This window comes from Antechinus flavipes, chromosome 3 (assembly GCF_016432865.1).
Source record: "Antechinus flavipes isolate AdamAnt ecotype Samford, QLD, Australia chromosome 3, AdamAnt_v2, whole genome shotgun sequence".
NCBI classification, from domain to species: Eukaryota; Metazoa; Chordata; class Mammalia; order Dasyuromorphia; family Dasyuridae; genus Antechinus; species Antechinus flavipes.
The window spans coordinates 254,854,123-254,926,211 of record NC_067400.1 but is presented as its reverse complement, the minus strand read 5'-3'; the positions used below and the strand labels follow the sequence as shown (position 1 = coordinate 254,926,211).

General features: G+C 35.8%; 1 protein-coding gene across 1 annotated transcript; it reads left to right on the top strand.

The window, feature by feature from the left end:
* The first annotated feature begins 37,939 nt into the window (after window positions 1-37,939).
* Window positions 37,940-40,419, top strand: OLIG2 (oligodendrocyte transcription factor 2). The gene has a single exon (XM_051991183.1). It carries the CDS (start codon window positions 38,000-38,002, stop codon window positions 38,984-38,986), a length of 987 nt encoding a protein of 328 aa, XP_051847143.1. The 5' UTR covers window positions 37,940-37,999; the 3' UTR covers window positions 38,987-40,419.
* Window positions 40,420-72,089: the final 31,670 nt, after the last annotated feature.

The following is a 72,089-nucleotide window of genomic DNA, read 5'->3' as shown; positions in this document are numbered from 1 at the left end:
AGTTTTCACACTGATTTCTTTCCATTCTATTTTCAATGTAGTCATTGACTTCCATGTGCAAATGGTCCTTGAATGTCTTGTTTATTGCAATATCAAGGGTCTGGAGATAGGCAGTCATTCCTGCAGGAATCATTACTTGATCTATTCTTCTCTCTGCAAAGAAGTTCTTCATTTAAAGAAATGAAGAAGCGCGGTGAGTGCTGGCTGAATCCCAGATTATCAGACCTCTTTGGTTACCTCGCATAACAAGGCGCAGCATTAAATCAACCCACTTTCTTATAACAGCTTGTGTACACCAGGCTTTTTCGGTTTCAAGAACATAAATGCCTGATACACATTCAATCTTATCTTTCTTGCCCTTACTGATGATTAGAGGTGTGGCTTTCTTTCCATCCAAACGAATTGCCAAAACACAGGTGACCGGTGTACTTTCATAGCCAGTGGTGGGAATGTTGATTGACATTGCACCCCTATGATGAATTTTTGTTTGAGATCCTTGTCCCATAAACACTGCAGTTTCATCCATAGCAATCATATTGCAGGTTTGGTACTTGGAAATGTCGATCCTATCAATAAAGGACTTGAATGCAAGTGCATTCAATAATAACTTCAGCATCTTCCAGCTTAAACAGTGTTGTTGATCTCCTTAAGGACAGTTCATACCATTGAAGGAAACCGTCCAACCAGTGTTGTGATGCTTTGAATCCTTCTGAGACCATTTCAAACTCTGGTGCCATTGAAAGGGTAAATGCTTGAATATCAGCCCTGCGCACAACCAAGGCCTTTGCTCTCCTGTCAGCAATCCATTCACCAATGAGGATCTCCAAGTCAGGATATAAGGGTTGCTGACCTGATCCAGACCTGCACTTTTTCCCTTTTCCCTCATCCACCTGTTGATTGAGATTATTATAATCTGCTCTCCATTTTCTGACCATTTGAAGATCCAAAAGTTTTTCTTTACAGAAAACTGCAAGATTCTTGCCATGTGACTCCTCTTCAATTGCTTTCTTGTACTCAACAGTATAGCTCTTCCTTTTTGTACTCATGTCTGGGGGTCAAAACAGACAGAATAATAAAATTATGACCATCAGTCCTTCTTTTCACTCCATCATGCCCCTCAATAATGTTTTAACCCCATCATGCTCCCTGAGTGCTCCTTCTATCCTCCATGATGCCCCCTGAGTTCTTCTTTTATCCTCCATCATGCCCCCTGAGTTCTTCTTTTATCCTCTATCATGCCCCCTCACTCCCACTTACATGCTGGTTTTTTATGTTGTCCTGCCTCAGCTCTCCTCCGCAGCACTGCTCTCAATTGCACCAGCAAGCAAATCACTGGGGAAGAACAGGATGACGCGCTTACTGCTGCAGCTCTGATTGGATGCAGCTCAGAGCGCGGCATGCATTTCACCCGGGGGAGAGGGGGAGAGGAGACGGTGCATACAGAGGGTACCATAATGTAGCATGTAGCGCAGGGAATCACCTTCACTACAGTAGCAATCTCAATAGGGCTTATTTTCGGGAGAGGGCTTATTTTAGAGGAATCTTACACAGTAAGAGGAAGGCTTATTTTCGGATAGGTCTTATTATCAGGGAAACATGGTAAGACCCTCAGCCCTGGCTCAGGAGAAGAGCGCAGCAGGGGGCAGTTTCCAGTCCTAGGTCAGAAGGCAAATTCTGAGAAACCAGGCTGTTTCCTGGAAAGAACAGGTAAAACTACCTCCTGAAAAACACAAGGGGCCTCTGTGCTCAAAGTCAAAGCTCAGAGGTGCACAGGAAGCTTGGAACAGCATCCCCTTTACCTCAGGAGCAGAGATAAATCATAAAAGTAAAAAAGAGGAAATACCAAAAGAAAAAAAAAAGAAAATGAACAAGAAACAGAAAAGAAACTTGACCATAGCAAGCTACTTTGGTGACAGAGCAGACCAAAATATAAACTCAGATGAGGACAAAATGTGCACAGAAGAAATATCAAAGAGTAATATGAATTGGTCTAAAGCCCAAAGAGGTTTTTTGGAAGTGTTCATAAAGACTTTAAAAAGAACATTAGAGAGGTAGAAGAAAAAATGAGAAAGGAAATGAGAGGTATGCATGAGAGTGTCAACAGGGGAAAAGAAAGGGGGGGAAAATTGTTTGAAGAAAACTACTTTAAAAAAATAGAACTAACCAAATTAAAAAAGAGAGATACAAAAGCTAACTGAAGAAAATGACACACTAAAAACTAGAATAGGGCAAATAAAAGCTAATGACTCTGTGAGATAGCAAGAATGAGTCACACTAAAAAGAATGAAAAAATGGAAGAAAATGTGAAATACCTCATTGGAAAAAACAACCAACCTGGAAAATAGATCCAGAAGAGAAAACTTAAAAATGATTGGCCTACCTAAAGGCCATGACCAAAAAAATTCTTCAAGAGATCATTAAGGAAAACTGCCAATATTCTAGAAAGAGAGGAGGAAATACTCATTGAAAGAATTTACCAATCATCCTTAGAAAGAAGTAACACAAGAAAAACCCTAAGAAACATTGTTGTGAAACTCCAGAACTACAATCTCAAGGAAAAAACAGTGCAAGCTGCCAGAGAAAAACAATTCAAATATCAAAGGAGAAACAGTCAGTATTACTCAGCATCTGGCAGCTTCTACAATAAAGGATCAGAAGGTCTAGAACTCAAAGGACCTAGGATTATAACCATAGAGATTCGGTATCATCTTTTTTTTTTGATTGAGGCAATTGGGAGTTAAGTGATTTGCCCAGGGTCACATAGCCAGGAAATATTAAGCGTCTGAGGTCAGATTTGAACTCAGGTCCTCTTGACTTCAGGGCCGGTGTTCTATCTACTGTACCAACTAGCTGCCCCCAGCATCATCTTTCAAGGGAAGTGATGGAGCTTCAATAAAGTAAGAGACTTTCATTCATTTCTATTGAAAAAATCAGAACTAAACAGAAAATTTAATGTACGAACACAAGACTCAAGAGAAGCATAGAAAGGTAAACAGGGGGAAAATATATATTATTTAAAGATTAAACTGTTTACAGCCCTAGATGAGAAAACAATATCTGTAACTCTTAAGAACTGTATCTGACACTGAGCAGACAGAGGGGAGCATCACATGAGCTGAGGATGTGATTGTGAATGGATTCTGATATGATGATATAAAAAAAAAAGACATTAAGGGATGGGAAAAGGTCTGTACTGAAAAGAGAGGAAAGGAGAGGGATAGTGGGACAAATTAATTTACATGAAGAGGTGAAAAAGACCTATTATAATTGAGGGAAACAAGGGAAAGGGATGAGCATTGTCTGAAGCTTGATTTCATCAGTTTTGGTTTTAAGAGCAAGTAACTTAGTCATTCAGTTATGTTTAGAAATTTATCTAACCCTATAAAGAAGTAGGAGGAGAAAGAGGAAAAGGAAAGAGAGTGACAGGATAGAAGGGAGGGCAGAAACACTAGGGGAAAAGAAAAGAGAAGGGTGGAAAGGTTGATAGAAGACAAGGTAGTGGGTGGAATGGGCTAAGAAAAACACTACGAGAAGGGGGAGGAATGGTAGGAGATAAGGTAATAGGTGGGGTGAGTAAAAAAAAAAAAAACCCGCCATTAAGGACAGGGTGAAAAGAGAGAACAAAAGTATATGCAGGGGAGAAAGTAAGATGAAGAGAAATACAATGCTAGTACAGAATACAGAGTAAACATAATTGTGAATGTGAATGGGATAAACTCTCCCAAAAAACTGAAGCAAATAGCCAAATGGATTTAAAAAAGAGAATCCTCCAATATGTTTACAAGAAATATTTTTGACACAGAAACACACATACAGAGTAAAGGTAAAAAGCTGGAACAGAATTTATTATGTTTCAGCTGAAATTTAAAAAAAAACAGAGGTAGCAATTCTGATCTCAGATAAAGCAAAAGTAAAGATAGATCTTATTAAAAGATATAAGAAAGGAAAGTACATCTTGATAAAAGCTATTGTAAACAATGAAATAGTAATGATACTAAATGTGTATGCACCAAGTGGTAGAGCAGCTAAATTTCTAGAGAAGATTTTAAGGCAGTTAAAGGAAGAAATAGACAGCAAAATTATTCTCAACCTCCCCTCTTAGAATCAAATAAATCTAATCACAAAATAAACAAGATATAAATTAGAGGGGTTAATAGGATCCTAGAAAAGCTAAATATCATAAACTTCTGGAGAAAATTAAATAGGGAAATAAAGGAATACAACTTTTTCTCAGTAATATATGGCACCTATACAAAAATTGATCATGTATTAGGGCATTAAAAGTTGACAATCAACTATAGAAAGGCAAAAATAGTAAATGCTTCTTTTTCAGACCACAATACTGTAGAGGGCTGGAACTCTGGAGAAGTATACTTGAAACAAGGTGTTAACTCAGTGGAATAGATGAGATGATGATTCTCTAGTTCACCATATATACTTAGTACTTACTATGGTGATGTAATGATTCTCTAGTTCACACATAATCAGTATGCTGTAATGATGCAATTACAATAAGATATATAAGGGCTAAGAAGGACTGGAAGATAGACATTCTATCTTTCATCAGTCTCATGGTGGCTCTCATGCCTCCTGCACTAAGATCAAGACTGGGCCAAAATAAAAAATCTAGACTCTATTCTTGACCATTCTTGTGGTATCTATCCTGCTGAGATCAAGGCCCTTCTGGAGGACCTTCAGAAAGCTAGCTAGAACATTACACAATGCAATAAAAATTATATTCAATAAAGGGTCAAGAAAAAATAGACTAAAAACCAAATGCATATTATATAATTTAATTCTAAAAAATGAATGGTCAAACAATAAATCATAGAAACAATCCATAATTTCATTCAAGAAAATGACAACAATGAGGCAACATACTAACACCTATGGGATTCAACCAAAACAGTTCTTAGGAGAAACTTTATATCTCTAAATAGCTAGATGGATAAAATAGAAGAAAAGGGGATCAAAACGACAGAATTAGGCAGGCAAAAGAGCTAGAAAAAGAACAAATTAAAAACCTTCAATTAAATACCAAATTATAAATTCTGAAAAATCAAAGGAGAGATTAATAAAATAGAAATTAAGAAAACTATTAACCAATAAATGAAATTATTAGTGATTTTATAAAAAAAAAAAAAAAACCCAGCAAAATAGATAAACCTATAGTCAATTTAATCAGGTAAAAAGAAAGAAAAAAACCAAATGACCAGCATTAAAAATGAAAAGGACGAACTTATTATCAATGACAAAGAAATTAAAGCAATAATTAGGAGCTCTTTTACCCAACTGTATAGCAGCAAGCTTGACAATCAAACTGAAATGGATGGATATTTACAAAAATATAAATTGCCCACATTAACAGAAGAGGAAATAAGTTACTTAAATAGTTCTATTTTAGAAAAAAAAGTTGAATGAGTCATTAATTAACTCCCTAAGAAAAAATGTATAGGGCCAGATGGATTCACAAGTGAATTCTACCAAACATTTAAAGAACAATTAATTCCAATACTATGTAAACTATTTGGAAAAAAACAGGCAAAAAAGGAATTCTGCCAAATTCCTTCTATAACATAAATGTGGAATAGCTAAAACAGAAAAAGAAAATTATAGACCTATCTCCCTAATGAATATTGATACAAAAATTTTAAATAAAATATTAGAAAAGAGATTATAGCAACTAATCAGCAGGATGACACAATATGACCAAATGGGATTTATATCAGGAATTCAGGCTAATACAATAAATTGCCATAATCAACCATATCAATAACAAAATCAACAGAAATCATATGATAATCTCAATAGATGCAAAAAAGGCATTTGGAAAAATATAGCATCCATTTCTATTAAAAACACTACAGAGCACAGGGAAAGGGGGAGCTTTCCTTAAAATAATAAGCAGGATCTAATTAAAACTTATAGCAAGCATTTTTAAAATGGAAAGAAGCTGGATACATTTCCAATAAGATCAGGGATGAAACAAGGATGCTCATTATCATCACTATTATTCAACATTATACTAGAAATGTTGGCTTTAGCAATAAAAAGAAAAAAGAAATTAAAGCAATTACAATAGTCAGTGAGGAAATAAAACTATCACTCTTTGCAGATAATATGATGATATACTTAGAGAATCCTAGAAAATCATCCAAAAACTTACTAGAAACAATTCACAGCTTTAGCAAAATTGCAGTATATAAAATAAACCCACACAAATTATCAACATTTCTATATATTACTGACAAAGTCCATCAGCAAGAGATAGAAAGAGAAATTCTGTAAGTATTAGTTACTTACTATAGCTAAGTAAAGTACTAAAGTAAGTACTATACTAAAGTAAAATTACTGTAGACAAAATAAAATACTTGGGGGTCTACCTGCCAAGATAAACCCTACAACCATATAATTACAAAACACTTCTCACACAAATAAAGTCAGATCTAAACAATTGGAAAAATATCTGTTTTTCATGGCTGGTTGAGCTAATATAATAAAAATGACAATTTTGCTTCAACTGGCCTACTTGTTCAGTGCCAGAAAAAAAAAGTAAGGAGATTGAATATAAACCAATGCATGCTATGTTCATTTTTTTTCTGTTTTTTTCTCTCTCCCATGGTTATTCTTTTTTGTGTGTGTGTCTGATTTTTCTCTCCCAATATGATTCATAAACCAATGTGTATTAAAAATGAATAAATTTGTTAGAAAAAAATAAATTTGGGGGAAAAAAGTAGGCAAAAGAAGTCTTTCCTGCATTCATCAGTGAGTCAGTGGAATTCTTGGTAAGATAATTTTGTTTCTGACAGTATTAGAGGTTGAACTCCTTACAGTTGCTTTCTCCCTCAAGTCTTATCTATTTTATTTGTCTTTCTGCTCCTAGTGTGATGCATTGTTTTTGTTTGTTTGTTTGTTTTAGTGGTACAGTTTCTTTAATGATGTAGTCATTTAGGGAAGGGTAGAAGTTGAGAGGAATTACAAAAGTCCCTTCTTCCTCCTCCCCCCTTCTTAGATGCCTCAGTTTTTTTCAAAAGTTCTGGCTCCTTTTTGAACTGATGAATTCTGATCTAGAACTTTTCCATCAATGGATACCATTGCTACACTAAAAAGTTACTGGAATTTCTCTATTTGAAGCCCTCCAGAAGCAGCCAGCCTACCTGCATATCAAAAATACTGTTCCATTCTCTACTGAATTAAAAAGGAATGACAAATCATCTTGTTGACACATTTAAACTTTATTATGAATGAGGACATTCCATGTGATTATATTAGTTAAGCTAGAGTGGTTGTAGAAAAAATCAGATACACACACATCACAAAATTAAAATTTATTTATGTACGTTTCATATGTCAGTTTGTATACTAAATAAATGGAGAAGATAACAACTACAAAAAAAAAGAAGAAATTGACTTCCATAAGGATTACATTCTAATAGTGGCAAGCAACAAATATAAAGTAGTAGTGAGTGACCAGGGAAGGCTGTTAGTCAGTTTGGTAACCATTCTCTTTTGATATTGAACTCCCTTTTCTGAAAGAGGTTGACTTAGACTCTATCCTATTCCCTTTCTCCCTCAAACCCCTCTTTTTAAATATTGGCCTGAACACTGCAGTCTTTTCTCCTAATGCATAAAGACAGATAAAATGAAGATCCAAGGGTGCCTTAAAGGGGAAAAGAAATTAAAGAAAGGTAAAGTAGCTTTAGGATGATATTTACAGAAAGTCTAAAGACTTTGTCTTACTGTGGGAAAACTAGGGTTGATTAGGGGTATACATTTCCTTTAATAAAAGTGTTTATATGTTTACAATCCTCCTATTTGCACATCATTTACAGTTCATTAACTCAAAATCCCCAAAGAAAGGGTTTTTCAGGGGAGAATTATTTTTTAAAATGTTCAAACATATAGACTTTTCTGGAATAAAAGGTTTTAACCAAATCTCTTCAGATGATTGCAAGGGTAGATGGTTGAGGATGTCTTCTGAATACGGGCACTAAAATCACAACATATAATAAGGGTGAGGGAGTAGGGAGTTGCTATTTGTTCTCAGTTTTCAAAGAAGACCAATGATATCATGGAATAATATCCTGACTTGAGAGTGAATTGGATTTAAGTGAGACATAGTGACACATTCATTTTCCTTAATTTCTCTTCTAAAGTTATCCAAGGGGATAAAGACTCCTTTAGGATGCCACTTAGGGAAATGATTCTTTGCATTTTTTTTATCATTGCAAGACAGACTGAAAGCTTTATATAAGCCAAAATAAAGCCAAATAATCAATCATTAACAGTCTAATGTTGTAAGCAGTTGGTACATGGGAAAGAGGGTTGGGTTTGGTGTGAAGAGACCAGATATCAACTCTATGTTCTAACATTTAATAACTATGTGACTTAGCAAGTCACTTAAAATCACTGAGCCTTTACTTCCTCCTCATCTATAAAACTGGAATGCTCATGTCTATACTATACTTTTTAAACCTTTCAAATGTTATATAAATGTGGACTTACTATTATTATAGCAATTTTACCCACAGGAAATTCTAAGTCAGTAGATCAATATTTAAATATTTATTAAGCACCTATCATATACAAAGCGTTGTGTGAAGTGATGAGATCCTGAGTAACTAGGTACAGTTGGCAGAGAAAGACTAAAGTATTGATTGAAGAATTAGTCCCTGAGGCAAGCAGAGAAGGACACTAATGGGGATCAGTTTAGCCTTAGAGTCCTATCCTATGTGGAGCTCATAGGTAGCCCCATTTTGCTATTCCTGATCAATAATCCAAGTTATGTCAAACCCCTAAGGTTAAATTTCCCCTATAAATCTGTCCATGGCTCACACCATCTTTGCTGAATCTTTTTTAGGGTTATAATTCAGAGGAGTAACACTTCAACTCCTCACTCTTTCTTGCCCTACCTGTATCTAATCTGTTACCAGTTCCTATAGATCTTCCATAGTAACACTCCCCTATACCATATCTATTCCTTAAATCAATTTTTACATGGCAGTCCACCTTAAATTCCACTTCCAAAAAAATCAATGGGGCCAATGGATGAATTTGGATAGATAACTTTTACTCCTTCTGGCTGCTTTCCACTTTATACTAGATCAAGTATTGGGATTTCCCTCTTCACCAGAATCCACAAAAATTTCACAAAGACAGCATGGTCTTTAAAGGCAAACCTAGACTGGTGAAAAATCAAGAAGACTTGGGGCAGAACAGAGACCCAACTGACATAACCCAAGAAGATTCAAAGAAAGACTCAGCTGAAACCACAGAGACATTCACTTTCCAGACAGTTTAAGGAGGTGAGTCCAGGAAGATTGAGGAAATCTTGGCTGATTAGGAACACCAGGTCCAGCTGTGTCACAAAGCCTCAGCCCTGGGAGAGAAGGAACCACAAAATCCATGAGTGGAACGGGGATGTTCCCAGTAGTTGCGGGCTACTGGGACTTGCAGGAGGAGGAGGTCTTGATTTGGGATTCCAAGTCAGAGAGGACAGCTGAAATGAAACTAGATGCATTATCTCCGCACCCCATGATTAGAGTATTTACACTAATACCTCTTATTTAAAAGAAAAATGAATCTGTAAAGAAGAAAGAATCCAAATATAGAAACTTACTGTGGGAACAAGGAAGGCCAGGGTTCAACTTGGCACTGAAGTAAAAAAAAAAAAAAAAAGCTTCTACCTCAAGAAGTAATATTAAATGACTCTCTGCTCAGAGAGAATTTATAAAAGAACTCAAAAAAGAATTTAAAAATCAAATGAGAGACATTGAGAAAAAACTAAGAAAATAAAAATAAAAACCATCCAAGAAAAAAAAAAGATTGTGGGAAAAAGTTAACCGACTAGAAAAGAAGATACAGAGTCTCAAAGATAAAACTAACTTTGAAAATTATATTTGGGCAAGGGGAAGCCATTGAAACTATGAGAGATCAAGAAATAACAAAACAGGTTATAAAGAATGAAAAAAATAAAACAAAATGTGAAACATCTTATTAAAAAGGCAACAGATCTGGAGAATAGATCAAGAAGAAAAATATAAGAATAATTAGATTACTTGAAAGTTGTAATCAAAATAAAAACAAACAAAAAAAAAAACCTTGACACAATAATGCAAGAAATAATCCAAGAAAATTGTCTTGGAGTGATAGAAGATGAAAGGAAAATAGAAATAGAAAAAAAAAATCCACCAATCATCACCTCAAACAGATCCTTTGCAGGAAACACATAGAAATATTATTGTCAAATTTCAAAACCCCCAGTTCAAAAGAAAAAAAATTGCAAGAAACAAGAAAAAAATTAATTCAAATATGCTGGAGCTACAATTAGAATTATACAGATCTTATCAGCAGCCACAATAAAAGACTACAGGTACTGGAATCATATCTACCAACAATCAAAAATAGCAGCAGCCAAAAATATTACATCTAGCAAAATTATCCATAATATTGAATGAGAAAAACAATGGACATTCAAAGAACTTGCAGATTTTCAGAATTTTCTTTCAACTAAACCCTAACTCAAAAGAAAATTCAATATTTAAGATCCAATATCAAAGATTAATTTCAAGGAACTCAACATGGACAAATTGTTTGGTTTTTTACATAGAAATATATACCACATTTTTAAGATTAATATCAACATGGTAGTTCAAAAGAAAGATTGGGACAGAGTTAAGATAAAAAGTAGCAATTATGTTATACAAATAAGATACAAAGGAAGAATGGACACAAAGACATTAGGCAACGGAGGAGATCTGGTGAGTCTGTAAACCTCACATCAATAATGGGTTAAATAATCAACACTTCTTATATACTATAAAGGTTATAGCATTCTCCAAAATCTATAAGAAAAACAGGGCGGGGAGAGAAATAGATGAAGGGGAAAGAAAGGGGTGGGGAAAGAAGACAAGGGAAGGATCCATGAGTGAGGGGCTAAGTAATAGCAAGACAAGTTAAGGAACAGAGCAAATTAAAGAGTTAGCAGGGATAGAAAAGATATGTGTGAAGGGGTAGGGGGTTAGGGAAGTGTGTGTGTCTATATATAAATAATTATATCTATATCTATATATAAATATATTCTTGCTTAACTATAGCATGCTTGGTGGAGGGTGGAGAATTAAAGGGAAAAAAATATGCTCAGCAGAGAACAAAAGAACAACCAGCAAGGGAGTAAAGAAAAGATGGACACCCATAAATATAATTTTTCTACAATTATATATTTTTTCTTGAACTGGTAATTCTTTGTTATATATTTTGAATCCTTCCTTATGTTCTGCTGAGCACATGACAATGTTCTGTTTTGTTTTGTTTTCCTTGTCTGTTTTTCTTTTTTTTATTGTTTTTTAAATAAAATAAATTTTAAAAAATTTTAAAGAGCAAAGGTCCTTCAGAAGGAGAAGGTATCAATGATCCAAGATGTGCTTTCCTGAGGAAGAAATCGAAGTCGAGGTAAGGGACACATACACATACACATATGCTAGGCTGCACATGAACTAATGAGAGACCTGAAGGTCCATTTGACTTCTACAAGGAACCATATGCACCTAATAATTACAACAACATGGAGATCAGGAAAGAGACAGAGCCTCAAAAGAAGGCAGAAGAAAATGGGATCTTGGAGTACAAATAAAAGATAGAGAATTTGGGAGAGAATCCATCCTTATTCTGATATGGAGAGAATCATCATGATCTATGTAGCTTCTTACTATTAAGAGTTTAGGTACATGCCTGTTCTATGTTTTCACCCCTATAGTTAATGTAATCATTAACTTGAATGCTTTCAGGAATGCTGAGGTCCCTTTAAAAGACTCTGATTAAATTCTGATGTTCCCACGAAAAATCTTTGAGAACTGTGATTCATAGGGGTTATTATTTAGAGAGACTCTCCAGGTGATCCCAGTACATGGCACAAGGGCTGGGGTCCAACTGATATAGGGGTTAAGCCCAGGCATAAAGGCTCAGTCTAACATACAAGTCTGAGCAAACCAAAAGTAACAAATAGAAGATTTTTGACAGAAGTTCCACTTGTAATTTATAGTTATGTATAATTCATGCTCAAGAATTACTTCATTCAGTTGAACTTGTGGAAATTGTGGAAATGATAAACCCATGGTCTGAAGAGTTCAGGAAAGCCAGGTGAACCTCACTGTTCACAAAGCTTAGCCCTCATAAAAAGAACAAACTTTCTGTAAGACAAATGGAGCAGACAATTTGACTGCCAGTTAGCCCTCCAATTTGCTAGAAAGGAGAGTATCTTTTTTATGTATAGAAATAGTGATAGCAGTTCTTTTGTGGTTGCATGGACTTAATTGGAAGCGAAGAGGATATCCAGTTGAAGAAATGGCTAACTGAATTATGATGTATAGATGTAATGGGACACTAATGTGCTGTTAGATATGATGAAATGAATCATTTCAGATAGAACTGGGAAAGTTTGCGTGAACCAATGAAAAGTAAAGTGAGTAAAACGATTTATACAATATCAACATTATAAAAATGTATGATATTGAAAGACTTAAGAACTCTGATCAATGTAATGATCCATGATGAGAGTAACAGAGAATCAGTAATGAAGAGAATGCTACATACCTCTTGACAGAGAGATGATAAATTAAATGTATGGAATGAGACTATTGTTTAATATCGTCAATATAGGAATATGTTTTTGCTTGACTATGAATGTTTGTTACAAGGGATTTGTCACCTTGCCCCATTTGGGGGGCATGGGAATAAAAGAAAAGGAAAACAAATGCCTATTAATTTAAAAACAAACAAAAACTACTTTAAATATACAAAACTGGAAAGTGCCTAGTATAGAAAAGATCCATAAAGTATTGACTCAAATGATTCATAATGGCACATAAAGTATAAGCAAAGATAGGTATTTTAATGATGAGGTAATTGAGCCTCAGAGAAGTTAATTTCCCCAAGATAACACATTTATTAAATGCCTGAAATCTGCATGATTCCAAGCCTACTACTCCATTTGCTATATCCTGACATCTATAATGCAGCACTCATTTGTGAGATCCTTGAAAATAACTTCTGAGCATCAATTTCATTATAAAATGAAGTTTAAAAAGATCAAACCATTATATTTTTGTTGCCTACCCCATAAGGTTATAAAAGAAAAATCTTTATAACTTATGGAGCCTTATTTAAATATGAATCTTTCAATTAGTAATAATACATTACCAGAATATATCATATATAATATATATTATGTCATATTATAAGTAATATATGTATAAGAGTAGTAGGATAGTGTGGCGAGCTAGTCAGAGTTAGATTCAGAAAGAACTGGGTTCAATTCCTAACTTAGAAACATACCAGCTATGTGACTGTGAGCAAGTTAATTAACTCCTTAGAAAAGAAACCTCTAAAGACAATAAATAACAGCTTTATTGGTGTTCTGCACTAGTTGAGGAAGCTACCACACTGATGGTCCCCATACCAACAAACTTTCAGATACACAAAAAAACTACAAAAGTACTAACTAAAATAGAGAAGAGTCTCATATATATCAATTAGCAAAGTTAGAATGAATCTATGGAAGACATATGTTTGCAGTACATGGTAGCAATCAGTAATTACTGTGCTTAGGTTACTGGCTGTCCTATCCTATAATGAGTAAGATAGTTAAAGTCTCAAACTGTGTATGTGACATTTCAATAAGCAATGCAGAAATTTAGCAACATTTCCATATTCCTCTTTTAATGTCTGAATGTCTCTGACTTAATCCTAGTTCCTTGGCATTTATTACTGTTTGTTACACTAACAAGTAAGATTATGAGAATTCTAATGAAGGCTTCGAGTGAAAAACTCTGTGATTAAAATGCCATAATAACAGTTGTATGCATTTATGTGCCTGATTATCATAATCTATTTAGCACAAGTAAACATACAAACAGAAGGAGAAAAGCAAGCACACTCAAACTCTAGCTAAAGGAGAATTTTAAATGTGGGGAAGACAATGTAAATATGTAAATGTCTGTGTATTCTTTTTTATCTTTTCCTTTTCTCATCTTAGCCTTTTTTCTTTTCTGTTTGTTAATGAGGCATCTATGCTTCATCACATGTGGTACAGGCTCTACTAGGCCAGGGTGCATTTGGGGGCCATCTGCTGGGGACAATATCTTAAACAATGCCATCTAGAAAGCAATGGAGATATTGCCAGCCACCTTTGACATCATGGAATACAAGAGATGGTGTCATAAAGATGGTGTCTTTGATGTGCTCATGATGAACAATTAAGTTCAGCTGTTACTCCATTAATGCAAGTCCCAGTATAACATGATCATGCAATAATCTGTTCTTCTCTTCCTCATTCTCTTTCCTTCTTCTGCTCCCCCAAATCTGCATACTCTACTTCTTGTTGACATTTGAAAAGCAATAACATCAAGTTTTGTTTTTTTTTAATACATTTATATTTATAACTTATGGGTTTTTTTAATATCATGTTTCCCCCAGTATCTTGCTTTCAGCCCCTCTCAAAAGAGTCATTCCATATAAGAGGTGTGTGTGTAAAAAAGAGAGAGAGAGAGAGAGAGAGAGAGAGAGAGAGAGAGAGAGAGAGAGAGAGAGAGAGAGAGAGAGAGAGAGAGAGAGAGAGAGAGAGAGAAAGAGAGAGAGAAAAGCAGAGAGAGAGACAGAGACAGAGAGAGAGAAAAATTAACATAACTACTGATTACTTATCTGCACTTATTTTGACCATTTATCTATTGGGGAATAGTTTTACATTGGATGGAAAAGATTGAAAATATATGCAATGTGCAATACTTGTAAACTTTCCACTTCTGTAAAGGAGTGAGTTGAGAAGATTTCCTCATTTCTTTTTCTTTTTAAATATGTTTGTTCTCTATAGTTTTGTACCACTTACTTTCGAGAGAAAGAGAGATCATTATATTATTTTTTTGGTATATATGTTAATTTTCTTCTTATCAATGATCTCCTTGATGTTTAAGTCTTGTAATGTAATCTTTGGGTCAAGGGAATAAACATTTTAGTCACTTTCTTTATATGATTCCAAATTCATTCCCCAATTGGGCACCCTGATTCACCAACAATGCACCAATATGCTTAACTTCCCATACTCTCTCCAACATTGAATGTTATCATCTTTTATTACACTCCAATTTTCATGGTATGAAAGAAATAGAATTATTCTTGATTTGCATTTCTCTTATTGGTAGTAATGTGATTCATTTTTCAAGTGGTAATTAATACTTTACAATTCTTCTTTTGAAAACTTCATATTCTTTTATCATTTGTCTATGAGGCAACAAATATTGCATAATAAATTTCTTAATCAGTCTCTCTGCTCACTTCATTATTTCTAGTTCTTAATCAAATATTAATGGACAGGCTGATTAGAACATTCTTATGCTTTTGTCAGTGAAGAATTTTGAAAAACTTTAAGAATAGTGAAGAGCCAAGATAGTAAAGGGAATTTATTATTCCTACTGAGCTCACCCAACCTAACCTGCTAAATAACTTTTTTTAAAATCTCGAATCAAACTCTGAATAGAATAACAACAAAAAATCTCTCTTTTTTTCAACCCAAGACAGCTTAGGAGAATCAAAGAAGAGTGTTTCATGATCATGGCAATAAGGACTGGCAGAGAGTACTTAGAGAAAGAGAAAGCACTAATACCACTAGTACCACCATGAGCACCAATACCAGTAGCAGAAGCAGCAGTGACAATGCCAAGACAGTGGTAAGTGGACTAAACTCTTGGTTACTTAGGTATTGGGAGGATAGTAATCCAATGACAGAGGCTCAGGTCCCCATCCTCAGAAATAACCAGACACTAACATAAAAGTCTAGAGCCAAGAAATAAGGAAATGACTCAAGAGAAGCATAAAAAAGAAAGATGAGAGAAATCATGAGGGACTTAAATAAGGTTAAAATATTTATATTCCTATATGGAAAGATAATACATGTAATTCCAAGAACTTTATCATTAATTGGGCAGATAGAAAAAGTCTACATGGACAGAAACCATGACTACAAATGTATTATGTGGTGTAGAAGGATGAGAAAGAGGGATACACTGGGAAATGGGAGAAGATAAAGAAGAATAGAGAAAATTACCTCATATAAAAGAGTCAAGAGAGGAAGAGTTTTCTTAGTAGTTGGGAAAATGAGAGGGAAGGCCACACTTGAACCTCATTCTCATCTGAACTGTTTCAAAGAGGGAAATTATACATATATATCCATGCAATTGGGGATAGAAATTCACCTTATCTAACAAGGAAAAGGGAGGGGAAAGGAGCTAAGAGAAGGAGGTATAGCAAGAAAGAGAGTTGATTAAGGAAGCAGTGATCAAAAAGGTAAAATTTTTGAGGAGGGAACAGAGTCAAAAAAAAAAAAAAGAGGATATATACATAAGAGAATAGGATAGAGGTTCTCAAACAGTCTATTATGCTTCAAATTGAAGTTAAAAAGGCAGAGGTCGCCTTTTTCTGATGTCAGAAAAACTAAAAGTAAAAATGGGCCCAATTAAAAGATAGTCAGGGAAACTACATTTTGCCAAAAGGTACCATAGATGATGAAATAATATCAATGTAAAATATATATGCATCAAACAGCATAGTATCCAAATTCTTGAAGGAAAGTTAAATGAGTTATAAGAGAAAATGTAGAGGACCTAAATTTGCCCCACTTCTACCTAACTAAATCTAACCATAAAATAGACAAAAAAAAAAAAAAAGAAGCTGAGATGAATAGAATTTTAGAAAAGTTAAATATTGTAGATCCCTGAAGAATATTGAATGGGAAGAGAAAGAATATATCTTTTCCTCAGCTATACATGACCTAAACAGAAGCTGACCATGAATTAAGACACAAAATCTTCATAAATAAATGCAGACAAGCATAAAGTTTTAATATGTCCCTTTCAGACCATAAAGCATTAAAAATTATAACCAATAAAGGGCCTTTGAAGCACATATTAAAAATTAATTGGAAACAAAATAATCTAATCCTAAAAAATAAGTAAATCAAAGAACAAATAAAAAACAATCAATAGTTTCATTAAAGATAATGATAATAAGACAAGATACTAAAATTTGTGGGATGCAGCTAAAGCAGTTCTTAGGGGGGAAAAATGTGTATCTAAATATTTACATCAATAAAGCAGAGAAAGAAAAGATAAAAAAATTGGATATGCAAATAAAAAAACTAAGAAAAGGACAAATTAAAAATCTCTAATTAAACACCAAATTAGAAGTTTTGAAAATTAAAGGAAAGATTAATAAAATTGAAAAAAAAAAAGCACACATTATACTAATAAAACTAGAAGCTGATTCTAATTTTTAAAAGCTACAATAAAATAGACAAATCATGGGTTAGTTTGATTTTAAAAAAGAAAGAAGAAAACCAAATTACAGTCTCAAAACTTAAAATGAAAATAAGATTAAAGCAATTATTTGAGCTACTTTGCCTGGCTATATGTCAATAAAGCTGACAGTTTAAATGAAATGAACATTTCTAAAAAATATAAATTGTTCAGATTAACAGAAGAGGAAATAAAATAATTAACTAACACTAAGTTAGAAAAATAAACAAGCTATAAATTAATTCCCCGAGAAGGAAAAACCCTACAACCTAATGGATTTACAAGGTAATTATACCAAACATTGAAAGAATAATTAATTTCAATGTTTATAAATTGTTCAGAAAAATAGATAACAAGGGTATCTTACCAAATTCCTTCTATGACACAAACACGATTTTTATATCTAAACCAAGGAGAAAGGAAAAAAAAAAGAAAATTATAAAGCAATTTCCCTAATGAATATTGATGCAAAAATGTTAAATAAAATACTAGCAAGGAGTTTATAGCAATATATCACAAAGAATATACCAAAAACAGTAATCATCAAAACAATCTGGTAGTTCATAAGAAAAAAGAGTAGTTGATCAATGGAATAGATTAAGCGCATGATATATACAAATAAATGATCACAATAATCTGCATTTGATAAACCCAAGAATCCAAGCTACTGATACCAAATTTCAAGCTATACAAAAACCAGTATACCATCATAACACCCAAACTACAAGGGCAAGAACTCACTATTTGACATAAACTGCTCGGAAAACTAGAAAGTAATCTGATAGAGACTAAGCATAGACCAATATCTCATACTATTAAATTACTAAGTTAAGATCAAAATGGGTACATGATTTAGACATAAAGGGTGATAACAGAAGCACATTTCATGAAAAATGCAAAAAAAATACTTATTAGATCTATGAGTAAGGGAAGAGTTTATGATATAACAAAAGATAGTGAAGATCATGGGAGGAAAATGGACAATTTGTTTGAATTAAATTAAATAGGTTTTGCACAAACAAAACAAATGCAACCAAAATTAGAAAGAAATCAAGTAACTAGTAAGGGATGGAGGATTAAAGCAGGTTTCTCTGATAAAGGTCTCTTTTTTCAAATATACAGAAAACTGAATCAAATTTCTAAGAATAACAGCTATTCCCTAAATGATAAATGGCTAAAAGACACAAACATGTAGTTTTCAGAAGAAGAAAACAAAGCCATTAATGGCCATAAGAAAAAATACTCTAAATTAGTAATAATTAGCAAAATGCAAATCAAAACAATTCTTAGGTACCATTTTATACCATCAGTTTGACAAAAATGTAAGAATCTGAAAATGACAAATCCTAGAAAGGGAGGGAAAGAATTTGGAGCTAAAAATTTAAAAAAAAATTTAAATAGGAGAGGAAAAAACTCTTTAAGAAAAATTATTGTATATATCTGGAAAAAAATGGTTTAGTTTATAATAAGGACTTTATAGGCACAGTTTCATTTGGAAGGACTAAAGAGATTTAGCAGTTTGATGGACTTTTTATTCTGGTAAAACTTCAGTTTAAATATTAGCCACTCAGAAAACTGTAAGAAATATAACATAAAATGTTATTAAATTCTATTCTAATCATTTGGTTAATGCATGCTATAATTCTTTTATGCATGGGAATAAGTTATTTATCCTTATCCTGATTCATATTTCACACTGCACACATATTTTTCTTTATACCCACTTGGAGCCGGGAGGAGGGGGGGGGGAAGTAGCGGATAAAGAAACTTCCTAGAAACTCATTTATTAGAGGACAAATGGGTCTTTCAAAAGTTTATCAAGCAAGTAGTTATCTCCTCACAGCAGAAAAATAAGTATGAAGTATTTGTTGAAAAAACAGAAGATATTTTAAAATAGTTTTATCATAGTAATTGACATTTATATAGTGATTTAAGATCTGCAAAGAACTTTATATGTGTTGCTCATTTTATAGATAAAGGAATTGAGGGATATAAAGAGATTTTAGATCACTTATGTGGGAATCACACAAGTATTAGAGGGAGAATCTGAACTTGGATCTTCTCAAGTCCCTGGAATTGGGAGAACACAGATTCAAGCCTTGCCTTGACACATATCAATTGTGTTACCAAAAGAAAATTATTTGAGTTCTTCAAATTTATTAAATTAAAAGTTTAGATAAAAAAGTCACAGTTTATTAGAGTTTGAAAAAAATTGAAATAATGTTGTTTTTAATTGATAACTATATTTTAATATAATATTTCTTTGGAATCCTATTGTTTTATTTTGTTTATATGCTTTAATTATGTTTCTCTAATTATTTCTGATTTAGATCATTTTCTATTTGGTTATTAGATTTCTTCTTTGACTATAAATTAGGAAATGTTTCATAGTTTTATAAACTTCTATTCATTTCTTAAATATCTTGGATATGATATCTCTATTAGAAATGCCTGGTATTATAAAACTTTCCCCCCATTTATGTTTCCCTTTAAATTTTTGCCACATTATTTGTGCAAAAACTTTTATGATTTTTTTAAAAGTATGTTATACTTGACAGTTAAAATAGCACATACTTTATTGTAGGAAGACATGGCTACTTCAGTGCACATTCCAATTCCCCACCAAAAGAAAAAAAAAAGCACACATCATCACACATCTTTCTAACTCAATGGTAATTTTTTTAGAAGATCAATGAAGCTGGAGAGAAATCCTATTTTTTACTTCCCTGTAGGGGTCTTGAATAGGGCATTTGAATGAACCTAAAGGAGTCATTCCATGGAGCATGTACCTACAATTCCACTGGAAACTTCCAGGGATTCCAAAAAAATGACAATTTATTGTTAGAGTTTTGAAAGTTTGACAAAATTCCTAGATTCTTCTAGCCATACTGAGATCCAACACTTAAAGGAGCTTATTACTTGAGAATGATGCAGAAAATCTTGGTCTCTTGATTTTACCTCCTGCCCAGTGACTGACAAGGAAGTGAAGAAATGTCTCTTTTAAAAAGAAATAGCTTTTGGCTCCAACCTCCTTGGATGAGATTCCCCTTTATGGCAAACAGTGCATTGATCCTCTAATTCAGGGGAGTAGAGAATATGTGATGTTCATTTCCTCCTTCTGCCACTGGCCCCAACTGGAGCATGGACTCATTGAAGCAATTATAGTCTCCTTTGGGTCCTTTCCATTTTGTATTTCCTCTCCTGAGTAGGAAACCTTGAGATTTTAAAGATTTAAATTTTGCAAGTACAGGGACAATGATGGCAAAGTTTACCAAGACTGGTTGTGTCATTGCCACATGCAGAAATAATTTATTGTGGAAATAATTAAGATCAAAGTTCAAAGAAAATTGGGTTTAGAATGAAGGGATAAAAATCAGAGGTTAAGTACAATGTAAAATGATTAATTTGCAACTTGATAGACTGTTTTAAGTTCTGAAAAAGTTTAAGTTTAAATATTAGCCAACCAGAAAATAATAAAAATTAAAATTTACTGAATTCTGTTTTCTTTGTTCTGTTAAATCATGCTGATTTTTTATGCTTAGCATTCTTTTTGGAATTGGGAATAAATTACCTAAATCATAACTAATTTATATTGTGCACAAAATATCAATTTCCCCCCCACCATTTTGGGGAGAGCAAATAAAATAGCACATGTAAAGTGCTTTGCAAACCTTAAAGCACTATATAAATGCTAGTTGTTGTTGTTGTCATTGCAAATGCTTTTGACTTTTTACTCATTATCTAATTTGCTATAATTAAATCATTCCTAGGATAAGGAGGAATAATCTTATAAAGTCAATGAATATGAGATAGGGGCAAGAGGCAAAATCCCCAAGACTGAACCCAGTCCAATCCATGTGGCTAAGTATAGGACAGGGAAGATCAAGTGTTCCAGCCCTTGTAGATTGCTCAAATGAGGAATTCCTCAATGTTAGATAAACATTTAGAGTTTTTTAAAGAAATAAAAAGAATTGTAAACTATACTGCATTTATGCTTCATGCAATATGTACCTAATAATGACAGGAATAGTATGAGAATAGAATTCAAGAGACATGGACTCATAGAAAGGTCAATAGTCCAGTCAGAAGACTGGAAATCAAATCACACCCTCTGCCACTTCTTGTTTATGTAACCTCAAACAAATTTATGTTATCTCTTTGGGTCTTGGTTTCTACATCTGTATAAAGAGAAACTTGAACTAAATGGTCTTAAAGTTCTTTTATATTTCCAAATTTATTGTCCTAAAATGGGCAGTTTTCTCCCAAACTGGGTCAATTTGACATGGGGGGGGGGATATTTTGTCAATGAATTCATTTTTAAGGTAGTGAAGGCTCTTCTTCTACATATAGCATGTGACATATCATTGTGTGACTTGAAAGGAGACACAAGAAAAATCTCTAGTCTGTTCCCCGCCACTTCCGTCTCTTCATTCTCCAAGAGAGACTTGACTTCCTATGAGGAGGAAAAACAATACTCTTTTACCAGAAGCTTGGCCATTCTACTCTCCTCAGAGAGAGGAGGGACTAGATTAGAATTATATCCATCTGCTCCTTAAATATTATTAGGCTAGGTGATGTGGTTATTAGGTTCTGATGGATGCTTCTAATCCTTCTTAATGGGGAAAAAGAGCCTTAACTTTTATATTCAAAGCTTAACTCCCTTCCCACCAAATACCAGTTCCACAATGATAACACCTATAAGGAGCAAAGAAACCCATTTATTCAAGGGAATGGCAAAAAATAAATCAGAGAAAGTATAGAGAAGATAATATATACCAAACAATACAGAATGAAGAAACTTTCATCCAGAGTGAAATCACTGTGCTCAATGAAGAGAGTCCCAGATCTCACCTAAAGGGGAAATTCCCCAAGACCAAGCTAGGCATAGAAACATGACAGACACCAAAACCATTTGGTATTGGCTAAGAAATAGATTAGTTGATCAGTGGAAAAGGTTAGGTTCACAAGACAGAATAGTCAACTATAGCAATCTAGTGTTTGACAAACCCAAAGATTCTAACTTTTGGGATAAGATTTCATTATTTGATAAAAACTGCTGGGATAACTGGAAATTAGTATGGCAGAAATTAGGCAAGGACCCACACTTAACACCATATACCAAGATAAGATCAAAATGGGTCCATGACCTAGGCATAAAGAACGAGATTATAAATAAATTAGAGGAACATAGGATAGTTTATCTCTCAGACTTGTGGAGGAGAAAGAAATTTGTGACCAAAGATGAACTAGAGACCATTACTGATCACAAAATTGAAAATTAAAAAGCCTTTGTACAAACAGAACGAATGCAAACAAGATTAGTAGGGAAGCAACAAACTGGGAAAACATCTTTACAATTAAAGATTCTGATAAAGGCCTCATTTCCAAAATATATAGAGAACTGACTCAAATTTATAAAAAATCAAGCCATTCTCCAATTGATAAATGGTCAAAGGATATGAACAGACAATTTTCAGATGATGAAATTGAAACTATTACCACTCATATGAAAGAGTGTTACAAATCATTATTGATCAGAGAAATGCAAATTAAGACAACTCTGAGATATCACTACACACCTGTCAGATTGGCTAAGATGACAGGAAAAAATAATGATGAATGTTGGAGGGGATGCGGGAAAACAGGGACACTGATGCATTGTTGGTGGAGTTGTGAACGAATCCAACCATTCTGGAGAGCAATCTGGAATTATGCCCAACAAGTTATCAAACTGTGCATATCCTTTGATCCAGCAGTGTTTCTATTGGGCTTATACCCAAAGAGATACTAAAAAAGGGAAAGGGATCTGTATGTGCCAAAATGTTTGTAGCAGCCCTGTTTGTAGTGGCTAGAAACTGGAAAATGAATGGATGCCCATCAATTGGAGAATGGCTGGGTAAATTGTGGTATATGAATGTTATGGAATATTATTGCTCTGTAAGGAATGACCAGCAGGATGAATACAGAGAGGCTTGAAGAGACCTACATGATCTGACGCTAAGTGAGATGAGCAGAACCAGGAGATCATTACACACTTCGACAACGATATTGTATGAGGATGTATTCTGATGGAAGTGGATTTCTATGACAAAGAGACCTAACTGAGTTTCAATGAATAAATGATGGACAGAAACAGCTACACCCAAAGAAGGAACACTGGGAAACGAATGTGAACTATTTGCATTTTTTATTTTCTTCCCGAGTTATTTTTACCTTCTGAATCCAATTCTCCCTGTGCAACAGGAGAACTGTTCGGTTCTGCAAACATATATTGTATCTAGGATATACTGCAACATATTTAACATATATAGGACTGCTTGCCATCTTGGGGGGGGGGGCGGGTGGAGGGAGGGAGGGGAAAAAACGAAACATAAGCAAGTGCAAGGGATAATGTTGTAAAAAATTCTGGCATGGATTCTGTCAATACAAAGTTATTATTAAATAAAATAAAATTAAAATTAAAAAAAAACATGATAGAGATTTCCAGCTACTAGTTTATTCCCAGAATATTTTCTTTCAGCAATTGGAAATAGAGTTAAAGTCTTCTGTTTTCTCTTTTGAAACAGGAAGCCAGGAGCAATAGTAGAACCCCACCCCAAAAAAACAATACAGATTGTAGATACTGACTTCTCCTTTCTCTTTAACTCTTGCCAGTTCTGTCCCAACCCTCTCCCAAGCTCAAGGAATTGATTATCAAATGAGAGAGTCTCATACCAATATACTTTGGGACTGAACTTACATTTAAAATAAAAGATTGAAAGATAATTAGAAAATTATAGGAGATACTTGGTGTCAATGAATGTTATTGGATATGATACAGTTTACAAAGACATTAATTCAATAAACTTGCTCCACGGGATTTCTTGCTAAGATAATGGCATATACAACAATTATGTATAGCTAGTGTTTTATATAGCACTTTAAGGTTTGAAAAACACTTTACAAATATTATCTCATTTTATCTTCTTGATAAAATTTATAAATTTTTATTTTTTCATTTTACAAATATTTTAATTTATAATTTTATAAATGAGGTAATTGTGGCAGACATTGATTTCAAATGGATCAATGCACAAAATAATTTTAATCATTAAAAAATAAGAAGTTAGAAGATCTTTCTCTGTCACTGTTTCATAGTGGTAGAAAATTCTTATCTGGTCAAGAAGTAGAATAATGCAGAGTATACAAAATAAACCAATTTGGATCTATAAAAATAAAGTTTTAGTACAGGATATAATGCATCTTGAATGAAAAGGAAAGAAATAAAATCAGGTAGTAAAATCTTTGCTATAATTTTTTTCTGATAAAAATCTGACATTTAAAATCTATAAGGAATTGACCCAAATCAAATCAAACAATTTGGAAGAATAAAGAAATGCACATTGAAATAACTCTCAGACACTGCCTTATTTATTATGTGCATTAAATTGGCAAAGATGGTTAAAATTCAATGTTGGCAGAATTGTAGAGAAATAGTTACACTAAAAAAAATCTGGTGCAACAATGGACAGACTTATTTTTTAAAAATATCTTATGGCATTATACTGTAAAGACTATAAAACTATTCATATCATTTGTATCAGTGATTCCACAACTAGGAAAAATGACTTATACAAGATTATTTGTTTTGATAGGGATATTAGATTAGTGAAAATAATTGATTTTTAAGACCTTTCACAACCTGGACCTAATTTACTAAGCCTTATTGTAAATTATACATACATATTATGTGTGCTGCTCTTCCCATACCCTATCATCCAGCCATACTGATTATGTTGCCATTATTTGCAGATAACACATCATCTTCCATCTTCATGATGTTACACTGGCTAGTTCTGGAATGTCCTTCCTGCTAACCCTACATATCTTAAAATCCTTCACCTTCTTCAAAAATCAGCAAAAGTGCCATCTTGTATATGAAGCCTTTTCAGATCTCCTCAGTTAAGTAACAAAGGAACAAAAATTATATCTATATCTAGATAACTTTTTCTCTCTCCCTCCAAGATAATGATTTTTGCACACACACACACACTAAGAGAGAATGAGAGAGAGACAGAGAGACAGAGAGGGAGGGAGACAAAGAGAAAGAGAGAGAGAGAGAGACAAGATGCCTAGAACCTAAAGAGATAAAGACAAAAGGAAAAATAGACTATGTTTTGAAGGTCATTGGAGTCCCTCATTAATGTAGAATAGAGAAATATAAGATCCACCTTTTCTAGTGGTCTATGAAATAACTCAACTGTCTTTTCTTGCTCCTTCTCCCTCCCTTAGACTTCTAGTCGTAAGATTAAGGGAAGGGACTTCCTCCTTCAACCCCAAGGAATAGAGAATGGTGTCTTGCAAGAGAAACACGTATTGAACCTGAAAGAAATTTTCTTAGATTATCAGGTCCTGGATGACACACACTGTTTCTTGGAGCCCAGGTGTGATAGGACCAAGATTCATCTCATTTCCTAGGAACAAAGATTAGTTACTCCAAAAAAAAAAAAAAAAAAAAAGAGGGACACAACTATCCCCAAGACCTAATTGATTCTTTCCTCTTTGGGCATAGTTTTCTGGTCACTCTAGGGTATACAAAAATCTCACACCATTGAGTCAGAGCCCTTTGAAATTGGTAGATATCTGAAGGCCAGTGAATCTATTAGAAGCTAAGTATCATTATATCCTTATTGCATATCCTGGATCAAGCAAAGCAAAGTGAATCTGTTTCTGCTGCTCTCAGAATAACTCATGACTGCCTCATTTCATTCCATAATTGATCTTGAATTAATACAGTGCTCGTCTAAGATTTATCCCTACAAACAGGCCATAGACCATTCCTAAAAATGGATTGTATATGAGAGTATTCAAGAGACAGTTTCTAATTTCTCTTGTTCAGCTAAAGTGAGAGAAAATTTCCTCAGCACCATGTAAAGGAAATTGAAAAGAACTTCTCCAGATGAAGGACTGAAAGCCATAAGCCTGGGGAAAATAGGGAAAACTTTTCTAATTTTCCATCACATTTCTGTGAGTTGCTATTAAAGTGCAAGCAGGCACCGAATGGGTGGTTAAAAAATCTTCAAATTGTATTTACCTTCCAGATCAGAGTTCATTTGGAAAGATGGGGCCAGTATTTGGGTGCTTTATAATTCCAGTACTCCTGTGGGTCTCTTTTAACATGAATTTTCCATAGTATGTAAAATAATGGTTGTATTATACATAATATTCACATCACATATTGATTTCCTTTGGGGAGTTGAGCACTCTGACACCCATATTTATTTCTAAGATTTCTTTTTTTTCTTATTTAATATTTTATTTTTGCTCCAATTACATGTAAAAAACTATTTTTTAATATTCATTTACAAATTTGGGGAGTTCCAAATTCTCTTTCTCCCTCTTTTCTTCCACCTACCCCCTCCATGAGGAAGAAAATAATTTTATATGGGTTATTTATGTGCAATTATTCAAAATATTTCCTTATTAGTCATGTTGTGAAAGAAAACAAAGACAAAAACAACAAGAAAAAGAAAAGAAAAGTGTTCTTTAATCTATATTTAGACTTCAAAATTTTTTTCTTTGGAGATGGAGAGCATTTTTCATCATAAATGCTTTAGAATTGTCTTTAATCACTGTATTGTCAAGAATAGACAAGTTATTCACAGTTGATCACTATCCAACGTTGCTATTACTATATTCAATGTTCTATTGGTTCTACTCCTTCCACTTTGCATCAATTCATGTAAGTCTTTGTAGGTTTTTATGAGAAAACCCTGCTTGTCATTTCTTATAGTACAATAGTATTCCATCATAATTATATACAACAATTTGTTCAGCCATTCTAATGAATGTCCCCTCAATTTCCAAACCTTTGTCACCACAAAAAAGATCTGCTATAAATATTTTTGCACATGTAAGTCCTTTTCCTTTGTAATTTTTTTTATCTTTTTGGGATACAGATTTTGTAGTGGTATTCCTTGGAACCTTTTAAAGGGTATAGAGTTTTATAGCCCCTTGGGTATAGTTCCAGATTGCTCTAGAGAATGGTGTATAGAAATTCACCAACACTAAATCGGTGTCCCCAATTTTTTCATGTCCACATCAACATTTGTCATTTCTCACTTCCATAATATAAGCCAATCTGGTAGTTATGAGGTGGTATCCTCAGAATTGTTTTAATGTACATTCCTCTAATCAATAGCAATTTAGAGCATTTTTCATATAGTTATGAACAGTTTTGATTACTTTATTTGAAAATTGCCTGTTCATATCCTTTGACCATGTATTAATTGAGAAGAAGCTGTTATTTCTATAAGTTGAACTCAATTCTCTGTATATTTGAGAAATGAGGTCTTTATCAGAGAAATTTGCTATACATCTTTCCCTATAGTTATGGCTAGTAATTTTAGTTCTCTACCCTATTTTCTAAGATTTAGTTTAGAGTTCTGTTTTTTTCCTGGAGAACTCCTAGTAGAGACCATGAGTCAAAGGTGACCCTTTGACGTGTAGGTCCTCAGAATTAGATCCAGAACTTTTTAGGGACAGTGGACCCATGGGTGATATATTATTTTTAAAGTTACACTTCAAGGCAAAAAAAAAAAAAAAAAAGCCTATTACAGTTGAGGAAAAGAAGGGAAGGGGATGAGCATTGTTTGAACCTTAATCTTATCAGCTTTGGCTCACAGAAGGAATACCATACATATTTAGTTTGATATAGAAACTTGTCTCACTCTGTGGGGAAGTAGAAGGGGAAAAGAGAAAAGGAAAAGGGAAGGCTGATAGAAGGAAGAACAAAAGTAGAAAGGGAAAGGGATAAAAAGAAAGAGGGGCTGAAAAAAGGGAAGGGCAGATTGAGAGAGGTGGTAGTCACAAACAAAACACTGTTGAGAAGGGAAAGAGGAAAAGGAAAAGGGGGGAAATAGGATAGTGAAAAATACAGTTAGTTATTTTAACTGTGAATGTGAATGGAAAGAACTCTCCCATAAAACAGAAGGAAATAGCAGACTGGATTACAAGAAAGAATCCTACAATATGTTGTTTACAGGAAACACATTTGAAGCAGAGAAATAAAGAGTAAAAGTAAAAGGCTGGAGCAGAATCTATTATGCTTCAGCTGAAGTAAAAGTTACATTTCAAAGTCTATGCTAATGCCTAATTATGTAAAATTCTCCAGAAATGACCCTGGATAATCTGGTTATGTGCTTTTAGGTGTGATTTTGATTTAGACAAATATGGATTGTTTAGTTCTTTGCAAAAAAGCTGAAAGACAAAAAAAAAAAAAATTAGTGGAGTAGTAGCAAAATGCATATATAATATAATGACATAATCACAAAAATAAACTAATGAATATTGCAGATCTCTTAGACTCTAATTAGGCTCCACGGGGATAATGATCATGAGTTATATTAGATGTGTATTGCCCCCATTTTCTAGCATATTGCTCTGCATATTTTAGGAACTTAATAAATGTTTGTTGAATTAAAATTTAAAAACAAGTACACCACCAAAAATATTTATTTCCACCATAGGGTTTACTGAACAGTACCAAGAAAGTGTAGATTTTCTGTTTATTTCTTTGCAATTTTTCTCTTGGTTATACTATTCGGAAATCATGGGTAATAACACACAACACAGACACTAGATTGAAACATTGGTTCATAAAAAATTCCCCTACACACATTCACACACAATTTTCATAGAGAAGAATTTGGAGAAGATAACATAGAAGTGAAAAGGGAAGAAAGAGTGAAGAAAAACATAATCGAGGAAAGGAGAAGAAAAGAAGAGGAGGAAGAGGAAACAAGGGGAGAGAGGGAATTCGAGGAGAGGGAAAGGAAAGTCAGAAGAAAAGAAAGGAAGAGAGAAGGAAAAAGAAAGAAAAGAAAGAGAGAGGAAGCGATGAAGAGTGGGGGACAAAGAAGGCTATATAAAGACAGTTTATAGAAGAGCACTGCTAAAATCCACTTCAAGTTTCGAGGTCTGAGGTCCAGTTCCCTCCTACCTCTTTCCCAGTCGCATAGCTGCGCAGCACAACTAAAACTAAAGGACTAGAAGGAAGTGCTTGACATCTGCGGAGAAAGACAGCCCTCGCCAGCGAGTTAGAAATTTCAGGTTCCCTTCCCTATAAGGAACCCAGGGAATGAAAAGATAGGTTAATGAGGAGACCCCAACAACTCTTTAATAAATCTCATTTGCTCATAAGCATGAGTCGGATTTACCTTTAACTCTCCTTGACTATGAATGAATGTGTATGGATGGATGGATGGAAGCATGAAAGAATGAATGAAACGAATCAACCACAAAACTTTCTTATTTCTGTTTCTTCGCCTTTATTTGGTTTCAGCTTCCTTCCACTCCCTGATTGGACACTTTCGAAGGTCCTTTGGCACAAGATACCCGCTGCATTTCACTTGTCAGGATTGGAGAACAGTTTCTGTAGTCTGAAGAAAAGGGGAGTGCAGGTGAGTGGTACAGGTGTAAATTCCTTTGAGAAAGCCGGTCTTGTCCTTCGAGCTTGGGAGATTGCCTAGTGCTTTGTTCCTTGAGCATTTGCAACCGCTGTTTTTAAGTGGATAGGCCCCTAGCCTCCCGGGTCTCCGGGAACACGAGGTTCCATCAGCCGGAGCTGGATTCTTGGTCCGTAGGGAGGAGCCAGGGCACCCTCTGGACCTGAGGGGCCAGCGAAAGAATGGAGATAGTAGACTTTACAATAATGAAGTCTTTCCAGCTTCAAGAGATTAACCAGAAGACAGGGTCATTCCCCTACTATCAGATCAGGACTTCATTGAAAGACACTTATTATCATCTTTCCATATGGCTATGAAAGAATACTTAAATTAGTGTGAATGTAAAGATACTGCAGAGTTTTGTTATTCTCATCAGAATTGATATTGGTGCAACATAGGAAATCACTCTCTGGTAAAATGTGATTTTCCCCCCTCCCAATATTAATTATAATAACTATTGACATATCACTTTAAGGTTTTTAAAGTATTATTCCCACAATAAGCCAATCCACAACATTGGGTTGTGGAAAGGTGATTGAACTTGGAGTCTTAGGAGAGTGGAATTCAACTCTCATCTTTGCAACATACTACCTGTGTGTCATTTAAATCTTTCAGGGGCTCTGTTTTGTCTTCTGTCAAATTAGGGAATTGGATTAAATATCTTGAAACTTCCCATTTTGTTGGGGAAAAAAAAAATCTGAGGTCAAGCCAACCTATACACAGTGAGATGTAGATATTACATCTACAATGTAGATATTCTGACAATATCTTTTACAAAATAACAATAATGATTGTTTAAGATTAGTATAGGTTTTCCTGCTAGAATCAGAAGTTCATAAAATACATATAATTTCAGAGTTAAAGGGGGAAGATTGAACCAAAGACATACATCTAGTTAAATGAGAGGCTAAGAATTCTTCATGTTCCATTGTACTTTTCATACCTTTTGGAGGTGTAAGGGAAAGGTGCAGAGCTTGCCTCACAAACCAGATGGAAACTTCTTTTTCTCTGAAAATCATCATTTTCTGGGACTTCTGTTATAAGAGCAAAGAGGTAAAAGCTTAAATTGTTACATTTGTTTTGTACAGCATTCCATCCCTAATGGAATTGAACCTGGTATCGCTGTTTCCTGTAGAAAAGAGGACTGTACAAAAATATAGGCTCTAACACCTTCAAAATCCTCTAATACTTTTTATTCAAGTACCCATCTATGCTCCATCTTCAGGAAATCTTATTTGATTCCTTCAGTCAGCAATAGCCTTTTCTCCATACACTCCATCCCCTATCACTTTGTTTATGCCTTTTTGTGCTTACATCCATAAACTTAGAGAAGGGTCTTTAGAAGTAAACTAGACTAATTTCATTTTACAGATGAGGAAACTGAGGTCTGGAACTCAAAGTACCAGAAGCAGAATATCAACCTAAATCCTCTAACACACAATCCAATTTTTCCACTACCAGGACTATAATGTTTCACCTTACACTATAGTGATTTGAGACCAGTTTTCTCTTGAGATCAACAAGTACTCCTTCTACGACTCTTTCTACAAAGGGCTAATGGGAAAATTATACTGTTTATCCCCTGATATTTTTATAGACTAAATCAGATCTCATTTTCAGAGTTATTGAGATATCAAGGGAAGGGTTGAGTTCTCTCTGTATTTAGGTGTGCAGCTGTGTGTGTGTGTGTGTGTGTGTGTGTGTGTGTGTGTGTGCGCGCGCGCGGGGGGGGGGTGGTCGCAAGGCCTTGTGATGCCTTGGAAAGAGCTTCGGCTTTGCATTTACTATGACCTTAGGCACATCACTTAAGATCTCTGGGCCTCAGTTTCCTCATCAGTAAAACAAGAGGAAAATCAGATGAATCTCTAGGGTCACTAACAGCTCTAGTTCTGCATACTTGTTGGAGCACCCTGCAGAACTCCCCAGGCAGCATTTAGCAGTCCTGAAACCTGATGTTATAAAAATAACCCTCATTAACATCAAAATAAAGAGAGATCCGAGTAAGTTCCTTAAAGTCACTTAAATTGCCAGGGGAAGAATCAGCAACCTAGAGAAGTTACCTCACACAGGGTCAATTCAGGAACTAAATTACTTTTGATCCTTCCATTGAATTATATAGACAGATAGTAAACTTCATTGAGATTTTAAGAATAAAAGCAAGCTTCTAGTTTCACACTTGAGCTTTAAGAGCTGAGGAAGATCATAGAGATATACTCCAACCAGTCATTTTTCAAATGAAGAAATTAAAAGCCAAACCTATTTAATGATTTGCCCAAGGTCAGCTTTCTAGATGTCTTGTGGTTTTATCACTCCCTCCTTGCCAATCACAATAGCTCCCAAAGTGGAATTCTTAAATTAAGCCTTCTAAGCTCAGGACCAAGTAAGGGTTTAGATACACTGTTAAATAGAAATATTGCTCATTCATTTTCTATCTATCCTACATACATATACTGATTCATATATAGAAATCACAATTACATCATTTTGTTCAGAAACTTCCACCAAAACAGAAACCTACACCTCAGGTCCTCAATCCTTCAAAAACTGCATTACATGTACCACTTAAATGGATGCAATTGTTCTCATTAGCAACCCAAAGATACATGCATACAAATACATTGACATGTACTTCATGCAAACATGTCAATGCAAAAATTTATTGATCCCTGATCGTAGTACTGGACTGAAGACCATAGGCAACAATACAAAGATGAATAATAATAATTACTGCTAACATTTCTACTTTCCTCATAACAATCTTGAATCAGCATTACAGAATTGCACTCTTAAAGTTGGGAGGGACTTCAGATGTCAACTAAAGCAACCTATTCTTGGACAGAAAAGCATCGGCCTCTAAAGGCAAAACTCAGGGGAGATCAAACTCCAAATATCGATTGCTCTTGTTTTTTTTTTTTTTTTCCTATGAAGCGGTTCTGTCCAATATACAGGTGGAGAAATTGAAGTTTAAAAATATGATGACTTCCAGGGGACCAGAGTGAGAATTGGTACTCCAATCCAAGTCTTCTGATTTGAGCCTGTGATTTGTCACTGCAGGAGATCCAGGAGAAGATGCACATTCAATTGCTTCGGGAGTTCTATGGTCTTGAAGTTTATGGTTTTGGTGTTGCTTTTTTGCCCTCCCTCATGGCCCCATTGGCTGAAACTGCCTTTTTCCCTCTGCCAGGAATTGTTACTGCTGTGCCTTTTGGACCGCGTTAGGCAGGACAGGAAGCCGTTCAACTTGGCAGCCACGGCGCTAACAGCCCAGCAGGCAGAGGGAGGGATAAAACTTGAATGCCCAAAGGACGAGGAAAGGAAGGAAAGATAAAGAAAAGAGAGAGCAAAGGAAAGAAGTTGGGAGGTCTATCTATTTCGAACTCTGAAACTAGAAAGCCGAGCCTGAGAAAGTTCGGCGGGAGCTTTTCCCACCTAGCCACTAGGCGGCTTGACTAAAAACCCTTTGTGGAAGGAAAATGCAAAAAGAGGAAAAAGAAAAAAAGAAGAAACTCTATAACTCCAATGCATTTGAACAGCGGATCCTGAGAGCTCCAAGACGCCCGCATCTGCTAAGAAACCTCCCCGGGACTTTATCTACAGTAAATATAGCGAGAGACTCTCCTGGGAGAAAGACATATGGAAGCGCGCGCGCGCGCACACACACACACACACACACACACACACACACACACACATACACATACACACATATCACCACCACCACCACCACCATCCCTCAGCAGGAAGCAAATTGAAAGGAAGAAAGCGAAGCATCTGAGAGGCCTTTTTCCTAGAGCTTCAGAAGCCATAGTGTTTTCTTTAACTACAGTTACTTTCACTTCTCCCTTTAACCCCCTTAGTTTTCTTCATGCAGCAGAAAAGACCTTTCTGACAAGGAAGTCTGGAACTGTACAGAGGAGGACACGGCTTCAAAGCAATGAGCTCAGCTTTATCCCCAGGTCTGGGGGCGAGATAACTTCCCTAAGCACTATCTCCGACTTCAGTCTCTGCTCCGCCCCTCCCACTCGCCCGCAACTTCTGCGCAGCCACTGGAGCGGCCTGAGGAGAATAGTGAAGTTACTAGCCTTGCGTACTCTGCTCTGCACGCAGCTAGTTATGGGAAGAATGTGATTGAGGGCCTAGTTTTCTGATTTGATAATCACAGACCCATAGGACTTTAAAGCTGGGGGGGAAGGAGGAGAGGAACATGGATCTCCTTCTAGTCCAACACCCTCGTTTTATAATTCAGTGCTATTGCCCTACGTTGAAGCTGTGCTGCTGCTGCTCATTTAGTTGCGTATTGAGTGGTGTCCAAGTTTCAGGTGCTCTTTTTTAGAGACCCTTGAACTGTATCTCTTTGCACTCCTCTTCATATACAGGTGCAATTACGTACAGTCACCCTCCTGCCCCGCCTCTAATCTCGCTACAGTTAGCTGCCTGCGGGCGGCTAAGTCTTAGCTCCTAACCTGGCGGGTAGCCATGCCTTCTGCAGCTGGTTGGCCAGACTCAGACTAGCCTCTTTTCCAGGCCAATTTGCCTATAACAAAACCAAGACAAACGGCACCAAGTTCTCTTGGGGATAGTTTTCCACACTGTATTGGGGGACGGAGAGGGGAAAAGAGGAAGAAGAGTAGAATGTGCATACTTATGGATGGTCATACATATATTGTTAACAAATGAATTGTTCATACTTGCACAGACCAGAAACTGCGTGCACATATATCACAAATGTTTGTGCATGTGTGAACGCACCTACCTACAAGCAAGGAAATGCAAAAATTAGACTCAAAAACACAGAAATGGACGCTTTCGCACACCTTTTATTCATGGAGACTGTACGTATCGACTGGTGCACAAGCAAGCTTTCCCAACCCCCCATCCCAGCCAGATTGTCTATGTGACAGATTCTCCTAATTGAACTGTTATGGGTCATCATCATAACCGTTAGGCAACATATTTCCACGCTTCAGGTCTTAACGTTTTAAATACATATTTAACGGACCGTTTGCAGTACCAGCTGCGAAACACACGGTTAGAAAAGCAATTCTTCAGAAAGAAACCAAGCTGGGGCGGGGAAGAAAACCTGCTGAGATTTACGTAGATAGATGGGCAAGGGCAAGTGAGTAAAGACTTCTCACTTCCAAAGTTCTCAAAATGCATTTGAATTCAACTCCTTAGTTAAGTATTGTATAGAGAGCATGTTACTGTGCTAGGCACTGCGTAGAGAGTCACAGTTTATTCTCACAAAGAAGTTCCCTGGAGCAGGGATAAACTTATATTTTCTTATTGAATCCACATAGACTCTGCCCTTAAAATTTTTTAATATGACTTTAATAAGTCAAAAACTCGAGGCAGTTATCAGCAAATTTCAAACCAGAATACAATTTCCCTTTTCATTATGACAACTTTCCTAAAAACTCGTGTGATTCCAAAATGTAACAAATCTAGAAGATCGGGGATAGGAAATAGGTTTAGGCAGATCGCAGTAATTAAGGACGAAGCCAAAGTAGGATAGTCATTGTAAGGGCTCGCTGATTTCTCAAAGTGCCTGTTGATTATAATGAAGGAACTCTTAAGAAATGTTACCCGCATTCAGTTCCAAACTGTTAGCACTTTTCTATGTAGCTTCTCTCAAGACCTTTGAATCTCAGTTTCCTCGTTTTTACAATGGATGGAAAATAATCTACCTTCAAACTGCTTCGAGAGATTGTTCTATCGACAGAGTTATTTCCCATGGAGTTGTTTTGTTTTTAAGCTTTCAAAGACGTTCCGATATAGCCTTGTAAAATTGGCCTAAAAGATTTCAGGCTGAAGGCAAATAAATTTAATTGCTACTGCTTCTCCTAATAATGGAAATACAACGTAGAGCTCCAATTTTTTATATTTTATATTTTATATTGGAGTGTTATTAATGTATCAATGGTCAGCACTCACTATATTTACACTTGGTTACTCTAACTGGCAAGGAGATCTGAGACCGTGAGGAAATCTAGGAAACCTACATGAAATTCAGCATTCAAAAATTTTTTAAAATGTAGAAACCATCCATCCAATCAACAAATATTATGTGCCTATGATTATGTGGCGTGATTTTTTTTTAAATTTGGTTTTCTTGCAAGGCTATTTTAATTTATAATCTCTATCCATTCTCCCTGGATCTTTTCCTTTTTCCTTCGACTCCCAAAGACACTCGGAGAGAAATATAAGTTTTCGGGAACCAGCAGATGGCTGGAGCGCTGCTGCTGTCTCCCAGACACGAGGTAAGTGTTTAAGTAAGTGTGGGATGAGTTGGTTAGCATTGTGCTTGGTGAGTGTTTACATTCGGGGCGAGAAAATACAGATGGGATTGTGAAACCTATTAAAACTCTCCAGAACTGCTCGAAACCAAGGGAAGCTTCAGAAGGGCAGAGGCAGCCGGGACAAGATTGGGAGGGTGGGGACGAGAAGAGGTTAGTAAAATATTTTTCAAAATGTTGTTGTTGCTTGCTTTAAGTTTGTTTGGTCTGCGTTTTCCCTTCCCTCCTCACGATAACAGCTGTTCCTAACACTAATCATTGTTGTATTTTTTTATAGAGATTTGACAAAGCTTCTCTCTCTTCCTCCTTTTCTCCCTCCAGTTCTACCCTCCTTTTCTCTCCCTCCCTCCCTCCTTCTGTCCCTCTCCGCGACTCTACTTCTTGAAGACGTCCATTGGCTCGGGGGGTGGGAAGAGGCGTGTGCCCGGGGTCCGTTTCATTGAGCGGAATTAGCCTGGATGACATCAGCTTCCCAGCCCCCTGACAGGACGGTGCTTATTGGTGCAGAGGCCCCTCCAGGACAATAACATTGTTCTCCTTCCCCCAACCCCCCTCCTCAACCTCGGCTGTTGCCGGCTGATGTGCCTATAAAAACCCGTCGAGACCCTAAAGGTGCTAAATATCATTACAGCTCTGAAACAACGCCTATCACCGAGCGCCCAGAGCGGATACCGGTTTCCCCTGGCTGCACCTTGTTGTAGAGATCGCCTGGAAAAAAAAACAACTAGTAAGTGTCGGCCGCTAGTCAAACCTTCTCCCACTCTTTACCCTAGCCTAGCAGCCCTCCGTCCCCAATCCTATCCCTACTCGGATCTCTGACATACAGTCAGGGTAAATAATCAGTTTACTCAGCTCAGATCCAGAGTTAGGGGCTGAACTCGAGACGAGATGTACGAACCCAGAAATAGAGGGTGGGGGGAGGCTGCCTTCTCCTCAGCACCCTTTTCTTCTACCCTGTTGACACTTCTGCCCTCATCTCACCCCCAAAGCAACAAATAGAAAAAGAAGTTGCAAGTAGTTGCTTCTGTTTGTTCGTGTTCCTATCACCTTGAAGAGTTAATCGACAAGATAAAAAATAGAAAATGGAGCGTGTGTGGTTTTGTATGTATGTATGTATGTATGTATATATGTATGTATGTATGTTGTGGGGTGCCGCTAAGGGCTAATATAACAAAAGCAAAATACTCTGCTGTTCAGATTAGGTTTTCCCTCTCTATAAGAGTCTTCCTCTCTTATAACCCTCACTCCTCCTGCCGACTGCCCCGATTTTTCATCACTCAGTGTACTTAACTGCTTGAAATCTAAAGCGGGTTTTCCCTCACTGAGACAATCCTCCTCATTTTCTAAATTAGTCGTTCTCCCCACTCCCACCCCACTCATACTCCTTAGATAAATTCCGTGCACTGTATTGGAGAGTAGCATGTAATGAGAACCACTAAGAGAAAAATGAGAAATAATAAAAAGATTGCCTACGGTGGAAAGTAGGGGTGTGGGTAGGAAATGGGGGAGAGAATCCTAGTAGTTGTGGGTATTCTTGTATGTTGATAAAAGTTAGGTTAACGTAGGGAGATCTTAAGCTGCTGGGGACTTGCTACTGCTGCGTAGTTGTAGAGGGGAGGAAATTTTTCTTTCACTGACTTAGTGTTTCTCTCTCTCCTCCTCTCCCCTCCTCCTCTCCACAGGAGGCGTGCGAAGCGGCTTGGCGGGCAGTGACTCCGGCTGTGAAAGAGGGAGTTCACTAAGAGACCGGCGGGTGTGTGTGTGTGTGTGTGTGTGTGTGTGTGTGTGTGTGTGTGTGTGTGTGTGTGTGTGTGTTTGTGTGTGGGTACGCGCGCGCGCGCGCGCGTGTGTGTGTGTGTGTGGCGCCTGCCCAGGGGATATGGACTCCGATGCCAGTCTGGTGTCCAGCCGCCCGTCCTCACCGGAGACGGATGACATCTTCCTTACAGCCCGGAGCAAGGGTAGCGGCGGTGGGGGTGGCGGTGGCTTCTCCGGGGGCACGGTCTCTTCTTCCACACCAAACGATTGCCAGTCGGAGCTAAGCGTGGAGCTTCGAAACGCCATGGGCGCGGCGGGCGTGCACCCGGGGGACAAGCTGGGCGGCGGCTGCTTTAAGTCTTCGTCCTCCACCACCTCTTCTTCCTCTTCCACCTCATCATCTTCCTCGGTCGCATCTTCTACCAAGAAGGACAAGAAGCAGATGACAGAGCCGGAGTTACAGCAGCTTAGGCTCAAGATCAACAGTCGTGAGCGCAAGCGGATGCACGACCTAAACATCGCCATGGACGGACTTCGAGAAGTCATGCCATATGCGCATGGGCCCTCGGTGCGCAAGCTCTCCAAGATCGCTACTCTACTTCTGGCCCGCAACTACATCCTGATGCTTACCAACTCCTTAGAGGAAATGAAGCGGCTGGTCAGTGAGATCTATGGAGGCCACCACGCTGGTTTTCACCCCTCAGCCTGCGGGAGCTTGGCACATTCGGCGCCCCTGCAGGCGGCCGCTGCGCACCCAGCAGCTGCAGCAGCGCACGCCTCTCACCACCCGGCAGTCCATCACCCAATATTGCCGCCCGCTGCGGCGGCTGCAGCTGCGGCGGCTGCAGCCGCCGCGGTCTCCAGCGCCTCCCTTCCAGGTTCTGGCCTCTCAGCAGTCAGCTCCATCCGACCTCCTCATGGCTTGCTCAAGTCTCCCTCGGCGTCCGTGGCCACTCCGTTGGGTAGTGGAGGGGGAGGCGGTGGCAGTTTCCAGCACTGGGGTGGGATGCCCTGCCCGTGCAGCATGTGTCAGGTGCCACCACCTCACCACCATGTTTCCGGTATGAGTACGACCAGCCTCCCCAGACTCACTTCCGACGCCAAATGAGCTCAGCCACAGCCAAATAAGTCTTTGGAACGGGTTCTGGGTGGGGACCGAGAGGGTGAGGAGCAGAACTAGCTCCAGCTGTGGATCATTTTCCTAGAGAAAAGGGGAGAGGAAAGGATGAAGAACCCTGGACTGTGAATCTCTAAGAGACCGAAAAGACAGAGGCCCTAGTTGCTAAGGTCGGTGACCTTTTCCCTGTAGCCTCTGCCATCACTCCCGGACCTACAAACAAAACAAAACACTCGTTTGATAAGGCAATTTAAAGAAGGCACTGGCAACTTCCACTTCTATGTTCCCCTTCTCTTCACCAGGCAAGACACTGTTTCTTTGCTGCTGACTGAAGCCGAGAAGGATCTGACAACACTTGCACCGATTTTTTTTTTAATTTTCTTCTCTCCGTCCCCCAGTTTCTTCTTCCTATGGATCATTAATTAGCTCAGAGACCTGGAAAAATGAGTCCGAAAGGGGCTAAGTTCTGATTGCAACAGGCAGACTTGGACACACCTCATATACTAGTTCTTTTAGTCTCCCCCTTGTATAGAAGTTGGATGACGGTATTCTGTACAGCGCATACTTGTTCTTTCCATTTTCACTAATTGTATACACACACAACTCACCGTGAATTATGGCAATTTTTTATTTGTTATTTTATTTTGCTTTATTCAGCGTTGTTCTTGTTCATTCGAGTTTTTTGTTATTGTTGTTGGCTTTTTAATGTGATTTTTTTTATTTTCGCAAAAGAGGAGAGACTTGGTAGGCAAAACGAGAATAGACGTTTTTGAATTGGAGTAACCAAAACGGCCAATGCCTTTTTAGTGGTGTTCTGTTATATACATTTTAAAGGCATTTTACTTCTTTCTTCCTATTTTTTTCTGTTGCAGATCACAAAGTGTGAAGGTGGATTAGTTTCTTCGTTTCTTATGTGAAGTTTGATATCCAGTAGTTTGAAACAACTAAAAAAATGTTGTTGTAAATGTAGTCTAAGTAATTTTTGTTTGTTTGTTTGTTTTTAAAGTTTCTCTTGTGAAGTTGTAAATATAATGTCAGATGATGAAATGCGTTCCTTTTTGCTGGAGCTTTCTGTTTGTACATGTGTGCTGTATGAGGCTTGTGGTTGTCTAAAGTTTTCCTTTATTAATGTTTTCTTTAGGCCACATTTAACAATGTTATGACAAACCTTCAGTGTGCTTTCTTTGTCAAAACAAAACAAAACAGAATTCCATATTACCTTGCTGTAATACTTAGTGCTGGACTTCTTAGCATCTGCAATATAACATCACTTTTCTTATCGCTGCTCCCTGCAGAGATTTTATCATCTGTTTTATTTTTGTAAAAAAAAAAATGCTAAATAATATTTATTACTTGTTTGGTTGCAAAAACATAAAATAAATGATAAACTGTTGAAATTTTAAATAAAAACACATTTTAAGTAAGTGGCAGGTTTTTCTCATCTGTTTATAATATGAGAAAGTCTTGGAAACCTATTGCACTGAAGTATAAGACTTTGAGCTGGGAAAGAAAAAAAGTATCTGATGCCTAGGATCACTAAGAACTCCATTCCAGGAATCAGTCAAATTTGTTCTACATCCCAATAATTTGGGGGAAGATATAGTGAAGGGGAGCACTTCTCTATATTGGTTTAGAATTAAGAGAATCAACTGAATTTATGTTCCTTCAAGCTCCAATGACAAACTAATTCACTGGGTTATTATTTAGCCTGGTATGAGATTCAGATTCTTAAGATTAGTGAATATGGAAACAATTAATTGAAAGATATGAAACTGGTCAGTTTTGAAAGGTAGCAAGGAAGTTAAATAATGTAATTTGGGGGGTAAAATTTGTCATTAAACTATCTTTTTGATTCTCAGCACATTCTTCAGTTAGATTCACAGGAAAAACTTCTCTGTTTTCCTAGTCTAGTTTCCTGGCAAGTCACTGGGGTTTCTCACTCATCGGTCACTGGGTCTTTTAATAAATCTTAAAAACAGATATGTGAAAGAAAAAAGATATAATGAAAAGTGTCATCAAATTCTTAACTGCTCTCTTCTTAATTTGGACCAGAAAAACACCTTTCTGGAACCACAGAATGGTTCTATGGTTTCCTTGTCTTCTTTTTCTTATCCTAGTTTAAAAGACTTGCCACAGAGGAGTGTCCTTCTACTGCCTCTACCAAGTTCCAATTTTTCCTTTTGATTCAATGTTTTTATACTCAGATCTCCCAGACCAGCAGCCAAACAGGTTGGCAGATCCTATTCCTTTTTTAAGGAGTATAAGAGAAGAAGGTTATCTACTAGATAGATAAATAAACATTTAAAAATCATTTCTGTTTGATTCCAAACTTGTTTTTAAATTATGTTGTTCTAAAGTACATAGGCTGCTTAACTAAGCTACGGTCCTGTATCCATTATTTTAGTAAATTTTGTTGTTGTTGCTGAGGAATAGGAGGAGGTTGAAAATGATTTTGGTGCCAAGGTTGTCTCCCCAACTGTAGCCACTTCTTTTCCCTTACTCCACAGCACAGCCCTCAGTCAACCCTACCTTCTGTTCTCAAGGAGTTAGCAATATTGGGGATGGGGGGAGGGAATCAACAAACACAATATACAACCTAATGAATTCCCAGGAGACATGTTAAAATAATTTGGTTCATCTAATCAAAGGATAAAGGAAAACTTTACATTAGTCAAGTAACCCCAAACACAGTTCATTCTAAATCTTCCTGGCCCTGGTTAGCTATACTTGTCTCTAGAGCAGAAGAGTGAGTATGTGGGAGGATTTCCTTCCATGACAAATTCATCAGGAGACACTGAGGGGAGGGGGCGTTAATTCACACATTTTCTCATTGATGGAGAAGTTTTGTATAGCTATATTTCTCTTAAATAAATGCTATTTCTTTTAGCAGTAGGAAAACAAATGTCCTGGAGGCCATTTGTGAACCAATTTAAAGGAAATGTTTTATTTTTAATAGTATTTTCAGAGAATGATTTAGGAGCTGCCAATCTGATTTCAGAAGGATGGATCCTAAGCTAGAAGCATTTTGTCTTTCCAAGAGAAGCATTCACTTTATTAGAGGATGGGGGTGGGGTGGGGGTATAGGCCAAGAAAAGGCAAAGAAGAAGAGGAAGGAAAGAGGTTTAACTTTTCTCAAAGCTCCATTTTAAAAGAAAATAAGGAAAAATCCAAAAATGTTACTTGCTCACTCACCATTAACTATTGTATTGGCTAGAAAGAGATTAGAGAGAGAGGGTAGGTAGAGAAAGGGATCTGAGGAAATGAGAAATGATCTCTGTTTTGCTTCGTTTTGTTTTGTTTTGTTTTTTTCCATTGAGTTGTTTATTGGAACCTTCCTTGATTTAGATAGAGTATAAGTCAGTTATTGAAGGGAAACAACACAGGCCCACCCAAGCTCCCCTCCAGATTCTTTCCAATTCAGAGCAGCCTTCTTCAACCAAATAAAAAGCAAGTCTGCTGCCTTAGTCCTATTCTTTGAGCAACTCTGCAGAGTTAGGACTCTGCCCACTCTCCAGCAGCCCTGACCCACCCAGCCCAGTCTATAAGAAGATGAAATATGCTGAAGAAAAACCTCTGGAATCTCAACTGGGAAATATATTTGTCCATTCAGTATTTCCTTTCAGCCCTCAATATTTCACTTATGGACTGATTCTCTCTCCGTGTGTGTCTCTCTGTCTCTCTCTCTTCTTCCCTTTCTTCTGTCCTGTCCTTCCCCAGCTCCCCTCCACTATGCTTTTCTTCCAATTTTGTCCAGAGCCCAGGGTCTAGCAGCCAAAGACTAATTCACTTGAGTTGGATATTTATGTGTCTCTGAGGGAGTGAGAATGGAAGGAAAAGAAAGAGGTAGATTTGTAGGAGAGAAATGTTTAATAGAGATGACTTGGAAAATGGAAAGGTGCCTCAGCTAGAAATCTAACAGAAGAGAAAAGGAGATCTTTTGCTTTTATATTGAAGGAAGTTGTCATTTAGTGTCTGCAGCAACAAGCTCAACTTATAAAACAAGAACAAATGTATGAACCCCACAGGTCTCCTCCTCCACCAAAATTTCCCTCTCCTTTACAGAATTAAAGAGAGGTTTTCCTTTATTGTCATCCTGCACAAGCCCCAAGGATCATAATATGACATCCCATTCATTCCAGGAGGTTGAGTAAGTGCCCCTACCAATGGGAAATCTAGCATGTCCTAGAGTTGTGTGCAGGTGGAAATCATCTCCATTTTTCTCTAGGAGGCTGAAGCCCCATGGTTTTCCCAAGAGTAGACTGGATTCCCCTAGATCACTTGGAAGATTAGAAATTGAATTCCACAGGTCAGATTCCCTAACTCTTATGAGTACAGAAAATTTCAACATTGTTCAATTACTATAAATGATTTCTTTTCAAGATTCCTATGAACAACAACAAAAAAGTGCATGGAAGCAAAACAAACCCATAGTGGAAGAAATTTATTTTTAGTAACTGTATTCTTGTCTTAGAAAACAATTAGTAAACATTTCACAATGTAATTTCTTGAAATGTCCCACAAATTCTAACTGTAGTTACAAGTGCTAGATTCCATTAAATGTTCTCAGTCCTACTTAGAATTTTTAGCAGCCTAGAAAGGTTAGGAGAACTTGAAATCAGATTTTGCTTCTTCAGGTGCTCAGATACATCTAAATCTTTTAGGCCCAGTGCACTCTGGGGCAGAAACCAAAAAGAATCTTCTGGCTTATTATAAGGGAAAGGAGAAATCTTCAGGGATAAAAGGCCTAAGAAAATTAAGGGAAGAAGAGTTATATTAACATAATCTTTATAAAGAGCTTAATAGTATACCTGATACAAAATAGGTATGTAATAAGTACTTGTTTCTTTCCCTTCTCTCATACCCAAGAATCTATAAAGCTCCAAAGAAAAATCAGACAATATTCCAACTGCCTCCAAATTGATTTATTTCTTCTGACTAGTATTTTTAGAGCTTTCTCCTTTATTATATCATTTTGCCTTTACTCCTAAAAATTACCTATAAACAAATGTCTGGGTGGGGTGGTGGTGGTATAGTACTATAAATAGTGATTCTTTGGATTTGTCTGTATTTGGTGAGGGCCTAACTTACAGAAGAAAAAAAGGAACTTTCCAGGAAAGTATAACCAATAAACTATTCTCTCCACAAATTTGTGAAGAGATAGAGATGCTATGTCTGAGCATGGTAGAGAAATCATGAGGTCACAAAGAAAGAGTTAAACTTCTTTATCCAAAGTCATAAATATGCTCAGGAAATGGATAATCAATAGAACCAAAGACCCTTATCACTGATTCAGGGACCTTCTCTGTATGACTCAACAGAATCATTTCTAATGAGTCAGATTGGGTTTGGTTAAGATGAACAAAATAAAAGAAATCTCTGCTGAAGTTTATACATTGCAAAAATGACTTATTTGCAATTTATAAATATCTTCTTAAGGGAAGATCACTCCAGGGAAAACAAAAATATGAATGAAATATATACACACATAGCTTTGGAGTATGGTGTTGCTTGAGTTCTGACATAGCTACTTACTATCTATATCATCTTAGGGTACTACTCAGTAACCTCTTTGGTCCCCACTTTTTTGTGTGGAATTGCACTAAGTGACCCTTGAGACCTCTTTCCCTTCTAAATCTAATGTAATAGGTTTGAAAAATACCATGTGCCCCATGCATAACAAGTTGGAGAGAATTATACTCTATACCACATGGAGCATGATTATAAAATCTGGAATTAGGTCACACAAATTTGTAGATTATTTTAAGGTAGCCTCGGCCTACTACTTGACTCATTAAAATTTAAAATTGCATTAAAATGTTTGGGATACTCTGTGTATTTGTTTTTTTTTTGAGTTCTATGATGGTCTAGGAATATATATGGATGATTTATTTCTTACAAACTTGAAATCCCCTTCTCATCTGATAATAAACTCAAACTCCTATTCCAATCATTAAATAACATTTTTAAATGTCTTTTTTCAATAGTTATATTCAAATAATATTATTTTGTATATCTAAATAAGTTTAAAATTATTACATATGTAACAACAAATAGAATCAATAAAAACATAAATGTATTTTGACTCTGACCATTGTCATAGCCCAAGTTATCTAAAATCCTCGTGTATCAGATGTAGCAAGAGACTTTGGTAACAGTCTCAAATCATTCAATTGAATCCAAATAATGATCATAGTCTCAAAGTATTTTCTACTTATTTCCTCTCAGGATTAGTACTTTTTCTTTGTCCTCCCTTCACAATAATAAGAAGAAACAGTCTTTCAATGTTTCTTAACTCTTTGTTAGAATTTCTTTATAAATGTTTCTCTAACATGATAGTTAAAACAGGTCCAACAAGGAAGATTTTCTTAATCTTCTTTCTCTGCCTTCACAGATTTCTCATAGATCTTCATATCCTCATAGATCACAGAAAGAACATAATTCTTCCTGAATCTACAGAGAGAAAAATTTCAGTTGGTCATTTCTCAACTGACCTTTTTTCTCTCAACATTCTTAAAGTTACAAGGACAATATCTTTAGACTCTGTGAGATATGTATTTAGAAAGGTTTTACTTGTCCTTGTATTCAAAAAAGCTCAATCCCCAGAAATAATTTAGGAGTATATCAAATCAACTTTAATATTATGTTCAATACAGATATCATAATACAAAGTGCCACTTCACAGTTAGCTTTAAATTTAGAGGAATGATGCCATATTAGCAACATATTAAATAGAATAAAACACAATACTTACAATAGTAACAATAACAATAAAATAATAATAATAATAATAATAATGATACATTCAAAGTATACCAAAAATTATAAAACATTATTCATCATTCAACAATTAAATGCACATAGCTAATAATTTCTACACTATAATAATATAGTCTATAGGTTGGTTTGATCTTTTAACTTATCGATCTTTTCATATCTTTATCTTTATGGGATGATGATACACACTAAGATTCACTATTAGTCTTTATAAACTCTTGGGTCTTCTTTTAGGCAAAGAGACTCCTCACATGAAGTTCTGGCAAGAAAGGAACTGTCTGAACTAGGTTCCAGTCCTACCAAAGTTGTTGTTTTCCTGGTGTAATGTTTTCTTTATTTAAAGCAATATTTTTCTCCACAATTTTCCATGATTTCTGGAAAACAAGGTTGGCTACAGAACTTTTGAGTTGCTTCAACTTAGCCATTTATTTTAGAGCACTGTTTAATAGTTCTTTCGTAAGTAGTGTATTGCTTATTTCATTTCTTAAGAATGATTGCTTCTCTTCTGAATTTTTCACCTTCTTCAATTGAGATTTCTCACATTTAAGCATTTCTATGAAGTTATCAAGAATTCCTTCAGTTATTTGTAGTTTGTTCTTGAGTTGTGCTACTGGTTTATACTTGTGGATTTTATAACTATATTATTTCCCAATTTAACTATTTCTCCAATACTCTCTAACTCTCAACAGTTTTCAGTTTCATGAAAAACTTTGTCATAGCATCCCTTGTATTTCATCACTGGTTTGGGGGCATCAGCTTCCTCTGAATCAATTGGTAATTCTCAAGTGCAGTTGATGTTTATAACCATCTAGAGCAGAAATTAGTTTTATTTCTCCAATTGCATCTCAATTATGTTATTCTTTTATCAAATTATAGTGATATAAGAAGTGACCAAACCATTTTTATTGTTTTCTTCATTCCTGAATGACTTCTGTATCTAGCCCTATCTTTGCTTCCCAATCCTGACTCTTTAGAATTCACCTTTTTACCCTCCAACTTGACATTCCTTTTTCCAGAATGTTCATCATTCATGTGTTCTTCAAAGCTACAACTACAACAGAAGATAATTTTTCTCTAAAGTACTGGGGTTAAAGAAATTTTTCATCAAACAGATGTTTTCTTTGTTCTTGTGGTCTTTTATCTTTACAAATAGAATGAAAGATTTTTGTCTATTGTTCAATTTTCCGAATTTTTTTTGGTGAATGTTTATCTCTGAATCTGTATTATGACTTCTTTGCTAGGCTTCTTTAGTTAGGAGAGACTCCTTCTAACTTCAATCAGCACTCAATCTCCCTGTGAGGAATCCCTTGCAAGGATACATGCTCTACTGCTCCCATAAGCATTATTTTTCCATTGTCTATTCTAGAAACTCATCGGAGAGAAGTTACACTGAAATGCTATGAGTCTACCTTCATGCCTTTGTTCAATTCATTTAGACTTTCAGGGACCTAGTTTCTTCTTGTATAAAAGAAGAGATTATAAATGAACCATAAAAGGTCCACTCCAGCTCTAAATCTAGGCAGATCTTTATTCCCTGTCTCACTTGAGAGCAACTACTAGGATGTCTCTCTATTGACTAGTACTAAATGTTGTTTTCTGTGCAGATGATTGTAAACTGGACAAAAATCCTGAAAGCACTGGCTTAGGTTAGAATTCAGGTCCAGTGCAGAGAATCACACCTGAACTCTTACCATTAACATCCTTCCCTATTCCCACACATACTCTTTCTTTCCCCTTTAGACTATAAACTGAAGACAGGGACTTTGTTTTTAATTTGTATTTGCATCCTCGGTTCTTAATACAGTGCCTGGCACATAGTAAGTGCTTAATAAATATTTTGATTAGTAACTGACTGAATGTTCCTTTATACTCTAAGATCCAAGAGGAAAGGAATATGATGCAAAGGAAAGAATACTGAAGTATCTGGAGAGGGAATGTTGTCCTTCAAAGCCCAGGTCTGCTACTCTTTTAAAACCTCAATTTCCTCAAGTAAGAAGGTTAGACTAGATGACTTTTCAACTTTATATATCTATACATATCTCTTGCATATTATATTTTATATTGTTATACATATGTAGATAGATAGATAGATGAAGTACATATAATCCTGAAAGTCATTTTGAATTTGAGCCCAACACAATGTTATTTCTTTATATATAATGTATCTTGAATGTTCATTCAGGTGAGTCAGAGACTATTTCTCAGCATCCCATGCTTGGATCCACCAGAAAAAAAAATGAATGCTTCTAGGACCCATCTGACCCCACCCTTTGACCTCAGCTCCTCCACCCAGATTGTAATGCACTTTTCTTTGATGCTTTAGCAATTTCTGGTCTATTCATCCTCTCACCTCATCCGCACCTCTCTGTGGGGAGATGGAATGAGCAGACCAGCTTTACCAATTAGCTTAGCTCCGGTGCGTTAGTGTTGCTGGAGGGAGGGCAGGAGCAGGTGAGAATGAGGGGGGAACACTCATTAGGACATGTTCTTTGCCTCTATTAGAGGCAATAATTAAGTGCTCTGACAGCTGCAGCAGCACATCATTGGAAGCCAGAAGCTACCAAATCCGTCCGTCTGGCTTTACCCAGAGCACTCAAACCCAAAGGGTTCCTTTTCCATTCCCACAGCAGTTAACAGGTGGAGGGAGGGATGTGGTAGGTGAGGACCCGACAGACGGACAGGAAGTCAGCTCTCTTAATCCTCTTGCAGCCTGGACCACTTGGCAGGTAGAGAGGTGTCCGGGGTTTCCTGTGTTCTTCGTATTCCCTGGAGAAAGGGACAATTGGGGTCAACGGGGAAAATCGGGGACGTCCTCACTTTGTCCCTCTCCCCCTTTACCCTCCTTGGATCTGTTGCTCCCATACAAATTCAGTTCAAAATCCAAGGCTTCTAGAGACAGATGAATCACTGAGAGCATCCTATCAGAACTACCCAAATCAGTGGCATTTCCCCCGCTTTGAATTTTGCTCTACTGCAGGGCTCTCCGCTCTATTCATAGTGCTAATGAATTGAAGTCTTTTGTTTGTTTGTTTTTAACAGTAGATTAGCAAACGATTTTATGAACTGAATTAAAGTAATAACTATAAACAGTTTTCAAGTGTATTACCTAAGCCCGCTGTTCCTCCTTGGGTCGATCATTGAATTCCATACTGATGCTTCTCTCCCAGGGCTGATAGATTTCTCTCCTCTGCACTCGTCAATCTGAAATCCAGTGGTTTGAGCTTATGATATGTGTGTGTGTACACGCGCGTGCATGCTCACGTACGCTGTGTTTAGCTCGAATAGTTTCCAGGACAGGGCGAACAAGTTCTTTTTGGACTGGAAGTTTGAAGTTAAGTTTTCTTTGCTTTTAGCCCCGTTTCTTGGGGGTTGGGCGGCCAGAACTAAACTCCAAACTTACTTAGACTCAATTAGATGAGTCCTAACAAAGAGCATTACTACAGTGTGTTCGGAGGCCAGTTAAACACACCCAAAAGTGAGTTTGTGACGACCCGGGTTGCGGAAGCAGGAGACGTGGATTGTATAAGATCAGCTCCTGTTTTAGAGCTAATGGAGCCCTCAAGCAAAGCATGGCAAACTGGAGAACTAAAGGCGACCTGCTTGTGTGTTATAGCCCACAGTTTAGAGCTGGAAGAGACCTCAAAAATACCTGATTAAATTCTTAGAAGTGGCGATCGAGGACTATAAAAGAAAAGGTTTTTTTTTTTGTTTGTTTGTTTTTTGGGTTTTTTGGGGTTTTTTTTTGCCTCAAGTGATGTCGTTCAGTCATATACGATTTTTCGTTCCCATTTAGGAACATCTTAGCAAAGATACAGGAGTGGTTTGCCATTTCCTTCTCTAGCTCGTTTTACAGATGACGAAACTGAGGTAATCAGAGTTAAGTGACTTGCCCAGAGTAACAACTCTAGTGTCTGAAGCATCTCAGGATTCAAACTCAGGAAAAATGAGTCCTCCTACTTCCAAATGCAGCACTCTATTCACTGCACCACCTAGCTACCACAAACTGGTAGTGTCAAGTAAAAAAAAAAAAAGCAAAAGTAGGATTCGAACCTGCCTCCAACTCTCCCTTTCCCCACCTCCTTGAAACGCAGGTTTACTACCGTCTCTTACTGTAGCAGCATTCCCCCAGCAATTTTTACAGGACCTTCTACGGAGGCTTCAACAGGTGTGGTCCTGGGCTCCATCAATCAATCAATTAATCAACATGTATTAACCCTCTTTTTCAATCCTGAGCCATTAAAACATAGCATTTAAAGCAAATTCTACTGCCTCGGAGAACCTTTTCTTTTCTTCTCAAATAAGGACCACTTTCCAATAGTTAACTTGGCAGCATGCAGCTTTCTATTCCTCTGCCATAATGTTGCCTCTGGATGTGGTTTCAGCCCAGCAGAAGGCTCCCAACGATGTCGTCTCTAAGAACTGGAGCTGTAAGAGGCTTTGGTTTTTGACCTTGATCTAAAAAGTGATTTTCAGGCTGCACTTTTACCTCCTGGCTGGTCTGCCAGACCTTTCCAGGGAGAGTCAATATCCACAGATGTCATCAAATGGAGGGCTAGAAGGAAACTTATTGGCCATCTAGGTTCTTCCATTCTTATTGCCAGACCAGAGAAGTAGTCACATATACCAGGTTAGCAGTGGGAAAATCATAGGATTTGGAGTTGAATAAGACTTTAGAGTTTATCCAATCCAGCCTCCTCATTTACAGGTAAGAAAATCAAAGCCAAAGAGATTGACTAAAATAAATATAGTCACACAGATGCCTCAAACTCACTTGTTCTCATTTTCTTCTGAGAGGCGGTATTATAGAACCCAGATAGCTGTCACTCACATATGAAAAAGAAAGTGGAAGAGAAAAAAGAAACAAATATGGAAATATTTTCTATAACTTTATGAATTGTAGAAATCTGACCAGAGGAATTTCCTCAGACTACTACTATGGCACTCCACATGTTCTTTTTCTTCTAGGTCATGCAGCCCTTTAGCATTCAAGGTGAGGCTCATTGAAAGGAAAATAGGAGATTTGGTTCTACTTCCACTATATTAGTCTGAGCAAGTCACTCCTCCTCCCTGGGACCCTGTAGAAGGAAGGAGTTAATCTTTGAGATAAAATCCAACTTTCATATTGTTTGATTTTATGAAAAAATTATATTTTTATTGCTTTGTTGAAGCATTTCTTGACTAAAATAAATCAAATAAAAGTAGGAGAGAAACCAGGATAGAAGCTCATCCTGGCCCACATGCTTGGAGGGAGCATTGGGAGAAATGTTAGCTTACAATAAATGGTCCCTTGAGAGTATATTCATGTCCTCAGATGTATTCATGGATATGCAACTGCCTATCCCTGTCTAAATATATAGAGACAGAAAATTATAAATAACTCCAAACATGCCTAGGAAAATTCTCTCTGTTCATTATACTGTGAGCTCCTTGAGAACAGGGACATGTCTTTTGCTATTTGTATCACTTGTCCAACTCTTTATGCTCCATTTAGGAGTTTCCTGGCGAAGATACTAGAGTTTGCCATTTCTTTCTCCAGCTCATTTTACAGATGGAAAAACAAAACAAAACAAGCAAACAGGATCAAGCAATTTGCTCAACACAGCCAATAGGTGTTTGAGGCTAGATTTGATTTCAGGAGAATGAAGACTTCCTGATTTGAAACCCAGTATTTTACCCACTGTGCTACCTAGCTGCTCTTAGTTGAAGTGGAAGTAAGATGGTCTATGAAGTCCTTTCCTACTCATAACACTTTGTGATTTCGTGCAAGGTGAGCTATAATTTTAAGGCAGTGAGTTAGTGGAAGGGTCAGATGGGGAAAGAAGGCAATACAAAAAAATAAGATGCTCAAAAAGGCAATCTTACAATGAGACAGGCCCTCTATATTTTCTCAGGGAATATTAAAGAATCTCAGATACATACTAAATGGTGATTTGGAGAGAAGATTATTCAATATTTTATCAGAAGTAATATATTTTATAAAATTTAACAAGTAACATTCAGCACTCTGAAAATAAATACCATCTCCTAAGCTTCTCATACAACTCTGTGCACAAAAAGGATCAGATGTAACACTGTCCTGAAGATTAAAGGGATTTAAAGTTGGATGTTTTTTTATAATCCTTTGGGAGACAAATAAATGAGTTGTTGTTCTTGTAGATTTTTTTAAGTCAAAAATTTAATGCATGTATAGCTTCTATGATAAGTATATTTGAAGAATTTAAAAACATTCCCTTATGACCATAGCATCTTCAACAACACATTCATTTCAATATCATAGATAGAAAGAATTACATTCAAAAGGAAAAGGGGAGGCAAGTTTTCTATTTACATCATTTAGAGCCTGTGATATTAAAATCTTAGTATCTTAGATCTTAAAAAAAAAAAAAACTTTCAGTGGATGTATTTACTCCAATGCAAAACTGTCCTCTTTTGTTAAGGATAGCTGAATTCAGCCAGAGAACAATGTTTAGGCTGACTGGCTGAGCCATGTGTTAATGTGTTAATGCATTACAGTCTGCAACAGATGGTTGTGAGAACACAGTCTGACACTGCTACCCAGGGTTTGGACTCAGAGCTTCAAGAATACAGTTGTCTTTTCTATGCAATCAATCAAAACTCTGCATCTCTTTACAATAGGAAAGATGGGCTTCATAAAAATCAACCTTTACATCCTTAGGACATGGTAAGCTGAAATTCAAATTGAACTGAGCTCTCTTTCTGGAGAATATAATCAGGCTAAAATATAAAGATAAAACTTTAAAAAATCATCATCCTTTTTAAAAAATTGGCTTCACTAAAAATACTTCTACCAAAAACTTTCCTCTGATCCCTCATTTTCTGATAGTGACTCTGGCCTTCAAGATTTCATGGATGCTATTACAGCAAAGTATAACACTTCTGCATGATCTTTCTAAGCTCAAAATATTTAAAAATTGCTCCAGCTGGGGAATGCATATTTGTTACTCAAGGATCTTTCTTGTATAGCATGGAAAAGCTCATTAACAGAAGACTGGACACCACAGAGGAATCATTTTTTGTTTCAATGACTTACAAAGACAATAATACAAAATGAAGAATTGAACATTAGTACTATAGGAAAAGACAGATATGTTATATTCATTACAATATGCTATATTCATTACCATATGCTTATTACATTTTACATGATGAATTTTTCTAACTTCTGCTATGAAGTAGCTGTTGAACATTCAGTGCCTCCATACTAGTTAAACTCTCCTTTGAAACCAAAATGCCAGCTTCAACTAATGAGGGCCCTTGGCAACCCATCCTATTTCTATTGCTCCGATTCTTCTTGTACTTTGTATTTATTTATTCACACAAATGTTATATTTTCCACCCCTTCAGTAAAGTTCCTTGGAAAAAAAAGGATTATTTCTTTGGGCCCAGGAAAGCACTAAAATGGTGAATAACTACCTAACTCATGATCCCATCCTATCATTAAGTAGGCTCAGCATTCTTGGGGGCAGAGCTGGAGCTAACACAAAAAAAACTACAGCTATGCTCAAGCAGAAACATGGAAATACTATTTCCTCTGACATTTGGAGCACCTTCTGCTCAACTTCACTTACCCAGCTGGGATCCAACAAAGAGGGTCTTGTGGCCTTCTCACCCCTCTCCTATGACCACCTGGGATTAGCTAGGGACCAGGAAGGGGAAAGGAATCATTGAGATGCAGACCAGTGGGTGATGACTGCTAAACACATTGCCTATCAGTTTGCTGTCTATGTCTCTCTCCAACCCATTACATTACATCTAGACCATGACTGGCTTGTAAAAAGGAGATAATAAAACATATATAATTTAGAGGATACTTGGAAGGAAAGTGCTTTTCAAACAAGACAATTGCAGTAAGACTTTTGAGTTCTAGACACTTTAATACATTTTTTATTTAGCAGTAAACATTCAATACATATTTATTTGATGAAAATGGGATATTAATAAAATACTGTGTTAGCAGATAGTGATCACTTATAATACTATAAAAGTCTAAAACAATCTCATTTCACAATTATCAAGAGAGAAATCTAAGTTGACATAGAATTGACTAGTACTGACCATGACTGTGATCAATTGTAACTATGTAACTCTTTATTACATTTCTCATACAAATCAATAGAAAACGCTCTCATTAGAGAGAAATGTTTTTGTGAACTCTTTGAGTTTAGAAATAACCAGATTTTTTGCTAGTTCTATTCTTTCTTTTTCTTTATTTCAACATGCTTGAAATAAGGGATTTTTAACATTTTATATCAAGATGCTCTTTGAATACAACCTGAGAAAGATTATAGAATTGTATCACAAAAAGCATTATGCAAATGTATAAATTGGAATACACAGGATTACTAAAGTCAATTATTTTTAAAACATAATTACCAACATTTGTGTATTTGCATAGGTATGCATATATATATGTATAATGTATAAAATATATCTATATATATATATACATATTTAAGCTTCACAAACCTCAGGTCAAGAATTCTTGCTTTTAATTGTGTTCATCATTAAGTCACTTGGACATGGCAACAGAAAATTATATCAATGTCAATGAATAATAGAAAATGATGGTGGGCAAGAATTTTACTTCAAGGTTTTGTGATTTCATTGAAGATGATAATTTTTTCATTAACTGACACTGTGACCTTCTTATAACTTAGTTGTTTTTTGTGAATTATTGTGTCCAAAAGAAAATTCCCATTCCATAGTCAACCTTATGATGAGTGTCTCAAACTTAGCTTGACATGTTCTTGGACAACAAACAATGGTCCATTATGGTAAGATTCTGATGTTTTATCACAGTGTGGAGGTAACTTTGCCCTCACCCCCACCCATCTATTCAATTGAATTTTCCCCTGGTGCCAGCATTTCAACATTTTCTTGAGGGCAAAGGGTTGCTGAACCAATATGGCCTCTGGGAGAGAGAGTGTCTAAAGACAGACTGTGTTAATTGGTTAAGGGGTGTTGGGAATTCTGGCTGTAATGAACTCCTGGAACCTTGTCCTGCTACTGTGGGGCACCATTGCACATTCTTATTTGTAGAGGCTATCATTGTAGGACAATTGAAATAACAGGTTTTTGCTAACTCTTCCTTTCTGTGCCCCAAAAGATGCTTGCCTTTCCCTTTGCTCATATTTTTTTTCAAACCCAATAAAGCAGGCCATTTGTTAATTTGTATATTTTATATAAATTTTCATAACAGATCAAGTAGATACCTAGTACTTTAGAGTTTACCTAATGCACTTCAGGATAAAATCTAGACTTCTAGGTCTGGCACCTAAAACCTTTTATATTTGTTTCTCACTTACCTTTCAAGTCTTATTTCATATTCCTTTCCTTCTGAGTCTCTTTTTTCCAATCAAAATTTCGTGTTTCACTTCAGTGCCTTCTCAAAGTAGACCTTCATGTATGAAATATATTTCCTCTTCTCTTTAATTCTATGGATGATCCAGCTTCTTTCAAATCACCATTCAGGTAGCATGTCCTTGAAGAAGTCCTTTTTGATTGATGTTTACAAGCTCTCTCTTTCAGACCATCTTGAAATTCCTTCATACACATTTTTATTTACTTGTATATATGTTATTTTTCTTATTAGAATGTATGCTCTCTGACAACATTTTGCTTTTATCTTTGTATCCTCAACATTTTGCATTGTTCTCAGAATATCAGAGGTACTTAATAAATCTTTGTTGAGTTGAATTAAATAGAAATGGACTAAATATTGGGTACATGGTAGACTGAGAAGTTTCCTAGGAACAGCTCACTTCAATCACACCAAAGTGGGAGAGAGTAAAAAGTCTCCAAAATCAGAATGATGAAGTAATATTTGCAGAATGAAATAGCTAAAGTTTAACTCACCAGTACTTTCAGAGCACTCAAACCTTTCACAGAATCTCCCATATAAGACAGACTTTGCCATGCCCTGGGCCCTATGATTCTTATGGTTACTGGAATTTTCTAGTTGGATTTTGAAGTGAACCTCTCTTCAGATTCCTGGAACAAAGCATCATATTTCTAAGGCAGGTTGGGACTTTACCTCTCTAAGATGTACCTGCCACTTTCTAGCCTTCTACTTCAGCATCTCATATGGCTATTGAAGTTTGAATGTAAACCTGGAAATAGTGTCCTAGGAGAAAGCCACTATGAGGTGAATTAAGATTCTTGAATCATACTTTTCCCAAATATTAAGAAGAAGAAATGGGGGGTCGTAGTGGAACTTGAGAAGCAAGAAGCTGAGAAAATAGAAAGATGTCTTTAATTTAAAATATTTAGTGTTACACAGTAGTAAACAGGTAGCCAAGAGAAAGAGAGAAACAAAACTGACTAAAAGGCCCAAATGCAAAGACTTCTCCAAGCATTCCTTCCAGAAAGGTCTTAGGAGACTCTCCTCTTTAACCTTTATAATCAGAGAATATTTTTGGGACTAAACAAAGCCAGTTGCAAAAAGTATGGTAGAAACCAATAGAGTAGGATTGGTAATGATGGAATATTCCCTATAATATAGTGACCACTCAGAATCTCTGTGAGTTGTCTTTTAATTGTTCACCTCTGAGAGAAACAAATCTAGCTCTGAATGTTGGAAATAAAAGATAATAGGCAGAAAAAGCTGGAGAGGAATATGGCAGTGATGGATTTTATGAAGCAAAGAGGTTTTCCGTAAAGCGTTTATTCAACAAGGACACCTGAGTAAAAGACAAGGCAAAACAATGATCATCTAAATGAGTGACATTGTGCTAAATACTGGGGTTATTCATACAAGCAAAAAACCCAAAATAGCCACTGGCCTCAAGGTAACTACAGTCAAATGAGGGAAAACAATATACAAAGAGAAACTGGAAAACAGGAGTATAGGATGGGAGAAGAGGTAATCAAAATTAGAACACAGTATTCAAGTTCTGCAAATCAGAAATACACACAGAAGATGAATGGAATGGGAATTCAGCAGAATGAATTACGGAAACAAAAGCTGATGGAAAAATAGAAATCAATAAGCATTCAAAGACAATATCCATCTCAAACAAGTAATTTGGATATTGAGTCAAAATTATCTAGGGAAAATGAAAATAGCACAACAAATTATGTAGCATCCTCTGAAACAAAAATGGAACAATACCAAAAAAATCAGGTTTGAAAAATCAACTAAAGATATAAGGATAGTATGTTTTCTTCTCACTCTGGCAATGCCTTTCTCACCATGGGTTCTCCCCCAAGTGGTAAGTTCCTCTCCAAGCATGCATGTTATTCCATTCATATTGTAGAAGTTATCATGTTCTCTTCAAGCTACAGTCAACACTGAGCAAGCACCTTCCCATCATACCCCATTCCTGCTTTTCAAATCTTTCTTTGTCTTCCCTCAGTACTACATAAGCAACTTGAAGGTCAGAGACTAGTTAGTTAATGTTGTTCTTTTACTTATATTGATATTCCTTGTCATTATTAGCTTAGCACAGTACTTGGCACATAATTTATACTTGATAAATATCCTATTTATCTATGTGTGCAAAAATGTTTGTAGCAGCTCTTTTCATAGTGGCAAGAAACTGAAATTGAGTGGATGTTCATCAGTTGGAGAATGGCTGAATAAGTTAAGGTATATGAATGTTATGGAATATTATTGTTCTATAAGAAATGATCAGCAAGATGATTTCAGAGAGTACTGGAGAGACTTACATGAACTGATGCTGAGTAAAGTGAATAGAACCAAGAGAACATTGTACACAGCAACAGCGAAATTATACAAAGATCAATTCTGATGGACATGGCTCTTTTCAACAATGAAATGATTCAGGCCAGTTCCAATGGTCTTGTTATGAAGAGAGCCATCTGCACCTAGAGATAGTGGATTGTGGGGACTAAGTGTGAATCACAACATAATATTTTCACCTTTTTATTGTTATTTGCTTGCATTTTGTTTCCTTTCTCACTTTTTTCCTTTTTGATCTGATTTTTCTTGTGCAGCATGATAATTGTGGAAATATGTGTAGAAGAACTGCACATGTTTAACATATTGGATTACTTGCTGTCTAGGAGAGGGGGTGGGTGGAAAGGAAGGAAAAAAAGTTGGAATAAAAGGTTTTGCAAAAGTGAATGTTGAAAATTATCTATGCATATGTTTTGAAAATAAAAAGCTTTAATAAAAATGTCATATCTATTACAATACCTACAGAATTTTACAAAAATTAGAGTACCCATAGAAATCTAATCAAATGTTAGAGAAATTACATTAAAACATAAACAAAAATACTCTCCAAATCAATCATGATTCTTTGGGGTGAAAAATCTCTCTTCCCTTCCCCCTCTGCTTCTCTCTCTCTCTCTTTCTTTCTCTCTCTCTCTCTCTCTCTCTCTCTCTCTCTCTCTCTCTCTCTGTCTTTCTCACATATATACACACAAAACACACACACACACACACACATACATACACCCCAGAATTGGAATGAAAATAAAAAGAATAGAAACAGAAGGAAAAGTGATAGAAACATTTTTAAAAGATTAGAAGTGTGAAACGGGAGCTGCCTGTCAATGGCTACTGGAGGTCTAACTCAGACCTGTAGAATGGATCTCTTCATGTGAGAGGAGGTTGATGATACAAGGAGACTGAGAGGCAGTTGCGTTCTCTGACCTCTCTCCTCTTCTTTCTTGCCTCCAATTTATTTCATTCCCAATCCACAAGGAAAATCTGCATTTGGAAAGGCTGCTTTACAACTCCTTCAAGTGTTATGATTCACAGCTGCGGAGGCTCTTGGACAATTGACCTGCTCCTTCATTTAGGCATGGTCCTAAACATAGAAGAATAAATGAAAACAACTTTTTTTTAATTTGAAGATGTGAAGAGATATTCTAGTGATTATAGATCTTCCTGGGGAAAAAATCAGATAGAGAAAACCTAAATATCATACAATAAATCATATATACAAATTGCCTCCAAAATATTAGAAGCAAATGCAAATTTCAGATCAGAGAATCCATCAAAAACAAACAGAAAAAAATGTAAACTGTAAATTACTAAGAAGCATCATGGTTAAATTTTAGAATTGCACTTAAAGGAACAAATTTTACAAACAGAAAGAGCAAAAGTTCCTTCAGATTCTAAAGAGAAATAATCAAATTAGTACTGAATTACTCTGTAGTTTCAAGAAATAGAAGGAAAAAATGGCAATGTGCTATCCCAAGAGCAAAGAACATAGGCTGGGGTTTCTAAAATACAAAAGTAAGGAAGTTTTAATATAATCAAAATCACATATTTAAAGCAAGAGATATCATTATTTGTACTGGAAAAACATGAAAAAAATTTCTAGCACAAGGAATAAAAGATTTTCCTCTCTTTTCCATCATTATTTGATATTTTTCTAGAAATTCTTTCTATGGCAATAAGACAAGAGGAGTAAAATGCAATATATTAATAAATATCAAAGAATAAATGAAGCTTATTTTATGTTGATGGCTTGTTATACTTAGAAAACTACAGAGAAGCAGAAAAAAGACTAAATGAAACTATAGTTATAGAAAGAATGATGTATGTAAAATAAATCCACAACACTCACCAGTATTTCTGTGGAGTAATAACAAAAAGTGTTAAGACACAAGAGTAAGAAAAGTCCCGTGCAAATATTTACAAAGTGCATCAGATACGTGTCAAACCACAAAGACACATATAAGATTTATATAAATGTAACTACAAAACACTCTTGGCAGAAATAAAAAGTAAGAAGTAATTGGAGAGGCATATTACCTACTCATGGCTAATTCATGTGAATATAATAAAAACAACAATAAGCATACAAGAATAAGAGCCTATATAATAATATAATAATTAGATTATAAGCATAGAGTAGACACTAATTTTAATGTTTAGTGCAGTGCCGAAAATATAGTAGGCACTTTTAGGAGAACAGAAGGGAGAGACAGAACTGACTATTTTTGCTCTCAATTTCTTAGGGCAGTTTTTGCTTCTGGATACCTTTCCCGTCCCTTCCACTTCTATAAGTAAATGGAGACAAAGAGCAGGTGTCCAAATTGTTCCATAGTGTTAGTAACAAAATAAGTTTTTTTGACTTTCAAGACTTCCATTTCCTCACTAGTCCATATTGCCTTCCATGCATACACATGGATAGAGAGTCTGTAAATGCAAGTCCAAATTTTAGTCACATGCAGCATTTGTTATTATATCAGTTTTTATTTTTTGATCTGGCCAGCTTATTATAAGAAGATATTTATTTGTATGAAAATTATGCAGAAGGAGCTATTTTAAAAGCAATGAATTATTCAGAGATGCAATATCTTGAGGTAATATGTGATGTGTCATTAGGATGGGATTCAAAGAAGAGTAAGAATGCTTTCTTTCAACTATCGTTTTTGGGGAAATCTACATGGAGAAATTGGAATTTTACTTAGATTATGAAGGAGGGATATTAAAAATGTGCTTTTTTCATTATAAACAACACAACAAATATTAATAAATAAATAATCAAACTGCATTTGAAATAAATCTCCCTCTGAAATGTTTTTTAAAATTCGAAGTATTTACATTTTATTACTAAAGAAAATATTAGGATATAAATGTTACAAAGATTAAAAAGACATTATATTTACTCCTTTTAACTTTGACTTTATACTTTAAGAAGTGTATTTTCTTTGCTGTTATTTTGTATGATTACAGTCAATATGTATTTTGTTATTCCACTGAATTCTTATTCTGAAAATCTTTTCAGACTTGTTTCAATTGGTATCACTTCATATAGGTCTTCTATATTTCTTTGTATTCTTCATATTTATAATTTTATGACACCAAAATATTTCTTTATACTATACTTCAATATTTCAATGGATCTAGGAGTTCATTAATGTGGAGTGTGTCCCACAATGGTGTGATTATAAGCCAGCAAAAGTTTCTCATCCTATATAGCTCTTATTTATGTCTTCTCACAAACCTATAGAGAAAAATGCAAGATCCTGGTTGGAATCTGTCCTAAAGATCTTTTATTCCCTCGTTTAAACATGTAGATAGATACTAGTGGGGCACTCAGACTGTCCATCTGTTATCTTTTACCCTTGTTACATGACCAGTCCACCTCCTTTTCCAATCATACATCTCTTAGATAATAGCTTTCATGACACTTCCTAAATACAAGCTGTAATTGGTAACATGCTGCAGTTTGCTAATACCCATCATCCATCTTCTTTATTGCCCTTGGGCCACTTGTCATTTTGTAAATCACCACAGTTTATGATTCAAAGCCTTATAGCAGCATTGTGAGAATATTGATATTAAAATAAATAAGTTTTTGTTTCAAGGATTAACATCATTGAAAATGTCCTGCAATTTCCAAAAAACTATCCAGCCTTCTCTCTTCTACCTGCTTCATTCTGGTCCCAGCTGCAATGCCTGTTTGAGATGTACATCCCAGTGGACTAATTCAATATATTGTTCCTTCAACTGCATGTAATTGTCTAAGCAAAAGTCATTATTTATCCATTTGGTTTTTCATATATGCACTGTTCTAGTCTAGTCACATAATGATGATCCACAAAAATAGGAATTTGGGGATGGGATGGTTGAAGAGGATTCCATTACATTTAATATATTATGGTTTATGAAAATATTCCTCAATCCTTAGTCACATGCAGCAGATTATTTCCACTTTGAGGGTTTTTTAATTTGATATACTACAGATATTTTTTATAGATGAGTTCTTTTTTCATTTTAGTGATATCTTTAATATACAGTTTCTTCAATAGTATCATTGAATGAAAGAATACAGTCAATTTTGTGACTTTAATTGTACATCACTCAAAAGTTGTGCATTCATGGTCAATCACACCAACACTGTAATACATCTCTTATTAGCTTTGTACAAGATGAGTGTATTGAAAGATGTGCATTGGGAAGGCAGGGGGAAAGAAAGCAAAATCAGGAAAAGACAGGATTAAAATTGAAAATGAGATCTGATCAGTTTCTCTTCCCCATTTAAGTTTTTTTCCTTTGTCAGCAAATGCATCTTTGATGACAAATTATATTGTGTCTTCACTAGGAAGGATAAAAGAAAACCCACAAATGTGTATAAAGAAATTGTATCAAATGAAATTCTGTAGAACTAGCCAGAGGCAAAGCTAGGATACTACAAATCTCTTAATCTGAGAGTAGATTAAGGAGATTTTATTTCAGTCAGTTCCTCAGATTGCAGTGGTGAAGCATTTGAAAGCTCTCCCTTCAGATTTCCTTTTTGTATAGAAAAAAATCACTTTCTCATATTAAAATGTAAGTTTTCATGAGTTGGAATTGTGTCATTCTTTGAATTTATATCCCCTAGTGCCTGATGTACTTGATAAATGCTTATAGAGTGATTGGCATGTGCTAGAGATGCTTCCTCCTTTTCAGGATTTGAAAGATGATCATTGCTGGGACATACTGTGTTATTTGCTACTTCTGCTTCCAGATTTATACTATGGATTTTTGCATAAAATAATTTGTTGAGGGAGATGAAAATATTCAAGGATATTCCTTGATTTATTCAATATTATCTAACAACAGAGATCTAGAAAGTCTTATCCAAGAGTATGCTGGAGTTAATTCACTTGCTTGGGAGAACCAATTACTAAATTGTCAGTGTAAGCATTTACATCTAGGAAACTGGCAATTCAAGACTTGATGTGATTTTGTTGACTGTCAGGAACTTCAAAGGTAATGGAGAAAATGTTAAATTCAGATAAAAATTAAAAGTGAGTCATACATACATTCTCCCCCACCAAAAAGAAAACTGATTGTTAAACATTTATCAATAAATCCTTGTTCTTATCTATCTTGACAGATGCTTTAGGGGTTTCTAGGCCCATGTGTGTACTTTAATTCTAGGGTTATTGCTAGTAAAATAGACCTTGTCTGATTTTAAGGGCAAAAGCCAAAAGCAAAGGGCAATTGACAGTCATGTGGGATACTTTCTGATTAATATACAAGTGTCAGGAGAATGACCTTGAATTGTTCTCTCAAGTGAAGAATCAAAGGACTCTTAGAGATACTTGTGTTTTGTGTTTTGTTTTTTTTCCCCCTTTGGGGATTCTATATGTGAAATACTAGCTCAGATTCTATAGAAAATGGAAAAAAACTTCCAGTACTCAATGATCTTAACAAAGGCAGTTAATTAAGTTAAGGCCTTAATTCTTAATAATAGATATATAGATATACATATACATATATGCTATAGCAAGCAAAATAAATTCATCTCTCATCAAGGAAGAAATAACTTGAAGTTATAAGACTTTTAAGAAGAAAAGCCATATCCCTATACACATAACAAGATGCTATAGAAACTGCAGGTACCATTATGAAAATTATTACAGAATTTCCCATTTTATTGTTGTTGTCACACATCAATAAATAGAATGAAGAGGATGGCCCTAAACCCTGCAGAACACATGAAGAAGCTTAGCAAGTTCCTCGGCCAGTTATAAATAGAGAGGGAGGCCAACTAATAGGTTTCAATTTATCATGCAAGCCTAAGACTTTGGAGAGGGTCTGATAACATTTGACTGAAGGCTGTTATTAAGCTACTAAGCACATGATGTCATGAAGCTTAGATTTGCTTAGGTCCTATTTCCTGCTGCCTAATAAAAAGGGATGTAAATACAAAACAGCTTTTCCCCCCTTTTCCCCTCTGCACTCTGCCCCTCAACACCCACACCCACACATTATTATTCTTAGGTTTATCTTTAGAAGTTTTGTTCTGTCATTTATCTTCACTTGTTGAACATGTCTTGACAAACTCCTGAGAATCAATTTCCCATCAGCTTTTCCTCTGTCTCTTCTTGAACTGCCAAGTCAGATCTTACCCTGTTATTTTGATAAAAAGGGTTATTTTGATGGGCCACCCTGCTCTGTTGTCCCTTCTTATGCAAGTCTCTGTCCTGGTAGGGAGTCTGTGTAATGTAATGGGGAGGCCCCTAATACCCTAATACAAGAGGAGTCAAGCTCCTCTTCTCACCAGAACTCAACTGCCTAGCCATCATTAATCATTGTGTTGCCCCTGCCAAAACCCAATACAATTGGATCAGACCCAATAGACAGAGTGTTTCCTCAAATGCAGAAGTGTGCCTTTTACTTTAATATATTCCCTTCATTGATTCTATTAGAAAGAAAAATCAATCAATGTCAGTCCAGATCATCAGATTTCAAACTGATCATAGAATTTGAATTGTTGGAAAACTTGTTTTGGATGACTGAGACAATTGTTAAAAATTGTGAGGATTTTCTCCTCCTTTTTAAAAAATCACTTTCTCTAGGTTTTAACCAACTGTCCTTTCATTCACTTTCCAGAATATGTATCTTCAGCAATATTCCCTTAAGATTCTCAAATTGTGTAAGCTAAAATGATTGGGATGTATTAGAAAGAGATAGAAAGGCACTAAGCAAGGGAAAGCTATTTGTGTTTCAGGGATTAGATAGGTTATTTAATTGCTATTTTTAATTCCTATATGAGGAAACTTTCTCTACCAAAACAGGTTGGCACTGTCTTTGTAGTTAAGAGTTTTGAGAGCTGGAATTTGACCCTAATTCTGTTAAGATTGGGGCCCAGCTCTTTATCCATATAATCTTTGCTGCCATAATACCATTGAGATATTAGTTAATAATCACAGCTAGTTAAATGGCTACTTGGTTTTGCTTTCTTGAATATTAAAATAATCTTATAGTAAGTATATAAAGTACTGATATGATATGATAAGATCATTTTTAAGGATTTCTATACATTTTTCTCCATTTGCTTCACTCCAATAGTTGAAGATAGCATTTCAAGTTCTTTATTGGCTTGCCTTTCAATCTGATCCAAATTCAGCATCTATATGCAAATATTACGAAGTCTTCAATGGCCATCTGGAGAGGGATTTGATTTATTCTGTGTAGCCCCAGAGGGTGGAACCCATGGGTATAATTTATTGAGAAGCAAATTCAACTCAATATAAGGATGAACTTTCTGACAAGTACAAGTATCAAACAATGGAAAAATGACTACCTCAAAAGGAAGTGATTTCCCCTTCAATGGATGTATTCAGGAAGATGTTGAATTATCACATCAGAGATGTTACAGGGACTTCTACATGGAAAGGAGGTTGGATCAGTTGAAAGTTCTTTCCACTTTTGACATGCTTTTATTTTACTTGTTAGTAATCTACTACAGAGGCTTAAAGACCCAGAATAAAGATGAGTATAGGATAACTTCACCCCAAATTGTGATATCACAACCCAGATTTCCAAACCACACAAGTTAAAGATAAGAGCTCCAGATTCTTGCTTAAGCAACAAGGCAAGGACTTTTTTCTAAGTCTAACAATATGGCCTCACATAAATGGAAGAGAATGTGAAGCCTTCATTGTTCCCTATGCTATTAAATGTACTTTTCCTCTCTTATAAATCTCTTATTCTAATTTCCCTTTAGTGGTGTTGGAAATCTCATTGGAAAATCTGTGCCTGTTAAAAGACAGTAAAAGGTGCCAAGAACCGGATGGGGTTTATTTTTGCTTCTGAACCTATGTGACTTTTTAGCAAACTGGGAAAATTAGACAAAAAGGCAAGAAGATGGGCTAATTGCAATTCTTACATGAGAGTTTGGTTGAGAGGTAAAGTGCACTAGTCTTCACAAAGAGGTAGATTGATTAAAATCTTGCTAGTAAGTGAGAGACAAATATAGTGAATGTTATATATTTCCCCTATGGATCATCTAATTAGATTGGTTTTGCCTAATATAATTTTGACTTTTTTAGAAACAACATTTTGTAAAACCTCATGATTTTATTTCAATACAGCATTTTTCAATATGCAAGATTCAAACATTATGGAAAACATGATTTAAAAGTTCCACTGTTAGGAGAAATAGATACATGGAGAGATAATCATCATTATATTAAGATTTCATGAAAACAGATTAAAGATTAAAGAGGGAAAATCAGGTGAGCATGGTGTACTGGGAGGAAGTATTAAAATCGCTGAGTGTGGGAGAGGGCAAGAAAATCCTAAGGGAGAGCATAATTAAAGCACAACAGATGACAATTGCCCTGAAAAAGCATGTAAAAGTTGGGAGGTAAATCCACAAAAGGCTGCTTTAGAGTAGGGGGGAGGGGACAGTGAAAGATCTATTAAGAAATATGTATATATATATATATATATATGTGTGTGTGTGTGTGTGTGTGTGTGTGTGTATGTATATATGTATATATGTATATCTATATTATATGTATATATAATGTATATAATTATTCTGAACTTGGGACAGACATGTAAACAGAAAAGAACTAAAACTTACTATTGGCAATATAATTTATACTGTGAATCACTACTAATTGTAACTTTAATACTATTAATGTTATCAATCAATACCACTATTAATGTGGTCAAGTTTATGAGGAAAACTGAGACTTTATATATGGCTATGTGGATATATTTGTCTATCATATTTTATGTATGAGTTTTTTCAAAGAGAATATATCAAAGGACTATCAAAAAGTTGGGTGGAATAAATAATTCTAAAATCATTAAGATGCTAAACTCTAAAAATTTCTGGAAAAAAATTAGAATCAATACTGTTGGAAATAATAATAAGAAGAAAATATTTATCAAGCAGAAACAGATAAGGAAGCACTTGGAAAAATCAAACACAAAACTACATGCTGGACTGCTGTATATTTTAAACCATATCCCATGCTATTATATGAACCTTAGAAATTCCATAAAGTATAAGCGTGCTTTCTGTCTCTTGATATAGAGATGATACAGAAAGAGACATACATTTTCAGATATAGCTAATCTGTCAATTTGTTTTACTTGACTTTATTTATTTATTAGAAGGAAGGATTTCTATTTGTGAGAGAGTACATGAATGTCTCTCTGTGTGTGTGTGTGTGTGTGTGTGTGTGTGTGTGTGTGTTGAAAAATGAAAGGAAAAAGTTGGTGAGTGGTAGTGATTAAAATTGGATTTGTGATGTTATTGATGCAGGGAATTTCTCCATGAAAAACTCTATCAATGCAGGACAGCTCCTTCTCTGGAACTTAAAGTCTTAAAGAATTACCTAAAACTCTGATAGGTCAAGTAACTGGCACAGGGTCACACAGCCAAAATGCATTAAACATGTGACAACTGAGATATTCCTGGCTCCAAAGTCAATTCCCTACTATTATACCAAGTTGCCTCTAGAGAAAGAAGAGGAAGAGAAGGAGGAAGAGGAAGAAGAGGAGGAGCAGGAGCAGGGGTAATAGGAGCAGGAGGAACTGGAGATCAAAAAGCAGAAGACAAAGCAGAATAACATTCAGAAAGGGACACAGACAAACATGTCAGTTTAATTTTTATTATATTAAATAAATTACAGAATGGAAGCTCAAACTTTTATATATAATCCTCTTTTCTGCTCTTCTCTCTATATATTAAAGTGTTCACTTTTGCTGTTGTTAACTAAGTTCATAATTTTTAAAAAAAGTTTTTCAAAATTTTTTTGGTCTTGATATGAAATTGTTTTCTGTGCCAAGAATTCACTTAGTTTGCATATCAAATCCTGCCTTTCACACTCAGAAAGATTCACAGAACATTTCTCTCACAGTAACAGGGAAATCCTATAATGTTGATGTTATTCTTGTCTCTTCCATACCAGCAGTAAAACAGGCTTTTACTATATGTTTTAATCCAAACAACAACAAAAAACACACACAGAAAGAGGGAATAAGAGATGTCAAAAGAATGGAAAACAAGGAAATGTGATATAAGTATAAGCATACATTCTCCATCTGGCTTGTGGCATTGTTTTCTCCCAGCTCACCCACTCCTCCCTTTCCCCATATGTGCTATCTCATTTAGAGGGCTAAATCTCTTTTTTGTGGAAGTGGGAATAACAGAAATAAGCAGAAGAGGTTGGGAATAATACAAGGAACCTCTCTCTATAGGCAAATAATATTTAATGCAAATCTTTTCACAGTTCAACAATTCTACAAATTTCCCAAAGCATGGTCTTAACAGTGTGAAGTAAAATAAGGAAAATATGGTTAAAAATCATGTAGCATCCTCTCTAATTACTTCTACCACAGATCCCCCACAATCCAGCCTAACTCATGGTTGATTATATATACACTTATGATTTAGGCAAGTCTCAGGAGACAGCCAACTACTGCTACTCTTAAGATTTGAGGTGTACTCCTGTGGTGATATAGTTCTAACATGGTAGTTGATGAGCCCCTACAGTGAGCTTTCTATTAATAGTCAGCAAACTCAATTAACTTTTAGAAAAGGCATTTATTAGAAAGGTATAGAAAGGAAGAATGTGGCTACAAAACATTCTCTAGCCCATCCCCAAACCTCAAGCTCACTGTTAACACATATAAACATTTCTTCTGTAATGATTCCTTCCTCCAATTCCAGGTACAGGTGTAGGGGTATGACTCCACCTAGTATTCCTAGAATCTTTAATCGTTAAAACCCTCATTTGATCCTTCTGGGAAACCCAATATTTTCTCAGGCATCTTTGAAATACTGGAAATTTACCTGGAGGTCCAAGGGCATTCCTCAATAGGACAAGTAGGCTAATTTTAAAAGGAAAAAGCCCCAAAGAAGTGTGGGTATCCCAAAAGGAATTAAATGCTTAGAAGTGATTATTTTAGGTTTCAAAGCCAACAAGCAAACTTTATCCTATAGACCTGCAGTCCATAAAGATATTAGATTAGCTGTCTGGATTTATGTCACAATCAAGTATGTAATTTATGACTATTAAAAAGTTAATAAAAATGAACATTTATGTATCAGCAGAGTGCACTTTATCTAGGGAAACAATTAGGCATCAGTATTTTGGGCATGCAATATCTATACAGCTGCTGTTAGCTATAATTTTCACAATGAATATAGTGGTACAAAAACTATCAATACTAAAAAAAAGGCAAAAAGTTTTCTTTAAAAAAAATCTGTCATAAAGGAAATATACTGGGAAATAGACTGTCCAATTATAGTCAAAAACTAAAGGAAAAAAGGAAGTTTTCTCCAGTAGGTAACTACAAAAAAAAAAACATTAAAAAAAAAAAAAACTATGATATCCAAGGATGAAACCCCTACATAGAGAACTTTTCTATCAGGTTCTTGTAAATGTGAAGGGCACCCAAATTATCTTAATTGAGTCCCTGAACATTACCAACTCCTATTCTGGGCTACTCACCCAAATTACACCCAAATAATTTTAAAATTATTTTTATTAAATTATTTAATGCTATCCTCACTGCCCCACACCTATGTGCTTTCCAATAACAATCATTTGGTAGATTAATTAGGTTGTTTTTTTAAAAGATATAATCTACAAAGATATAGCAAAAACTAATGAAACCAAAGACTCCCCCAAAACATGAACATGGGTGGATTTGTCTCCTTTTCCTTTCAAAGATTTACTTGATTGCTTCTTTTATATTACCATAATTTATTATCATTCCCCTAACTGATCAATATCCATTTATATCAATATTAGAAATTCTGTTGGCTTGGTTTTTAATCTGGTTGGTTCTTAATGCCTGTTCCTTTCTCTCCCAAATTTGATCAGTGAGGCTTCTGCATTCTACTACTAACCCCTGACCAATGGCCATGTGTCTGGGGATTTAACCTTTTCAGCCCTGAAACTTCTACTATTCTGATTGGTCAGGGCCTCTCATATCCAATATATCTAAGCCAGCTTCAGGCTCATTTCACTCTACAATCATACAAGACTGATCATCTTCTTAAACTTCAACTTATTAACACATATTCTAGTCCTTCCATCTTTGGAACCAAAATCAAATCAATATTGTCAATATCATTGCTGAGTTCTCCTAGAGAGTAACCAATTTTTTTGGCTTTCTGAAACAAAGCACCCTTCCCTAAATCTTACTCTGCTAATATGTACCCTTTCCCCAAAAATGTAAGCTCTTTTATGGCAGGAATGCCTTGCTTTTCAACTGTTACCAAATGCTTAGGATAATGTTTTGTGTATAGTATGAAATTGATAAATGCCTTTTCTTTTATTTATTTATTCTTGTATTTGTTCCTTCATTATGTTCATTCCCTCTTTCTTATATGTGAACATTCCCTCTTTCTTCATAGATCATGACCCATTTTTGCCTTTTCATTCATTATGTCCACCCACAAAATAGAACCCATAGATGAAGTTTTTAATTATAAGGGGTTTTCTTCTAGATCTTTTAAGACTTTGTGGGTTTCAGTAATATATTTAAGCTGCCTATCTTTTGTCCCTTACTCTCAATACATGAGTTGTCTTCCTCCTTTTCTTTTTGTATATTTTCTTGATTTCTTGTTTTATATAACCATAATGTATTATTGTTTCCTATCTGGTCAATATCAGTACAGTTGTATTATCAACCATGAAGGGAGAAAATGTTACAAGGATCCAAAGAGTTGAAATTCCAAGTAGCAGGTAATATGAAAAAACATATGCTAAAGTGATAAAACCCTATCCATTTTCCAAGTTTCCATTCCATTCCAATTAAGATGTAGAAATAACATCCTGGAAAACATTATAACTAAGCTCAGCTAGGTGGCAAAATGTGTAAACTGTTGGACTTGGAATGAGAAAAACCATAGTTTGAATGCTTTCTAAAACCTTTACTAGCTGTGTAATCCTGGGCAAATAATTTAATAATTCTATGCCTCTTCTGTTAAAAATGAGGAAAAATGATAGCACCTCTCAAGATTAAGTAAGGTAACCAAATTTCTTTGTGACCCCCTAAGTGCTTTACATGGTAACCATTAAAAAATAATGAAATTCTGATATAACTGTTGTGATGTTTAGCTAAATTCAAATTTATGAAATAGTTCCTGTGGCACTAACTTTCCTTTTAACCCTGTTAATTCAACATATTTTTGCAGAACTAAGTTAGGCACTTCATGTGTATACTGTCAGCCCCAGGATCCATCTGGTAAACCATGTTTTGTTTTGTATTCCTCGTTACTTTATTTTCTCAATTACATGAAAAATAATTTTTAACGTTCATTTTTTAAATTTTTGAGCTCCAAATTATCTACCTCCCTCTCTTCCTCCTTGAGAAGGCAAAGTCGATTTGCTATCAATGAATACTTGTGTAGTCAGGCAAAACATATTTCCATATTAGCCATGTTGCAAAAGAAAACAGGCAAAAGCACTGCAAGAAAATTAAAGCAAGTTTAAAAAATATGCTTTGATCTGTATTCATACTTCATTAGTTCTTTGTCTAGAGATAGATGGCATTTTTTATCACAAGTCCTTTGGAATTATCTTGTATTCCAATATCCTTATTTTAAAGGTGAGACTAAAATGCAAAGATGAATAAGTGATTTGCCTCAGATCTCACAGATATCAGTAGCTGAGCCAGAATTTTAACACAGGTCATTTTACTCCCAGTGCTCTTTCTACTACATCAGAGCTTTATCTCTCCATTCAGGGTCTCTACAATCCACCTTTCCAAGATTATCTCTCCCACTCCTTCCTTGAACACCTTAGGTTTCAGCCAAACTGCTAAATGCTTATTGAACTGAATTGAGCTGGACCACCCATCATCCTGACTTCACTTCATCATGCACACTCCCGTTATCAATCCCTTAGCCAAAACCATCTCCCATATAAAGAAAGAACTCCACCATCTTTTCTGCCCATTGGCTCCAAAGGAAAGGACCAAAACCAATGGGTGGAAGTTCTAAAAAGTGGACCATGTTTTGCTGATGCCTTTTTCTACAATTAGGAATTGGCCTGATGATACTCCTTATAAAACCAACTCCAAAATAGAAAATTCCTTTATGTAAGATATTGAGTCCTTACCTAAACATGAGTCCATATTTTTTTAAAATTACATATTCCAGAAATCTAGTGATCAGCATAGAATGGTATCACCTAGGAAATTGAACTGGAGGCTAGGTACAAGAAGCTCAAAGGCTGAAAGAAAGAAGGAAAGAAGGAAGAGAAAGAGGAGTGGGGATTGGGAGAGGGGGATTGCTTAACATGTGCCTTGCCTCATCCTACTAGTATTTACAAACTGAGACTTTTCCTTCCCTTCCTACCAATGCCAGGCTTTATGGCATTGAAGCAGGAGAACTTTTGCAGACATTCAGGTGCTTCTCCATGTATATTGATGCAGATTTTGAATTTGACATGGTTGTACCTTGCCAACCTTTTGAGATCTTACTTCTTCCAAGGGCTGAAGAATACTGAAGAATCTCCAGCCAATGGCAAGGGAAGGTTGTGACCTAAACATAGAGATATAGCACTGTTCCTGATCCTTTGGTGGTCAAATTAATCCCTTAGATTAGATACCACCATAATAGCAGGG

Bases quoted from the DNA above. Each gene is read 5' to 3' on its own strand.
- OLIG2 (XM_051991183.1), top strand. From the start codon at position 38,000: ATGGACTCCGATGCCAGTCTGGTGTCCAGCCGCCCGTCCTCACCGGAG.